Genomic DNA, 72089 nt, shown 5'->3' on the forward strand with positions numbered 1-72089 from the left:
ACAATACTAGTGCCATTAATATTTCAAAGAATCCTGTTATGCACTCTAAGACAAAGCACATATTTATCAAATATCATTATCTTAGAGAAGAAGCTCAAGAGAAGAAAGTGGTGTTGGAATATGTTAGCACAAAGGAGCAAATAGCAGATATCTTCACCAAGCCACTACCAAGGGACACTTTTGAATATCTCAGAAATAAGTTAGGGGTCCTACCCCTATCTTCTACTCACTGACCGATTTCGGTGAAAGCATCAATCTGATGACTCTATTGAATATCTATTGGGAGTTGATGCTGAGTTATACACTTTAGGATGTTTTCTAAAAGTGTATAGGAATTAATACATGAATTATACAGGGAACAGGAATTGAAGACAAATGCTCTGGCCGAGACTCAATTGATACACAATAGTAGGAAATCACTTCTTACAGAAAGAAAGTATGTTTTAGTTCTTTACTTTTTTTTGGCATTGTTGTCAAGGGGGGAGAAGACTACTATAAAGGAGAGAAGAATGAGAGAAGACCTATCAGGGGAGAAGACTAAGAGAAAATTGAGCAGACTACAGATTGGGAAGAAGACTGAAGAAATAAGGAGAAGTCTAATGTATGGGGGAGAGCATTTTAGTATTTTAGAATCACAGCAATCCGAATCTTTTAAAGTCAAATCAATTGGTTTTGCCGTCAATGCCAAAGGGGGAGATTGTTGGCAATATTGCATTATAACAGACAATGAAAGATTGTTGGCATTTCTTAAGGATATTGAGAAGGTTGTTGATGATTATGGATATAACTGATTAAAGATGTTTTACTATCTTGATATTATTATTTTGTCATTGATGTCAAGAAATTGATTTTCTAATTCAGTATGATGTTGCCATATCTTGAGAGGTATGATATGAAGATTATAAAGATGTTGGTAAAAGACACAGGAAAGAATATGATGAATAAGGGGATGAATAAGGTATTCAATGGGCAACTACTACCTAGTCAGACAATGATGAGATCATGATGTTTTAGATTGTTTTAACATCATACATATGTTGTAAATTATAAAGGTTAATACTATACTATGTTATCAAGCAAAGAACCTAGTCGGTAAACCCTAAGGTTATTGCTATCGGTTAATGAAGGCGAAATGTCTACCGAGTGGAGTTTAGTATTCACCAAGTTGTTACCGAGCTGTTACCGAGTTGTAACCGAGCTATAACAGAATGCATTAAATATTTACATGTGGTATTTAATGAAGGAAGCTGATGAGCTGGAGCGGATCAAATGATTGGTGAGCCGTGGAAGAAGTTTGTTAACAAATCTAACGCAATGGAAAGTCAGCATGAAGATCTACAGATCAGATTGAACCGTAATACCCTGGCACAAGTTCCAAGACTATTATGCAAGTTCCAAGGCAGGGTAAAACATTTTCAGATCAAAAGATGCATTCAACCTGGACAAGATTGAAGATCTGAAGGCTGTGATTGATCTTGGGAAATGTGATAAAGGAGATTAAGTGGTTACCTAATTGTTTATAAATAGGAAACTGTTGATAAACAATGCATGCGGACAAGTGTATGCACAGGGATGCTACATAGTGATTACAGAGCACAGAAGCTTGAAGACCTGTTAGAATAACAGAGTATAGAAGCCCAGCAGATAGACAAGATTAGTTCTATGTCTAGATTGTATTGAACAAATAGGAATCTTCTTTAGCATTTTAGATGTGAAGTTGTAGATAGATTTTTATTACTGTTATTTTGTGAAAGTGACAGAAAATATCTTAACCGAGTGGACTTAATAGTCTTATATGTAAAACCCTCTAGCAAGGTGACATTCTGATTGAGTGTTTGAAATCTTTTAACAAGGTCACTTCTAACAAAGTGAAGATCCTAACAAATCTGAGGGAAATCCCTTAACCGGGTCACATCTAGCAATGTGTTTGTAATCTTTAACAGGATTTGCTTTTAACCGAGCATACTCTAGAAGAGTATATTTCTTAGTGGGTCTGAAATCCCACAGTGGTTTTTTCCTATTTGGGTTTCCATGTTAAATCTAGTGTTATGAGGTTTATATTGTTCATATGCTTTTGAGTTTGCATGTTTAACAGTTTTGGTTATATTACTGATATATAGGTTACCGAGGTTGAATCTAATGTTTTTATGGATGATTAAGTTTGTATGATTCACACCCCCCCTCTCATCTTGTTGGCTATTGGATCTGTACTTATATTAAGTATCAGAACTATTAGTGGCCCATATATAACTTAGCTATAATGAATCTATATAGAGCATATGTTTGACAAAAATTATTTTTTTGTTAGAATTACTTAAATTCTAAAACGTGCTTTTACCCCTTAAGTTATTATAAAAATTAATATGTACTATTTGATTGTTATATTTTTATAGTTTAATTATATTTTAAATTTATTTATTTATTTTATTTTATTAATGTTCATAAAGTATAATATGTATAGATTTTTAATGAAAATTGATAATAAAATAATTAGTTCTTTCTAATATTAATAGGTTATAAATTTTTATTATTATTGCAAAATATATTTATATTAAAAAATAGTATTTTTTATTAAAGATCAAACAAGTTTTAAGGGGGCTCAAAATCCCTTACAACAGGTTTTGAAGGGACCCAAAACTCTCTAGACTTAGTGGGAATCTACAACCCACAAGTAAAAAGCTACATAGAGATACAATCAAATACCAACAATAGACAACCAACAACCAAGCAATAGCAAGGCAACTAAGAACTAGAAAATGCACCCACAATGCCTAAGCCATCAGACAAGAGATATCAGAAACATGAGAAGTAAGGATTTTGTAAGGCTCCCATAACATGGAACATGGGTTTTGGCAAGGCAAATATAACCTTTTTACAATGGGCTTAACAATGAAACCCAAAATCGTCCTGCTCCAAGTAAAGAAAGCCTCCAAATAGCAGAACTTCACCTCTCCTAAAAATCTCCTCTCCACCTCAATGGAAGAGGATCCCACCTCAATAGGAGTAGTAGAGAAAGAATCCATTAAATAGATAGGCCATACTTGAACCTTCCCCATATCCAAGAAGCCAATGACAAGATCAACTACCATAGCAAATCTTTCAACCTCTTCCCCACAAAATGTCATCGCTTCCATAGGGAACATCACCACCTTGATAAGACCAGTAGAAGAGGAAGATAAAAACACAAGTAGCCAACCCAAATCCAAGGACACAAGAATAAATTCCACCTCCAAAATAGGTGACTCCCCCTTCATAAGAATCAAATGGAAAAGGAACAAGGACAAAGCAATGGAAACTCAAAACCACAGGTCACCAACATAGCTGAGCACGACCACAAAACTAGAAAGACCCCTATACTAAAAGTAGAGAGAACAAACAAATAAAATATTCTCTTGAAAACTTGTAGAAAAATCATGACCAAAACAAAACAAGGAGGGGGGAAAATCCCACAAATAAAATCCCATGACATCGATAAGACCTAATTCAAATTTGAGAAAACGGGTTTGAATAGGAAAGAATGCAAAAGAATGACACAATGTTAACAGATGATAAAGATCAAATGTTCAACATAGAGGAAGTATTAGTAAAATGTGAAAACCCTAAAAGAAGGTAATGCGGACATGTGAAAGTATGATGCTGCAAGCGTTAATCATTTTTAAACGCCTACAAGGTGATTAGCATGTATTCCTATAGTGAAAGCTTTTCTTTATTTTTTTAATGCAATTTTCGTTATTTTTTATACTATCATGAACTCAAATACAATGCCAAAAATATTTCTTTGATACCACTATGAAATCTAACATCTGACTCTCTATTTCAATGCGACATGCAAGGATAGTACTAGTGATATTTCCGTGATAGAAATATGTTCTTTTGTATCTATAAAGCACCTATGATATTGCGTACTAGGAACAATGATCTATTCCAAGTCCTTATGAGTATTATGTGTTATTTAGTGTAGTTGCAATTGGCTATATCTCTCCTTCTATTACTATTTACTTCTAATTAAGACAATGCATATGCTAATTTGGCTCAAGGAGTTATTTTAATCCATAATTCTTACTATTCTCTTTGAAGATCCTTTTGGTAATATATTATTAATTCAAAAAAAGTATATTTCATCTATATACTTCACCAAGTGCATCATTCACAAGTCTAGTTGCAACCTACACATTTGCATTTAGTGTAACTTCTTGTCCAATAAAAAATAACACCTCTATCTATAGTTATTTATCATTTGGATTTGAATTTAATAAACCCAAATCTTGCTCCACAATGTCATATGCATCCAATATGACCATTGATTTTCATATTCTTTTTGCTATATGTTGCAATAAATTGCTTTCTACAAATAAATATATGGTAATTTGTTAATAGGTTATCATTTATCTCTAACATGAGGAGTTGCCAATCGAGTTTTTTTTGCCTCAATATTCCCTACATTTATAAGAATTTTGTGAAATTTTATTTGGATAGGTTCATCTCAATATTGTCATAATATTGTATCTAATGTGAGCACTATCCAAAAGCCTCTCCCAAATTTTGTCCCATATAGAAATCCAACATACATTGCAATGTCACATACTAGTGGTAATGTCCTAGGTCATCAACAAGAATAATAGAGCACCCACCAAATAGACTTTGATTATGAGTAAATGTTTCACATTGCTTATTGTCAATGCATTCTAGCAACCTTGACCTAATGAAGCTCATTTCATCAACAAGAATGTAATGAATGAAATACATGCTTTCTTAAAAAGTTGATAGATCTTAACCTTTGAGAAATTTATTTTTTTATCAATTAGTATATAAAATGTTCAATGAATAATTGATGCATTTATGTTTTCACAAAAAAATAGTTCTAATTGTTTTTCTATTACTTTACAATACAAGTTTTTACATGAAGAAGAGTTCCTACAACCACAACACGTCCATGTCAATAAAACCCCTCTAGATTTATATTGACATCTTAATGGTCTTCAAACATGATCTCCAAATGGTCACACAGTGGCTAGGTTACATATCTGACAAGACTAGAAGAGCAAACAGTTCAATTGCTAGTTATATTGAAGGTATCTTATACTCACATATGAATGAAAAAACATGCATAAATAAAAAGTAGAAGCATTTAATTTTACATTTTTGTGACACTTAAATGCATGTTACAACAAGAAAAAGAAAAATTATATTTTATTATTTAATTTATTGTCTCCTTCAATGCACTCAATAACTAAGTTTAAATTATTTAATGCTAATTATATATTCTCTTCTACCTTTCAACTCCATTCACTCTAGGCTTAACTCACCTAACAATTTGTTTATCTTCATCTTGCAATCAGATAACTTTATAATTATCTCAATCAAATATTATTAATTATGGGGTATTGAAAGTGCCCCGACATAAAGTCCACTTTTTTTTCAATGATAAGAATAAGAAGGAATATACCATTCAAAAAATAGGAAAAGGATAAGAAGGAATATAAAATAAAAATATAATAATAATAATTTGGTAATATTAAAAATATATAATAATATATTAATAATAATTAAATATTAATTACAATATTATTATAAAATCCTAATTTAATATTAATTATAATATAATAATATAGTAAATTTTTAAGTGGAATAATGAACAAATATGATATCTTTCGACGTACTTTACCTATATTCCTCTAGAGATAGGTATGCTAGTGTTATATAACTAGCACTTGCACCAAAATGAGGTGTAATGGTTATGTTAATAGTAAAATATATTATTTATAATATATTGGAAAGTATAAAATTATATTTTCTTTAAAAATACTTTAATATTAAAAAAATCAACATAATTAGTAAATAATTTTGACTATAACTAATATTGATTAAAATAATAACAATGTTAGATTTTGCAAGGACCTTTATCATCCACTTGCTAGTACAAAATACCACACTCTATGGAAATGATTCTAAAGTCCCTTGCAAAATCTAGAATATACTACTACATGGAAGGATGTAAATGCTAGTTTCACTATTTAAGGAGTCCCTCACAAAAATGGATACTTAATATCTAGAGGCTTCGACTTTCGTAATTATCTATTTAAACCAAAACACATGGACATCCAATCTTATAAGACTTAATACATCAATAAGATTGTACATAAAACCTAGTAATAATAGTTCAAAATGGAGAAGCAAACAAATAAATGACTTATTGAGGGTAGAATTGACATATTGAAGGATTAGCTTCTCTTTCTATGAGAATTTAATTTGAAAAATAATTTGTAGTAAAAAAATTTCAAAGACTATAAATATAACAATGTTAAAAATTTATGTATGCTCTAATTTTATTATAAAAAAAAGTGATAATGGAGATACGTTAAATAAGAAGAAAAATGAAAAATTCTCCTCTCATCCTATTCAAAAGAAGAAAGTTTTAATGGGTAACTGAATAGGCAAGATTGCTTATTGTAGGTTTGGATCACTATGTGCTTTGTGTATCTAGTTATGTTTTGTCACCCCTTGAGAATGTTTTAAAGGGCTTACACTTCTATATTCCTAGGAACATTAATAATGGGTTGGTTTCTTGCATGTAAATGTGGAATTATAGCCAATGAGCTTGAATTGTTTGACATAATACCTCAAAGAGATGCCATGTTAACGAATGAAATGAAATGATTGCAGAATGTGGACAAAATGAATTTTGCAAGGAAGCTCTTAAAAATTTTGAATTAATGAAACATTGTTGAAAACATCCTAACATTGTAGGCTTTGTTTGTGTTCTTGTTAGTGTGATGTCCCCTACTTGGAAGCTATCATGTTATCGACAATTTCCATACATCACTGAATATATTACCAAATATTATTATGCTTATTACTACTATTCCTTCATATTATAAATCATAGCCCTCTATATTATGATATTATGGTCTAACTTGGTTACTAGCTAACCCTAGTAAAGGAAGGGGTAATTGTAGTACTAAGGCGCTGAAAACTAAACTACAAAAAGGCTCCCTCAAGGTTTCTGGATATAGACCATTGCCCCATCTTGGGACTACTCCCTCAAGGTTTTTGATTCACTAATCCTTACCCCATCTTGGGACCACCCGATTGGTGTTGAATAAGACCGCCTTTCCCTTTGCAAAAATCATTCTCATCCTCCATATGAATTGGTGAAATATCAAGGACTAGGCTATGTGTATACTAACTTCTCATGTATTATGAATATATATAAAATTAAGTATGACTGTCATACATATTGCAGTCCATATTAATATTACTATTAAATTTTGTATAAGAACATTATCAGGATTCATATATTAAGCACATCCCCATGCATACCACCAAGAACAAGGATGTTACTTCTTGTAACTTAGTAACCATTCTAATCTGATCGATGGTGATTCATTGGATGATTTGATTCATTTCCTTTATATCTCTCAAAGTGAGGGAGAGGTCACACCTCTTCATCATGTATGTCCTCTAGAAAGAGACACACCCTTTCATCATTATCACCCTTTGAAAGAGTGCAACTCTTTATTATTTCTACCCTTGAAAGAGACACAACCTTTCATAATCAGATCTAAACTTCTTATTTAAATCAGATCTACACTTCTGATTCCCAAATTATCCCTTCAAATGAGTTCTCTTTTCCCTTTCATACCTCATATTTGGGGGAGTCACAACTTATCATTTCATTTCTTTTGACTATTCATTAACTTTAATCAAATTTTGACTACAATTATTTATACTCGTTTATATTTTAATTTAATTTTTGTTTCTCATTCTTTTATATTTAAATAATCATTATAGTCAACTACACCCAAGATTGCTTGTCCTCAAGCAATAATCATGGAGTGTTCAAAATGACTTCCAATATGAAATGGCTTTAGAAACACACATGGAAAAATCATGCCAAAAACATATCGGCCATGAACCAAACATGGAGCATACACATCCAAATATATGAAAAAACAAAGCATGTGCACAAATACATATATTGTTAGATTCCTTCTTCATGACTAGAATGATTCATTGATTCATGTTTACCCTGCAAGATGGCAAGATCAAAGTTTGGTTACCAATTGTGATGTCCCCTACTTGGAAGTTGTCATGTTATCAACAAATTTCATACATCATTGAATACATCACCAAATGTTATTATGCTTATTACTAGTATTTCTTCATATTATAAATCATAACCCTCTAAATTATGGTCTAATCTAGTTAATACCTAACCCTAATGGGGAAGGGATAACTATGGTGCTAGGGAAGTGAGAACTCACTCTACAAATAGGCTCCCTCAAGGTTTCCAAATGCAAGCCCTTACCTCATCTTGGGAGTACTCCCTTCTAATTTTTGGATCACTAATCCTTACCCTATCTTGGGATCACCTAATTGGTGTGGAATTAGATTGCCTCCCCCTTTGCACAAATCATTCCCATCCTCAATAAGCACTAACAAAAGATTAAGGACTAGGCAATTAGTATACCAACTTCCCATGTATTATAAATATATATGAAATTAAGTATGACTACCATGCATATTGCAGTCTATATTAATATTACTACTAAATTCTTCATAAGAACATTATCAGCCTTCATATATTAAGTATACATATCAAGCACATCCACATGCATACCACCAAGAACAAAGATGTTACTGCTTGTAACTTAATAACAATTTTAATCTAATCTGATCGATGGTGATTCACTATATGCTTTGATTTTTTTCCTTTATAGCTCTTAATGTAAGGGAGGAGTCACACCTCTTCATCATGTATACCCTTTGGTAAGAAATACACCCTTTCGTAATTTGTACAACTCTTTATTATTTATACCCTTTAAAAGGGACACAACCTTTCACAATCAGATTTGTACTTCTTATTTAAATTATATCTGCACTTATATCCGCCCTTCAAAGGAGCTATCTTCTCCCTTTTGTACCTCATATTTGGGAGAGTCACAACTTATCATTTCATGCCTTTTGACCATTCATTAACTTTAATCAATTTTAAATTATATTATTTTTTATATTTTTATTTAATTTTTATTTTTATTCTTTTGTATTTTAGTTTATTATTATTTATTATGATATTTCAAAGTAGGGTCATTATAGCTAGTAGATGATGGTTGTACTTCAATGAGATGAGTAACCCTCATAGCCCTTATTGGGTTACATGTATATAGTTGATCGATAGGTGTCTATGGCTAACCTTAATAGAATGGATAGTTGTGTTGGGCCTTTTATTTGTACAGACATCTTAAAGAACATGGAGAACATCACCTAGTTTGACATTGATGGAACCGTAACACTATTTTGGAGTAAACAAGGGGCACTCATTTCTAGTATGAACCTTGATTGATGCTTAGTAAACCAAATAAACCTTTCTCTAGTCCTTGTTCATCTTGGATATGAACAAGAGCTCGTGCCTCTAAGTTGAATGTAGATGACTCAAGAAATGCTAATAGATAGCTCTCAACTCTCACGGTAATATTTGCAAGTTACCATTCTTTGTACCTCCATGTTCTTATCTCCTTTAATATGCAGTTTACCTAAGTTGGTACTTATGTTTTCTTCTCTTGTTAATTCTACCATCTTTAGGAATTTTTTCCACCCTCAAGGAGAGATTGAATAAGTAATGCAAAATGGTCTTTTGTAAAGTTGGAAGGAGTATAATAAGTCCACATACCAAATCTTATCTCTTGTTGATCTTGGACATGAACAAGATCTCATGCCTCTAAGTTGAATGTAGATGACTCAAGAACCACTAACAGATATCTCTCAACTCTCATGGTAATATTTGCAAGTTACCATTCTTTGTACCTCCATGTTCTTATCTCTTTTAATATGTAGTTTACCCATGTTATTACTTCTGTTTTATTCTCTTGTTAATTCTACAATCTTTAAGAATTTTTAACACCCCCAAAGAGAAATTGAATAAGTATTACAAAATAGTTTTTAGTAAAGTTGGAAGGAAATTAATAATGTTAGCCCATGCAGAAAATAACAATCCGGAATCTCTGTTAGGAGCAAATAGAAAAAAGAATGGAAAGAATGGCAATCTGAATATAATTTGTATTCAAATAAAAAAAGTGTACATTCAAAATACAATAAACAAGCAGATATAAAGAGGAGGCAAAAATAGTTGTAAACTGTTATACAAAACTGTCGGAACAAAAAAACCTAATAAATAAACTAATGAAAAATTAATCTAAATAAAACTAAACCCGTGAAGAGAGATTAACATCCCCCCCTTAAACTGAAGGGGTTAAGTCGAGCATGTCTCTAAACTTCTTAAACTTTTCTCTGCCCAAAGCCTTGGTAAGAATATCTGCTGGTTGATCTACAGTGGGGCAATATTTGAGGTATATGGTGCCATCTTTCACATAATGTCGAATCAAATGAAACTTTGTATTGATGTGCTTGGTAGGATCATGAAATACTAGATTTTTAGCCATTCTGATAGCAAATTGATTGTCAATGAAGAGTGGAGTTGATGAAATTTGTGGTGTCTGCAAGTCTTCAAGAATTCTTTGAAACCATAAGATTTCCTAAGTTGCTTCAAAGGCGGCCATATATTCAGCTTCGGAAGAAGAGGCGGCTGGAACAAATTACTTTTTAGATCTCCAAGAGATGATAGTAGATCCAAGATACATTAAATACCCGAATGTAGATTTTCCATCTGTGGAATCACCTGCATAATCGGAATCAGAATAGCCAACCAAAGAAAATTGGTTTGTCTTGGAGTATTTGAGCCCATAGTGTTGAGTACCTTGCAAATAGTGAAGAATGTGCTTGGTAGCTAACCAGTGAGTTTCTCTAGGTTGTTTCATAAACCTTCAAAGAACTCCAACAACAAAAGAAATATCTGGACGGGTCTTTGTAGCATAAATCAAACTACCAACAAGTTTCCTATAGATAGTTGCATCAACCAATGCTGAAAGGTCATCTGAAGAGACTTAAGATTTTGCTCCATAGGAGTACTAAGGGGTTTACAATCAGCCATGCCAAACTTATGTAAAAGTTCACCAATATATTTTTGTTGGGTGGGTGATAAAAATAAAATGAGGTGTTTGAGCTACCTCAATACCCAAATAGTAATGAAGATGGCCCAAATCAGTCATATCAAAACCTTGCTTGAGTTGTTCTTTCATATTTTGAATATTATTCTCATCAAGACCAGTGATAAATAAATCATCCATATAAACAATAAGATAGACAATAATCTTATCAAGTTTTTTAACAAAAAGTGTGGCATCGTCAAATTCAAAATGCTGGAAATTCAACTTTAAGAGATACTCGGTAAGTTTTTCATACCAGGCTCGAGGAGCTTATTTCAAACCATATAATGATTTGACAAGCTTGCATACCTGATGTTCTTTTCCATTGACTGCATACCCATCTAGTTGAGTCATATAAATTGATTCTTTGAGATCACCATTTAAGAATGTTGTTTTAACATCCATTTGGTGAATTTTCCACCCATATTGAGCTGCAAGGGCCAACAAAGCACGAATGGTGGTCCATTTTGCTGTAGGTGCAAAGGTTTCATCATAATCTATGCCCTCCTTTTGAGCATAACCTTTGGCAACAAGTCAAGCTTTGTGTTTGTCAAGTGTACCATCTACTTTATATTTATTCCTGAAAATCCACTTGTAGCCAATAGGTTTACAACCAAGTGGAGGATCAGCCAACTGCCATGTGCCATTTTTCAAAAGAGCATCATACTCATCTTCCATAGCTTTCCTCCATACTATAATATTTTTGGTTTCATTATAGGATGATGGTTCAGAGTCAATTATGAGATTGAGTTCACCAATGATGGGCTTCTTCTTGGTCATTTATTGATGGAGTAACATGAATTAGATCACTTGGAGATATAGATTCTATATGTGGAATCTCACAAGAGTTTTCTATCACAGGAGAAAAATTTCTAACTGTATCAAGCTGTTTGAATTTACATTCATCATTTTCAGAAATGTTAGAGGTTTCAACACATACAACATCACATGTAATAAAGAAAGTTTTGTTGACTTCATCATACAACTGATATGCTTTGGAAGATTCTGAATAACCAAGAAAAATACACTTAATACTGTGATGTTATAACTTACTTCTTTTGTCCTTGGGAATTAAAGCAAAGCAAGTGGAACCAAAAATGCGAAGATGTCGAACAGAAGGAGGATATCCAAACCACACTTCATATAGAATAGATTGGTGTAATGCAGATGATGGAGATCTATTATGAAGATAAACTACAGTTCTTGTTGCTTCAGCCCAAAAATGTAATTTGATTCCTTTAAAATATAACATTGCACGAACCATATTCATGATAGTTCTATTCATTCGTTCAACAACACCATTTTGTTGAGGAGTACCTAGAACAGTAAGATGATTTTGGATCCCATTTTGACGTAGATAGTCCTCAAAAATTAGAGAAGTAAATTCACCACCATCATCTGTTCGAAGAGTACCAATTTGAGATTGAGCTTATTTATCAATCATAACACGAAACCTTTTAAAAATTTCAAAAGCTTCTGATTTTTGCTGAAAGAAATAAGTCCAAGTCATTCAATTGTAATCATCAATAAACAACATGAAATACTTAGATCCTCCCACATAATTTATTGGTAAAGGCCCACATAAATCAAAATAAATAAGTTGCAATTTTCTTTGTGCTCTCCAAGTGGAGCGAGGGAAAGAATTTCTATGTTGCTTGGCAAGAATACATGCTTCACATTTTTCAATTATTTTAGGCAAAACAGGTAAGCCATCAACACCATTCTTTTGCAAGATATGAATGTTATCATAACCAATATGCCCAAGTCTTGCATGCCATAAAAGAACAGGAGATAGACTACCTTCTTCAGTAAGATATGCAAAAAATTTAGAAAAAGAAGTGCCATTTAGTTTTAATAATCTCCCATCATCACATCTAGTGAATAGAACTTGATTATTTGATTGTTTTCTAACAACAACTTGCCCATCTTTTAACAGAATATAGTAGCCTTGTTGTCGAATCAATACTAGTGATAACAAATTACATTGCAATTTAGGAATAAACAATACATCATGAAGCACAAAGTCTGGAAGATTAAGCAACTTAAATTGCAGGTATAGTACCGCCTAGGTGCGAGTTTCATCTTCACCTGGATTCATAGGGTTGAGTATACCTCTTTCATCCTTAGAATTTGGGTTAGGTGGTCGTAAAACCCTCAGTTTACCCTAGTCATACTCAAGTGAGCGTCGCCTATGGTCCGTCAGTTTTCTTTTCATTTGGGTTTGTAGGTTGGGTAATTGGTTGGATTACTTGGTTTGTGTGCTTGGCGTGTGGTTAAACTAAGTATTTAATTCTAAGTAGTTATTTTGATTTAATGTGTTCATTTACGCATTAGTAATTAAGAAACTAAAGTAAATAGGTTTCTTTTATATAATTAATCATTTATTTAAAAATTGCCCTATTCATGTTAGTAGCAAGTTTAATTTAATGGTTAATTTTAAACCATGAATTTATTTAGTTATGCATTTTGAAAGAGAAGATCTAAATTATTCGAAATAAAAATAATTTAATCCCTTTTGCTTTTTGGAATAGAAAGGTTAATCTTAATTATTTAAGAAAATTAGTTTTGATTAGAAAAGTAAGTTTTATTCATATATATTTTATATAGTGTGTAAGATAGATTTTGAGAATTTAATTTAATTAAAAATATTTACCCGCATTAATATTGTGAAATGCAACTATTAGCTTTGTTAATTAAAAATTAAATGAGGGAGAAAAGCATTTTGATTTTTAATTAGAACGGCAAGTTTAGATTATTTTAATAGTTGAAAGGAATGATTTTTCTTTTCTTTTATTTTATTTTATTTATTTATTTTATTCTTTTTATTAAAAAGTTGTTTAAATTCTAAAGTAAGGGATTACGTCAGGGGATTCTTCTCTGGGTTTGGAAATATTTTTGGGGGTCATGAGAAAGAGGTAGGGATTTTGGTGAAGAAAAAAATATTTGGAATCTTGTTGAAGGATTGAATCTCTCCTACAAAGTTCTTCCAGGAAAGCTATACCAGGTTGGGTGGCTTCTTCTGGTTGTTTTTAAAAAAAATATTTTTATTTCTTTCCTCTTTCTGAATGATGTGTGCTAAAAATATGTGTCAAATTCAAAACCTATTCTGGTTATTTCTTGTTCTTGGCTAAAGTCCATTCTTGAAAATTAATTTTAGTTTATGGAAAGAAGTTATTTCCTGGGTGTTTGTGGATTAAATTTTGTGAGGAAATTGGGAAAAGTTATTCTAGCAATTTTGCCAAGATTTTTGTTGTGCCTGAAAATTGCAAGTTTTGGTAGAAAATGGGATTTACCAGAGAAAATATTTGACCATGGTTGTTCTGTCAATTGCAAGTTTGAGTTTGGTTTCAATATTTGACCATGGTTGTTCTGTCAATAATTGTGTATCTCTGTGAAATTATTTAGTTACTATAGAAATATAAATTTAATTAATTAAAAGAAGTTATTAAATTAAGTTGCAAGTTGCATGATATTAGAAATATATTTTATTTAAATTTTAGTGGAAAATAAATTAAATTAATTTCATTTATTGTTTCCTAGAATTTTAAATAAATAAAAGAATAAAAGAATAAATAAATAAATAAAAGAATAAAAGAATAAATAAATGAATAAAAGAATAAATTAGAATTAACGTATTGCTTTAATTTCTCTTTTAGGAAATTAATTAATTTGCATGAGAAAAGAAAATAAAAAAATAATTTTCGCTTATTGCGTGTTAATTTATCCCTTTGTTAGAAATTAGAAAAAAAAAAAAAAAATTGCTTTTATTACTAAAATTAAAAAAATATTATAACATATTAAATTTAAAGTGGGTTTTAAAATGTTTAATTATTTTATTAAATATTAATTAATATATTTGATTATTATATGTTAATTATTAATTATTAATTAATGTATATTTTAAATATATATTAATCATGATAATTTATATATTAATATATATGTATATATATTAATTAATACTTAATTCGTTAATATTGTGTATTATTAAATTATTAATTGTTTATATTTTTGGGGATAAATAAATATATAATAATTAATATTTAATTTTGGTTACTGTTTTATTGAGGAAGCATCTTTTTGGAAATAGATAGAATATTATTTTAATTGGAAAATTGTAGAAATAAAATATATTTATTAATTGATAATTTTTAAATAATATTTTATTCAAGAATATATTATTTGAGTAAATAAAAAAAAAAGAATGAAATGTTTATGATTGGATATTTTGAAAACTTTAATGATATACTATTGGAAATTTTAGAAATTTAATAATGTATCATTTGGAATATTGGTGAGTTAATGATACTTTCATTTAGTAAAAAAAACGGTTTAGTTTATATTTTTCCTCTGTATTGAGAGTAGACAAATGGTACTATTGTTATTGAGGTATTGTATTCTCCTTGTTATGGTGATTTTTCTATTAATGTATTTTGAAAACTTAGATCACTTAGAAAACTTGGTCAACTTTTAATGTTTAAATCAATATGGAAAAAGATTGTATTTTCTGGGTATTGTCTATGCATTAATTTTCTGTGTTTGCTTTTGTTTAAAGTAATGGCAAGACCTTGATATGTTTGTTTGGACCCTGACGTTTGGTTGATTTGGGGTACCTGTTTATGTCTTCGATTTCTATTTTGGTTGTTGTGTTGTGATGGTGTTTTAACTGGTCCTGTCCTTTATGGGGGTGTCCAATGTCGATTTGTGGTTGACCATAGCGGGCCAGGTCTCTAGTTAGAGTACTATCGGGCAATGGACCTTGTATTAGCTTTTGATATGTTCAGTTGGATCCGTTTCTTTGTAGGGATCATTTATGTAATTATTGACTGATGTGGTCGGTTGTTTGTTGGTATCATTCGCCTTGATGGCAGGAATGTAAATGATATGAAACTTATGTACCCTTTACTTATTTAATTATCAGAGGGGTCTTGCAGTTGAGCAGACCCAGAGATGTAGCCCTCTAGGGGTGAACTCCGAGATCATTTTGGTGTTATGTGTTGCTTTAGTTCTTATGTTTCATGTTTTAGTGTTAGCATGTATGGATGGCATTTTGATAGAATGTGTAAGTGGATTAGATGAAATTAATTGCAAATGCATGTTTTCAGTTGTCTCTTAATGCAGTAATATGGTTCATGAAAGAGTGTAGTTGATTTGCAAAATGAATTCTATAATTTTTAAGGAAATTAAGTATGCATGGAAAGATCTTGTTAGTTTATGATGAAATTCAAGTATGTTATTAAATTGGATGCATGACTAAAATTTTAATGAAAATTATGGACAACGAAGGGTATGAATAAACCTTAATGGATGAACTTTATCTTGTGAGCTATATTTTGTCTTGCTGAAAGAAATTATCCTTGTTTAAGAATTTTCTCATTATTAAGACAATCGGCTTAGTGGATTAATTAGCGTAAGTTAAGTTAAATGTGGAATTAAGTAATTGCGTTGGGAAACTCTTTAGGTTTTAGTTGATGTCTTCTGCTATGTAATCTGTACTTTGATATCTTATTGTATCTTTATGTTGTGTCTTATTTTTTTTTTTAAATTATTGCACTCCATTCGTGTGTTTTAGCTTTATCCCTTTGGGGTTTCCTAGTGGGGCATTACATGATTTATCAGCTAAATAAATTGGACCACATGCACTTTCATGAAATTCCTAAAAGTAATCATGCCGGAATGTCATATGTTCTATGGCTCCAGTATCTAAGATCCAAGAATCATACCATGAGGAATTAGATGCAAAGTCAAAAACAGAAAGCACATATTGATCACCATCACTATCACAAGAAAATTGGGCTGCTCCTAGAATTTTATCATCTGAATGTTTATCATCATTATAAACTTTTGTTTTATCTTTTTTCTTAAAAGTATTTCTTTGAAACTTTCTATCTTATCCCATGACAACTTGCATTCATGTGCTTCATGACATCCTTTTCTACCACATCTTTTACAATATAAATGTTGCCTATCATTTTGATTATCATTTTTGCTCGATTGACCTCTACCTTTGCCTCTATCATTATAACCTCCTCTTGAAGAGATCTTATTTAGAGGTTTTTCTTGGTGAGCAAAACAAACATTTTCATTAGTATTATCTATTTTCCTTCCAAAAGCTTTTTCACGTTCAGCCAACTTTTCAACCAATATATCAAAAGTAATGGTTTTCAATTGGTTACTTGCTTGAAGGGACTCTAGATAAGTAGAATGTGTTGGAAGGAGTGCCTTAATAAAAGAAGTGAGATAAATATCAACTTTCCCACCAGCAACATTAACATCTTGTTTTATGGCTCTAATTTCAGAAGCCAAACTCATAACATCACCATTTTTTAATTCAAGATTGAACAATTTTAATTGTAACTGAATAAATTCTAATTTTGAAGGAGAATCAAATAATTTTTTTAAATTTTTAGGGGCTTCCCAAGCAAATTTGCATCCTTGTATATGACGATATACATCTCCATTAATTGAAGCTCTTATCAAATCCAAGGCTTTTGAATTTTTATAATTCCAAATTTCTTTTTCTTTAACATCTGTTGGTTATGTAGGTTGGGTATCTCCATTACATATTTTATACCATAAATCATTAAAAATTAATGCATTTTCCACTTTTCTATGCCATTCCAACCAAGTATCTTTTACAGTTAATATTTCCCCAATCAATGAAACAATAGACTGCATTGTAAATTGAAAATAAATATATATAGAATTTGCACAGTTTGCAAATTTATAGGATTGCTCAAAATCTCTTGCCAAAATTTACCAAATATAACAAGATAAAATTCTTATACAAATAAATAAATTGATTTCACCTGAATCAATTTTTGTTTCCATATTTTGATTCTGTAGAAAGCTGCAATCTTCAAATGCTTCACATAAAAATATACTCTAAACTCCAAAGCTCTGATACCACTGTTAGCCCATGCAGAAAATAACAATCTGGAATCTCTGTTAGCAGCAAATAGAAAAAAGAATGGAAATAATGGCAATCTGAATACAATTTGTATTTAAAAAAAAAATTGTACATTCAAAATAAACTAAACAAGCAGATATAAAGAGGAGGAAAAACAGTTGTAAATTGTTATACAAAACTGCCGGAATAGAAAAACCTAATAAATAAACTAATGAAAAATTAATCTAAATAAAACTAAACCTGTGAAGAGAACTAAACCCCTGAAGAGATATTAACAAATAAGTCCACATACCAGTCGTGTAATTAGTTTTGCATTATCCTGTATAAATAAATATAGGATACAGTATAATGTACAAAAAATAAAACCAGTAGTCATATAATTGCAAGAGTATGCACTGGCCATGGTTTTCTTACACACACAGGATACTTCTAATAGACAAAGAGAGAACAATGATTTGGTACTATTGGCACCTATTCACAAAAGCCATTAAACTTTACATTCAATCCAACTTTTGATTCGATAGCCAATTGGTAACCCTTTGGAATACTAATCCAACTCAAGCTTCCACTGTCGGCTTTACCACTTCCGATGCGCATACAACTTAATTTCCTGATGTATTTACAGTTTTAGTTTTTAATGTAGGAAAATTTAAAGTTCCGGTGTGAAACAATTCCATTGGGCAGTTACCCCCCAAAAATAGCCTATCTGCTAATTACATTTTGTTACTATTAATGAAGACAAATCCCTATGCATGCTTCCACATTTCATATGCATGTCTAAATAGATTGCAAGCCACAACAAACGAACCTCCCTTAAAGAGAAAAAATGGCTTTACTATTGCTTTCCAATCTAGTAATTGTTGAATTAATCATTTAAGATAGAATCCACTCTGCCCATAAATTTTTGTAGAGCTTGCAGCCTTAGAAAAGCCATGAGCATATTTCTCACTACTGTCTTCCCCAACCTTGATAATTGTTGTGACCTTTTCACACATCTCCTCATTGAAAATCATTGAAAATGGGGACCCCCTCTTTCCTGCTTTCCATGTCTTTTTAAGTTTAGAGTTTTGGTAGTAGATAATTTTTTAGCTTTCATTGCTTGAGTCTTGAATTTTGAAGTGTGATCATGTCTAAGTGGTATTAGGATTTTTTAGTAGGATCAAGTGTGTGTGAGATATCAAACGTCTAGGTGATCATAATTTTGTCTAAGTGTAGACTTTTGAGCGTGAATGAGTTTTAAATATGTATAAGTCAAATTTTCACTTTATCCCGATGGAGTCCCTATTTTCTCGCTCAAATTTTGATAAATTTAGCTAAGTCTTGATGCGTAATGATGAAATTTGAAGTGTCAAGATTATTTTGAGTGGAGAAATCCTTAAATTCCTAATGAAAATCTATGTTTTAATGACCTACTAATCAAAAATCCTGATGAGGGGTGCTTTTCCCCAAAATTTCTGATGATCCATGATTTTCCCCCACTCAAAATCCTAATGGAGGGTGATTTTCCACTAGGAGGCTAAATTATCCTGATGACCCATGTTTTTCCCTTAGAATGCAGATGAATTTGATCTACATGAAATTTCCTATCCAGATGAAGATTGATTTTCCCTAGGATAGTTTGTGATCAAATTTGATGGATTTTTATGCATATTATTGTCCTAATAAATGACAAATTTCCCCAAGTATGATTTTTTATTAAATTTTGATCTAGATAGCATAAAAGTACAAAGTTGTGTCACACTTAAATTATAAAGGAAATGGTCAATGTTGATTCAACTTTTTAAATTAAATTAATAGAAAGTGAAGTATATGTTTTAAATTTTGAAATGATGTAAACTAATAAAATTTGTATTATTGTCTATTTTATGTTTGTAGTTTTAACAAAAATTATTTCAATGTAATTTTGTATAAAGTAAGGACTATAATTTAGGTGTTGATAAATTGTTGAAATTGAAATTAAACAAGCAACCACACTTTATTTAGTAAATTTTACCTTATTTTTTTCAAATTTTTGTGTATATTGATAACTTAAAACTTTAGGGCATGGATAAATTTTTTACTATTTTTTATAAATATATATTTTCCAATAAATTTAAAAAGTTGTGTGTGCTGAAATATGACTCTTTCCAATTGTCACCACCTTTTGTCTTAATTATTTATCCAAAATAGAAAATAATTATATCATCTTGACATAGATTTTTTCTCTACTACATCATATTTATTTCAAAAAATTTAAATAAATTTTAGTATTTTTCCTTGGCAAGATAATCAACCATATATTTTAGTGTTGATGACCTACTTTGAATAAATATAAAATATAAAATATAAAAAACTAATTAAATTATTAAAAGATATATATTTTGGAAAAATCACTTATAGATCTATGAAAGGGTTTTTACATTTCAAAAAAATATTATTTATGAGAGTAGGAGTTGTTGAAACATCGAGTTTTTTTTTTTTTTGGCAATTAGACCCAAAGTGGTATAAAATATACATTTAGTAAACATTTCCAATTGGAAAAGTTGTGGCCCATATATAAATTAGCTATAATGAATCTATATATACCATATGTTTGACTAAAATTATTTTTTAGTTGGAATTACTTAAATTCACTTGTGCAGATAAGTTGGCCTGAAACGTGACATAGTTTTGTGCTTTTACCCTATTAATATAATCATCCAGATGGGAATCAATTTTCCCCAATAATGTTTATTGATGATTTTGATGATTTTTTATCAATAATTTTATCCCAAAGGAGGTCGTTTTTCCCCCAAAGAGCTATAAAGATGGTTTTGATGATTTTTCATCTGGATTTTTATTCAGATGGGGTGATTTTCCCCAATTGGCCAAATATGATGAAGTTTGAAATAAATTTGATGCAAGTGGACCCAAATTCAATTGTTTTTGTATTTTACAATCATTATTTAATTATAAAAAAACAATTATTTAATGATTTGCAATTATCATTCAATAATTAAATATTTTCTAGATGCAAATCGATTTTTCAAGGAAGGCTATAAAGGCAATGTTTTATCCCACATTGCTTGTGTGGTGAAACATCAAGGTAAAAAGGTGTTTAAAAGGATCCTATCTAGCAATATTATTATTATATTTTCTGATGTGATTGATTCAAGATAGTTAAGTGCCTGATTGAAGTGTTTTTTTTAGCTAGGCGGATTTGGTTAAGTGTCCATTGGACACCATTTGAGTTGGAGTTACAAGTTAGAGAACAATTTTTGCCCAGATATACCTAGGCATTACCATTGAAGAAGAGGTTGTAGCAATTTTGGTGGTCATTTTGACCACATTAGGTAATTTTTGTGAAGTGGCACAACCTTGGGAGTTTGGCGATTTTGTTTGGGAGGTGGATTCCTCCATAGTTTGGGGTGATTTTCTTGAATTTGTTGGACACCATTGATGTTAAAAGGTTGTGAGTGCACTCATACCTGTACTTTCCACCATTGTTGGAAGCTATTTTAATTCAATTGTTGGCTAGAAACTTAATTTTCAAGCTTAATATTTCATTCCTAGCCAACTCCCACTTAGGCGATTTCATTGAAAGATCATTTTGTGAGTATTTTGGAGGCATTTTCAGAGTTTTCCATTATTGTTTTAGGTTTGAAGCACAATTTTTAGTTTGTCTTCGGACTTGGATTTTCATTTCTAGCCATCTTCATTTGGGCAATCTTGTTAGATGATCATTTCCAAAGCATTTTGTTGTCATTTTTTGAGCGTACCATCATTGTTAAGGTTTGAAACTCCATTTTCAGACCTATCTTCAGACGTATATTTCCTTTGTTTCTACATAGTTGCAACCTTTCAAGTGACTAATTTATGAATGTTTTAGGTTGTCTTCAAACATTGGGCAGTCATTATTAAGTTTGGAAGGGTGTCTTCAGACATCTATGAGTGAAAAATCAAACTTTGTACACCTTTCCAAAGTATTTCTATATTTTGGTATACTCTTTTGACTTTAATTTTGATATTTTTCTAGGTATACAAAGTGTCCTTTAGACTTATTTTTTATCATTTAAGTCAAAAAATGGGGTTTTCCTAAGGGTTTTATGAGGGTTTTAGACCCTATTCATGTCAATTTCATTCTATTTTTGGAATTTGTAATGATTATAGATAGAATTTCTGATTTTCATTCCTAAATTTATCTAGATCATGAAAAAGCCAAACTTATTCAATTTTGAAAAATAGATTATCGGGATAATTTTGAAGTTATTGACTTTGAGTTTCATATAGGTACCATGTCTAAAAACTTGATTGGAAATAAGAAGGAGCCACGGTATAGAAGCTATGAATGTAATGCACAACTTGATATGCATATAATTTAAGACTATGGGAGGGTGAATGAGGCATTCACAATGTACATCACAAAAATGTTGCAAGGCAAAATCCACAAAAGGTTATCCAAGGCGACAATGGAGTTAGTTGAACAATATGGATCGTGGTACATACAATTTCCACTTTCACATACCTAAGGATTTAGGGATTCGGATCTAAACCATACGTACTTCCTAGGTATCCTACAGAGAGAGTGATCCTACTTGAGGTGGTGAGACAACTTATGGAATTTGATTTCATCTAGAAGGAGAATCATAGAATAGGGATGACTTGTCCAGGTGAATTTGATCAAGCACTCTTCTGACCATTAGTTAATTTTTTATTATAAAATTACAAGATATTTAAATATATCATATTTATTTATATTAATACAACACACATACATTTTAATATTAATAACTTAATATGTTTATATAGAGATACCCTTAAATATTTAAATAAATAGTTATATAGTATTATCTATCCCATACTTAGGATAGATTAATTCACCTAAGGGTACTATTTTTAATTAAACCCCCATAATAATAACACAATTCCAAAATACATTAATAAGTCAAAATAAAGAACATGGGATAAATAATTCATCTGATCACCACCAAGATGCACTTGAATGCAGAACCATACACACACTTCCTAACACAAACGTGACTAACTAGGGTATGGGTTCTTGGATGAGGTAAGGGCCCTACAATCATCTCCAATGATTGCCATTAGGATAGAGGCAATCTCAGACCTATGAAGCTATGTGGAGTCAATGCCTAGTACCTTCATCCTACATAAAACCACATGTCTATATCCAACATATAAAATATACCAAACACACCTAGTGAGAAGGAATTGCAACATCGTATGGCCCTCACAAGTGAGAAATTTGATGGCGTCCCTCTCACCCTAAATAAAATCACTAAACATATAGCATATGCTTAACAACTCAATAATCATGTAGAATAAATCATCATATAAGGGTTAGTCCATAATAACCCGCATAATGCATGAATATCAATATTCTAACCAAACATGAACATCAAACATAACATAGGTTCTAACATTACTATATGATAACCCATCATATGAATTTCATATCAATCATATTAAAGTCCCAATATCACACATAATATTCATGGCAATCATAAATGCATAAGGGTAAAAGTACGGATCCGTGTCGTACTTAGAGATAATTTGTACGATCCGGCTGAAACCGTTCTGGCTGGAAGGATTCCAGCTAGAACAGTTCTAGCTAAACTAATGTGGGAAACATGTGGCAGCCACGTGGCATTTAGGGATTCTGGTTGGAAGGGTTCTAGTTGGGACCCCTTGGGTATATAAGCTCCAAAAAAAAAAATTCACCTTATTTTGCACTAACCGGCTTAAAGTTTAGTAGCCAAAGAGAAGAAGGGGACAAAAAAATTAGTGTTAATGTATTAATGTTTTAGTTTTTTTTCATAATTTTGTATAGTTTTTTAGTTTTTTAGTTTTTTAATGCATAATAATATATTAATTTTAAAATTATTTAATGGTTAAAATCTTTTAATGCTTAATTATTCATAAATATTGTACACATATACAATTAGATGTTAAAATGTTATCCTACGACCCCTTAGCACATACTAGGACCTCTTAAGACACTTAAGAGAACTTAGTACATCCTAGGACATTTTAATAAATCATACAACCCCTTAGTACATCCTAGGAGCAATTAAGACATGAATGACCCCTTAATACATCCTATGACATCGTTTGTGTTAGGCCCAATATGGAAAGCTAATGTACTAAGAGGGGAGGGGTGAATCAGTACTTCAAATCCTTTTATCAACAATATCTTTGCTGTTATGCATAAAACAAAAACTGTTGTAACATAACATAAAGATAAAACAAATAAGTAACAATCATACATGATTCACTCCATAACACATATATTTTGGTTACGCAAAAACTCTTGGTTAGAGAGAAAAACTGTGGTGGGGATGGCACCCACAACTTCACTACTGCAATAATAAAGAGTGCTCGATTAGAGCTACATATTTAGCTATTTCTGATAGCTTACCCTGTTAGGAGTAACAAGATCTGTTAGATCTACCTTGCTAAAGGATTTTACAACATTGATCTGAATGTTGTACCTGGTTAGAGGCTTTACAATTTATAGACTTGATTAGAGTCTTTTACCCTGTTAAAGGTTTCTCTTACAACTTCAAAATATTACAATAAGACTTTACAAATATCTGCAACTTTACATCTGAAATGCTATAGCAAATTCTATGTGCTCAAAATAAGATTACCTTGCCTATAGTATACCTCGGTAACTCATAAAGTAACTCGGTAAACCCTTCTGTTTACTCTGTTCTTTGACTATTCTCTAAAAACCTTCTCGATGACCTCTGTGTCTCTGTAACAGTCATAATAGTCTGTGATTTCTCATGTATCACATAAGTCTTGCTTCAAACACATATGCACACACATTTCTCTCATTCACATATATATCTCTAACCCTAAATTCATGTTGTATAGATAGATTTCTTATGTTGATGATCTGATTCATTGCTTCGATCTTACAAACATGATTTCTCGAATGAATAACCATGCAAAATATTTCATTGGTTAGATGACCTCAAAATTATACAAAATCTATATGTGCAATTTCCAATGTGATAACGGTTCTATGTGCCTCGATCTTGTAACACGTTTTCATATGTGTGTCCAAGTTCAATGAATCTGGTAACATGTTTCACTCGATGTATATCAACTCGGTGTATTATCTTTACTGCTCGGTAGACATGAAGTAACACTCGGTAGACAGCTTGGTGTATACTGGGCTTTGTGACTATTTTCCTTTTGTAACCGACTAGACTGTTCATACCGACTAAATATTTCGGTAGTAGTAACCGACTAGAGTATATAGAATGACTTTGGATATAAAACTAATGGCAATTTGATAAGTAGTAACAATCTCCCCTTTTGACATTATTTGAGATGTTTGACAAAACTACTTTCAAAGTCATTACTCAAAAATCTGTATACTTTACAAAATTTGACTAACATACAGTATATACATTAGTCAATGAAATAGTATAATCAAATATACTCCCCTTATCAATATGTTGTACAAAACTCTGATTATGTGTGGTCGGTGATCAATACTCTGTAATCACTGTTCTTTCCTCTATTCACTACTCGGTTCACTGCTCTTGGATACTCTACTTATTCTGCTCATTCTCTGCTCGGTATACTCCCCCTGTATACTACACTCTGGTTGTTTGATACTTTGAATACTATACACTCCCCCTATGTACTTTGATGCTATATATACTCTGATGATATACTCCCCCTTTTTGACAAACATCAAAATTTAGTTACCATTTGGAGGTGGCAACTAATCAAAAATGGATTTGTACTTTGTCTTGGCTTTGGTGAGAGTGATAGAGAGTGCATCCTTTACACTATCCATTAAAGAATTATGTGCATTAACATCATCCAATAATGAAATTAAGCCATCTAAAGTGCTTCCCTCTTGTGTAGTAGAGAGGTAAGTGGCTCGGTTGAGCTGTTCTTGAACGGATGAAAGATGAGGAAGGAATAGTGTTTGAAGTGTCATTATGTCCATTCTGATCTTGTGTTCTTCACTCCTTGGTTCCAATTGTCGAGCCATGAGTTGTTGTAGCTTAGTATAAAAATTCTAAACTGAATTTGGCTCGGGGGTCAACTTATTTGAGAGATCGGTGATCTCTTTCTCAATTGCTTTTGTTTTATTCTTAATGTCCTTAATGAATAAAGAAAATGTGCAGAGTTTCTGAAATAATGAAAGAATGTGCTTGAGTTGAGGGGACAACTCAGCAATAAATTTGACAAGTTTTACCTTGCCAACAGCAATGGATTTTTGTACTTCCTCTATCATTTTAGCAGTTAGCTCCTTGTCTTTTAGTTTGCTCAAGTATTTGGATGCATCTACTCCAGATGTCTCAATCTGATTTAGGAGTTCATCCAATTGAATATGGATGGCTGCATCGGTTGATACTATAGTTGAAGGTAGCATATCTGATAGTAAGGTCTTTACCTTTTGAAGTACTTTATTCTTCTTTTGTATGGCCAATTGCTTCTCCTGTTTAGCCTTTGCTTTGCACAGTTCACCGAATTCAGTGAGTGCTTGCCCTTTCAATTTGGAGATGTCTACATTGGGCAACACTATTGGTTTCAATAAATCTATTTTGAAACTATGCTTTTTCAACTTCTTTTCTTTACCTTTCACCGGGTGAACCACTACAATAGCTTGAGAGGCTTGAGGACCCTCGGTAGGTTGCTTGGTAGAGACAACACTTTGGTCGGTTTCTTTAGCCTCGATAGTGTCCTTTGGTGTCTCGGTGCTTGGTGTCTCAGTTGTAACATTTTCCATGCTAGAAGGTGCTTGAGAGGTTTGTTCTTGTGAAGTACCTTATGTTGCAAACTTTTGACCTTTGGTGCCTTCATCTGTATCCTGAGGAGCTTCGGTTGTAGCAGGTTGATTGATCGGTGGGTAAGGCTGAACTTGTTCCAAAATAGATTCACTGGAGACAAGTTTTGCATAAGCATTGCCTTCTATCATTTCTTGTTCAGGTGCCTCTGCATCCATGATATCTTCATCTATTTGAATGGTGTCAGCAGGGTCTTGCTCGGTGACATCAGGCTCTTGGTCGGTGACATTGACTATGTCCATTGTAGATTGTTCACCAGCATTCTTTCTTCGAAAGATGTCCTGCCATTGCTCTTTTGTTTCCTTATCTTCTTCTATATATAGGCCATTTATCAATTTCGAGGCCTTTTCTTTTACTGTAAATTGTGTTTGGTTGTTTGTCAGATGTTCTTTTATTTCATCAACTAACATATCAAGAAAGAGATGCACCAGACTTCTTTCTCTGATTTGTTTCTCCAAGTCTAGGGCATATTGCCATCTGGTTTCAACATGTGCATATAATTCCTTAGGAATAGAATTACATAATTCTAATGGGACCACTCAGAATTTTAGAAGTGTGCAAATGACAGCTTCTTCAATTTGCCTCTTTTAATCAGCAGATCTGGATTCATATTTGACAAATCTGAATCCATCATATTCCTTTAGATTATTATAAAAAATTTCTACACTATGTACATCTACCTTCTTTCTTTTCACAATCTGAAATTTACTTGCATCTTTAGATTCGGTATCACTCGACTCTTTTGGCAAAATGAGTCTCCGAGTAGATTTCTTGTAAGTTCTAGTTACCTTAGGAACAGCAACAATCTTTTGTTTCTTACTCGGTGATGCAGCAGATGCCCTTGTGTTAGGTCTCTTTGTTGGAGGTGTCGGTAGGGCCATTGAAGTGTCTTGTTTCTTTCTCTTCAACACTTTTCCCTTAGGCAATTCGGTGCTAAGTGTTATGGCTGCTTCTTGGGCTTCTGTCTCCTCTTTGGTGATGGCTAGAATGCCTTTGACAGGTGTGGAGGAAGACTCTTCTCCAAATTTCTCAGTTAATGCCTTAATCATCTTTGATGCCTTCCTTGTAGCTTTGGGTACTACAATGCTCATCTTTACTTTTTTTTTCACCTCATCATAGGTTCCATACCTCAGCTCAGTGGTATGCCTTGGTAGTGTCAGAAATGCATCGATTTGCTATTGTGTGATATCAAAATCAATCTCGTAACCCATAGGTGACAAAGATTGAGTCCTCAGTTCCACAGGATTCACATAATAGTAATCGGTGTTTGCTTCAAAACATATTTCATCTTTGTATTTTTCTACTAGCTGGGGTGGAATCTGGTACCTGTTATGCATTTTCTCTTGGAACTTGCTGAAGTAATCATCCATTATATCATTAAAGTTATCACCTAACTTCTTGATGAAGTCATTGATCCGATGGGTGATTGGTCAGTGTAGTTCCCAAACAACTTTACCGACTGTTGGAAAAAACTTTTCAAAGTAGAAAAACATACATACAAGTAGTGATCCAAATTTTAGAGTATTTGTCAAGTTGTTCTTCTTCGGCTTCCTGACTGTGGGCAGATTTTCAAACAAGTTCTTCAACAATACTTCACACAAGTCAATTTTCATGCCTTTCTTAACAATTTTGTATGCTAAGTCCACTGCTGCACAAGGTACATTGTTTTCCCTTGCCGATTGGAAGAAACAGTAACCAATTACTCTAATGGCAAATTTGAGTTCAGGATCAGTGACATTGCTCAACTTCAGACCTCTGCAGTCAAATTCTACTCTAGTCAAACTGATCAATTCCTTCTGTGATATCATTTTCTGTGCTTGATCATGATCATAGATAGGATAACCGGTGATCTAATGAATGATTTCTTTAGTGATCTTAAACGGTTTCTCTTGTAGCCACATGAAATCATCATGCACTCAACTTAGTACAAGCTTGACCCACTGGGGTTTGAACACACGGGGATAGGTTAGGGCTTCAGTCAATCCCTTGATTTTGATGTGCTCATACTTGCTATCCATTTTACCATCTGTGCACAATTCATCATATGCATCTTTGATCTCAACATGACCGAGTTCTTCAACACGGCATTTGGTGAAGAATCTCACATCCTCGACAAACAAGACTCGATCCGGGATGAGTGAAAAGGCAGTTTTGTCATCCGGTTCAGATGCAATTTTAGGAGTCAAAGAGTATTTTAGTGAGGGCTTCTCTACATTTTTGACAACAATGGGGTCTTGGATCTTAGGTGCCATTTTGATTTCAAAAAAAAATTGACACAGGAACCTTAGGGTTTGGGAACTTAACAAACGGCAGACGCTTCACACTCAATAGATAATAACAACTTAATGAGTTTGGTAAACCAGCTTAGCAATGCGATGAGATTCGATGTAAATACCTTAGATTTTTCTTTGAAGATGGTTTAATTGCCTTGATTTGCTCTGCTCTACTTCTCGAAAACTTGGTGAATGAAAATGACCACGAAAATACCTTTAAGTACTCAAAAATACCTTATCAGGCTCCATGCAAGTTAGGTCAAAAACATTAAATGCACTCGGTTCACCTTTTACTGATTTACTCCCTTTTTTTTCATTTTAACCGAGTAAACAACTTTCCTTCATATACCGAATTAACAGGCTTCCTTAATTCACCGACTTGACAGATTTCCTGTAAAGTGCTCCAAAAGACTTCGATAGAATTTCAAACTTACTACTACATCTTACTATGTAAATTTTGAATTCAGTACATACTAAAATAGGAACTGTTTAAGATTTAACCTTGTGAGAATGCAGTCCCTTCATACCTTTACCGATTAATTTGGAGTGGGAGCACCTAACTCGATAGGTAAGGTGCTTTCTTTATTTGACACAATTTCCTTCTTTCTCCAAATCATCTTTAATTTCTCTTTTATTTCCTCAGTGTCTTCTCTAGGTTGATCTCTGCAATCTCCAGCCAAGTGTCCAACTTTGTGACAATGAAAACATGTCATACCAGGATTTCTCCATGATCTTCGGTTGTTCATTCCAAGCCTTATAAAGCAGTTGGCACTTATATGTCCATATCTTCCACAACATTCACACCATATCCTTGTATTGTAATCCCATGGTACTGCAGAATATTGTCGGTAAGGATTTGTGTGAGTTCGGTAACCTCTAGTATTTGCTTGGTGTGCAGACCACATGTGGTTCTTTTACTTAAACCAACACTTCTCAATACTATGTCCATATCTATTGCATTTTTTACAAAACCCTTTGAATTTTGCCTTCTGATAATTGTTAACAGACTTTGTCCTACATTGATTAGATGTGTGACCATATTTATTGCAATTGTAACAATAACCATTGGTCTTAGTGGCATTCAGTTGCTTACCTTTTCTGATTTGAAACATGTTGGCAGTATGACCTTGATTTCCATAGTAGTTGCAAATAGGCTTCTTTCTTTTGATGTTCTTCTTGATTCCAGCTTGCTTTGATGATTCTCCTCTCTCGATAGTGTAGATTCCCTTCTCGGTAGAGTCTTTTCCTTTGTAACCGAGTCCTCCTTCTTTGTAGGGTTGTCTTGTATTCAGTTGCTCATCCAACATCTTTGATGCTTAATAACTCTTCTTCAGTGTTTCCTTGGATTTCTTCTCTGTTTCAAGTTCATTGCTCAACCTTGATACTTCAAGTTTCAATGCTTGATTCTAATTATCTTTCAGATTTGCTTCATGATGTGCATAACCTAGTTGATCTGACAGATTTTGTTGAATCCCAGTCAACCTTATGATTTCATCATCCTTATCAGATACTAAAGCTTCAAGTTGTTGTTTCTCTCTTTCTATATCTCTTACTTTGTCCTCAATTGTCCTCAATGCATCGAGATTTTCAGTCATCTGTGTGTTGAAATGTTCATGTTCTTTTTTTCATTGCTTTTAGTTGATCAGCTAGTGCTTTGTTCTTTTCTTTCAATTGTCCAATCATTTCTTCATTCTCTTCAGACATACTATTCTCAGATGATGTCTCAATTTGTTCCACTAACTCTTGAGAGTCCTGCAAATCATCAAATAATCTTCTTCACACTTTCAGAGATTTTTGCATTTGCCTTTGCATGTCTACAATCACTTGATTAGTATGATCCAATTCTTCTTGCAGATACACAATCCTCTAAGATTGTTTGTAGCCTTCCATTGATAAGATCTTTCTCCTTGAGCAGTTAAACCCTTTTCCAAGATTCAAGCTCTGATACCAATTGTTAGGCCCAATATGGAAAGCTAATGTACTAAGAGGGGAGGGGTGAATCAGTACTTCAAATCCTTTTATCAACAATATCTTTACTGTTATGCATAAACAAAAAATTGCTATAACATAACATAAAGCTAAAACAAATAAGTAACAATCATACATGATTCACTCCATAACACATATATTTTGGTTACGCAAAAACTCTTGGTTAGAGAGAAAAACTGTGGTGGGGATGGCACCCACAACTTCACTACTGCAATAATAAAGAGTGCTCGATTAGAGCTACATATTTAGCTATTTCTGATAGCTTACCCTGTTAGGAGTAACAAGATCTGTTAGATCTACTTTGCTAAAGGATTTTACAACATTGATCTGAATGCTGCACCTGGTTAGAGGCTTTACAATTTATAGACTTGATTAGAGTCTTTTACCCTGTTAAAGGTTTCTCTTACAACTTCAAAATATTACAATAAGACTTTACAAATATCTGCAACTTTACATCTGAAATGCTATAGCAAATTCTATGTGCTCAAAATAAGATTACCTTGCCTATAGTATACCTCGGTAACTCATAAAGTAACTCGATAAACCCTTCTGTTTACTTTGTTCTTTGACTATTCTCTAAAAACCTTCTCGGTGACCTCTGTGTCTCTGTAACAGTCATAATAGTCTATGATTTCTCATGTATCACATAAGTCTTGCTTCAAACACATATGCACACACATTTCTCTCATTCACATATATATCTCTAACCCTAAATTCATGCTGTATAAATAGATTTCTTATGTTGATGATCTGATTCATTGCTTCGATCTTACAAACATGATTTCTCGAATGAATAACCATGCAAAATATTTCATTAGTTAGATGACCTCAAAATTATACAAAATCTATATGTGCAATTTCCAATGTGATAACGGTTCTATGTGCCTCGATCTTGTAACACGTTTTCATATGTGTGTCCAGGTTCAATGAATCTAGTAACACATTTCACTCGGTGTATATCAACTTAATGTATTATCTTTACTGCTCGGTAGACATGAAATAACACTCGATAGACAGCTTAGTGTATACTGGACTTTGTGACTGTTTTCCTTCTGTAACCGACTAGACTGTTCATACCGACTAAATATTTCGATAGTAGTAACCGACTAGAGTATATAGAATGAATTTGGATATAAAACTAATGGCAATTTGATAAGTAGTAACAGTTTGACCCCTTTTAGCATCCTGGCATGTATAACATAAGAACCCATATGACACCATAAGACCCCTTATGCCCTTTAATGACTCCTTAAGACTTCTTATGACCAATAATAACCCCATAGGATCATCTAGTGTCATAAGGGGTCATATGTTGTCGTTAAGGGTCATATGGGATCCTAAGGGGCTACACATGTGTTATAAGATGTGTAGCCCCTTAGGGCCCCATATGACCCCTAAAAGCACCATATGACCCCTTAGGACACCATATGACCCCATAGGATCATATAGTGTCCTAAGGGGTCATATGGGGTGCTAAGGGGCCACACAACTATTTTAACATGTGTGACCCCTTAGGACCCCATATGACCACTTTTAATGTCCTAGTAGGTGCAACATAACTCTTAGGACACCATATGACCCCATAGGGTCATATAATGTCCTAAGGGGTCATATGAGGTCCTAAGGAGCCACACATGTGCTCTAACACATGTGTGACCCCTTAGGACCCCATATGATGCCTTTTAAAGTACTAGTAGGTACAACATACCTCTTAGGACACCATATGAGGGTCATATAGTGTCGTACGAGGTCATATGGGGTCACACGTGTGTTAGAACACATGTGTGACCCTTTAGGACCCCATATGACCCCTTTTAAAGTCTTAGCAGGTACAACATACTCCTTAGGACACCATACGACCCTATAGTGTCCTAAGGGGTTATATGGGGTCCTAAGGGGACACACATTTGTTCTAACACATGTGTGACCCTTGAGGACCCCATATGACCCCTTAGGACACCATAGGGTCATATGGTGTCCTAAGGGGTCATATGAGGTCCTAAGGGGCCATACATGTATTCTAACACATGTGTGACCCCTTTGTTAGCAACAACCAAGAGGGAAGACTGATAAGGGGGTGAATCAGTCTTCACCAGATTATTAAATTTAACCGCAATACACAGATATGACAAACTACAACAATAAGAAAATTAATATTAGCACAACACAACACCAAAATTTTGATGTCGAAAATCTGGTTAAGGGAAAAACCACAGTGGGAACCTATCCACAATAAGGTGATACTCTACAATAGTATGTGAAATTATTACAATGGGGAATGCACATGCATTCAGGCACACTACCTAGAGCTCACTGCTCAAATAATATTTGCCCAGAAGGCTACAACCCTCAGGGAAGTCTCACTGACTTATAATAAGATTCAGACTACAATCTAGAAGAAATGAACTGAAAGAATAGCATCTCCAAATGCCTAATTACAGTTCTAGTTAAGTACATATGTCTTCCCTGCAACACCAATCTCACCACAAACTCAACACCGAAGGATAAAGCACTTGCTCACACAGAAACTTCTCTCTGATAATGCAAACACAACATCTACACCCAAACTACCTGGCTATATCACCTATATATACAATTCATCAACCTTGATAACAAGGTTGGCTAAACCCTCAACCCTTAATTATAAAATTACATCACATGATATAAAGATCAATCATCGGACCAATATAATGGTTTACATAGCATATAATGGTCCTAAATCAAATTCCCAAATGTACAAATCCACCGAAAATCATGCCAAGGTCAACTAAAACATGCTACACCACCAGAGATACTGCATAGCACAAAAATCAATATTGGTTGATGAAAATCAACAAAAACTCATACAATGATCAATGTGAATCTCCAAAACAAATAGGACATTACTAGGCAACACCAGAAAGCATGCATTAGAATCATCAGGAACAGCTGCACCAACACCACTTACTAAATCTCCATCGACGTCTGAAAGTTCAAGAACACAACCAATCAACAATGGTCACGAAGAAAGATAACTTGCAAAGAAAAAAATTACGATCCATCTAAAGTGAAGATATAAAACATCATCATAAGAAATATCCACAAATCTCAGCACTAGATCTTATCACACTAGAATATACTGAAAGATATACTGGATTCTGCAAAATAGTGATCAACAAACCAACACTACAAACCAGATCAGAAAATCTTCTTAATCAGCAATCACCAAAACAATATATAAGAACATGTTGACATCAATGACAACAACATATACTAGCAGCAACAATGCATGACAAAATCCAACAATCTCCCCCTTTGGCATTGATGGCAACACATGAATGTGAAAAATAATCAATGAAAGAAAAAAAAGATATCTCGAACAAACTCCCCTTGAGATCAAAACTTATAAATAAATTTTGCACATGATCTTTGTCCCCCTTTGATAGCAATGCCAAAGTCTAGAAAAAAGAAAACCAAACTCTCCAAAACAGAAACATGAATCTCTCTCCCCAAAACACAAACTACTCCAATAGAGGAGCAACACAAACTCACCAATCTGGATAAACGGATAAAATTGTGAAATCCACTGGATTGATATAAATTAATGCATCTATTTCTCATTAGGAGGGGTAAATACCCCTAACTTGTCTCTCAAATAGACAAATGTATATGTAGGCAAAGGTTTAGTTAAAATATCAGCAATTTGTTCCTTTGTAGGTACATACCCCAACCTCGCTTTCTCTTCACTGACTTGCTCTCTCAAGTAATGATATTTGATTGACACATATTTATTCTTTCAATGTTGCACCGGATTCTTTGAAATTTTAATAGAATTGGATATATCATACTAAATAATAGTAGCCTCATCATAAATAACTTTGATATCTTTCAACATTTAATTCATCCAAACTACTTGAGTGCAATTACTAGCAGCAACAATGTGATTAGCTTCAACAATAGATAAGGATATTGAATCTTGTTTCTTGTTAGCCCATGAAAGCAACTTATTACCTAAAAATAATGTTCCACTGGTAGTTCTCTTCTGATCATCAACATCACCAACTCAATCAGCATCAGTATAGGCACAAAGCATTAAATCATCATTCCTAGGATACCATAATCCATAGTCAACAATTCTCTTCAAGTATCTGAATATCCTCTTAACAGGAGTGACATGAGTCTCTTTCAGATCAGCTTGATATCTAGCAGCCATGCACACAACATGCATAATGTCTTGTCTAGTCTGTGTAAGATATAGCAGTCCACCAACCATAGATCCATATAAACTTTGATTAGCTTTTGGAGATTCATCGTTCTTAGACAATTTGCAACCAGTCACCATACGAGTTCCAATCGGTTTGGAGTCATCTAATCCAAACTTCTTCAACAAATCCTTCCCATAATTAGTTTGAGATATGAATATACCTTTTCTAGTTTGTGCAATCTACAAAAATAAGAAAAATTTCATTTCACCAATCATAGACATCTCAAATTATTTTTGCATATGATTTGAAAACTTCGTGCTCAAGTTATCATCACCACCAAAGATAATTTCATCAACAAAGACTTCAAAAATGATTATGTTATCATTTTGTATCTTAAAGTACAGATTGTTGTTTGCAACACCTTTACTAAATCTCAATTTCAACAAGTATTTATCTAGTCTAGTATACCATGTCTCCATCATCTGACTGTGAAAATCCATCAAGTTGTTCAATGTAAACTTCTTCCTCAAGATCACCATTCAAAAAGGCAGATTTAACATCCATCTTATATACCTTGAAATCATTATAAGTAGCATAAGAAAACAACAGTCTAATAGCTTCAAGTCTAGAAACTGGGGCAAAAGTCTCCTCATAATCAATTCCTTCTTGCTGTGAATGCCCTTTGCATACCAGTCTAGCTTTATTTCTGACAACTTCATTGACTTCGTTCAATTTTTTTCTGAATACCAATTTAGTACCATAACACTCTTATCCTTAGGTCTAGGCACAAGTTCCAAGTGTTATTCTTTTCAATCTAATCTAGTTCTTCTTCCATAGATTTCATCCAACTTTCATCTTTACAAGCTTCAACAACATGTTTAGGTTCAACTTTAGAAATCAAACATACTTCTTCAGTAGCTAACCTTCTTCTACTTATCAAACCTTTATTTTTATCACCAATAATATAATTTTCAAAATGATTCAATCTTACATACCTCAGAGTCTTCTGATTGTTCTGTTTTTCAGGTTCTTGCACTCCTTCCCTAGCAACATCCAGATTAACTATCTCTATCAGATCATTCTACTTAGGCTCTTCAGGTTGAATAGGTGTTAAAACAATATGTTGACCATCATCATAACCACATGCTCTGATCTCTTTCCCAAGGTTCTCATCCACCTTCACATTTTCACTCTCTACAATATTTCTCAGTCTCTTATTGTATCACCAGTAGGCCTTACTCTTTGTAGAATATTCCAAGAAGATACCTTCATCACTTCTAGCATCAAAATTTTCTATGTCTTCTTGTCTCTTGATATAATATTTGCTACAAAATATTCTGAAATATCTCAGACTAGGAACCTGACCAAACTACAACTCATAAGGGGTCTTACCGGTATCAACTTTGATGTGAACTCTGTTGAATGTGTAAATAGAAATGCTAATGAGTTCTATCCAATAGATCTTTGAAACATTCCCTTCAATTAGCATAGTCCTTGCAGCATCCAAAATAGTTATGTTATTTCTCCCAATGACTCCATTTTGTTGAGGGGTTCTAGGAGTAGATAATTGCCTTCTAATCCCATGCTTCTCATAGAATGAACTGAACTCACCGGAATAGAATTCTCCACCTCTATCAGATCTCAAGCACTTCACCTTCAATCCAGACTAAGTCTCAACCTTAGCTATGAATATCTTGAATTTGTCAAATTCTTATGATTTCTCCTTCAAAAAGCTAACCCACATCATCCTATAATAATCATCAATTAGAAACATAAAATATATATCACCCTACACACTTCTAACATTTATAGGTCCACATAGGTTAGTATGTTGGCAATTGACACTCAACTGGTTGGTTTCACTATGTTGTCATTGATGGCAACATGGTATTGTGTTACGGCTTCATGTTTTGGTTTAGTTATGTATCAGTAGGCACTTCACAGACACTACACCGGCACCTACACTGGCACTGGCAGGACAGAAGGATTTCTTTGGTTACCAGCAATGCAAGCCGACATGGTTTAGTAAAAGGTTATCGGTATTGGAGGCCGACATCTCTTGGATCTAGAATCAGCAATTGGTTTTGATATTTATGCATTTATGTTATCTGGACGACATGTAATTTGATATTGTATATATCTTTGTAACCTGACATAAGGCATGATAATTTGTATGGGGTATATAGGTTAGTTTGATAGATCATTTTGAAAGATATATCGATCATAATGTGAATATGGAATTGAAGGAGATGCGAAATATATCAGAGAGATTATGTATGCGAGGAAATTCATGTAAGGGTTATTCCGGTAAAGGGTTTAGGGTTACAGACCGGAATAGACAGAGCTTAAACCAGAACTATATTCTGGCATAGAAGATGATATCTTAGCAGTTCAACACTTCTCTGGATTATAGTCTAGATTTTCATGTAGTTAGTGAGGCTCCTTTTGTGATTGAGCAGTGTACTCTAGGCTGTAAGCCTTCCTGCAAGTGTAGGCACCTCATATTTTGTAATATCTCTTCATATGGCCAGTGGATTGATATTGTGGGTCACAAATCCCACTGTGGTTTTTCCTCTTTGAGGTTTTCCAAGTATAATTATGTGTGTTATGGTTCTCATTTATGTGATTGGCTTATTGGTTTCTTTAATTCTTTCAATTTTGCATGTATCGGTATATCGGTTGGTGTATGCATGTTTTAATAAGGATAAATTAATCATTCTATTATAACACTAGTTCACCCCCCCACCCCCTCTCAACGTTATTGGATTCCAACAATTGGTATCAGAGCCTTGTGCCTCGGAGGAAGTTTAACAGCTTGAGGAAGATCTTGAATCTGGAATCCATGGATATGAATTTGGAGAAGCAACTTGAGATGGAATTTGAAGATTATGATGTTGAAAGATTGAAGAACTTAAAGCTACAAGATAAATTGAATTATGCTGAATTCATTCTTGTCCTACAAGAGAGGTTGTCATTTGTTCAGGCTAGGAGAAAGGAATTTTTTCAAAATTAGGTGAAGAGAAAGATTTACTTAAGGAACAATGTCAGAAATTAATTCAGGAGAACATGGTTATGAAAAATGAAATGCAAGTTATAACTATAAGAATGTCTAAGGAGATTGAGGACAAAAACAAATAAGGAAGAAAATCTTGTTGTATCCTTGAAGAACAAATTTGAAGAATGTGGTAGGTTGGTTCATGAGAATGATATGTTGAGAACTGATTTAGTACAATCCCAGAGTTATGAACAAGAGCTTGAGAGACAAATCATAATTCTGAGAGATGACTTAACTACTGCAAGTGAGTATAAAGAAAAATTCAATATTAGCTCAGCACAGCTAGATGAGTTATTGAAGAGACAAAGGCAGATTGGAGATTTCAATGGACTTGGATTTGAGCAAGGATAGAGTTTTGGTACTCCTAATGAAGATCAAAACCATAAGACACCGGTAAGGCAATTTAATTCTTATAAATTCAATGGTAGATGTTTTTTTTGCAATAGATTTGGTCACATGGCTAGACAATGTAGAAACAGAGAAAATCAGAACCCTGATTCTGCTCTTGGTAAATGTTCTAAATTTAATAAGTATGGTCATAAAATAGAATATTGTAGTATGAATGTTAAATTCTATGCATGTGGAAATTTTGGACATATGGCTAATCAGTGCAAGTCAAGCAATTTCACCAGTTTTAGAAAAAGAATTCAGAGGAACAATGTTACATGTTATGCATGTAATGAGGTTGTACATATTGCTAAATTCTGTAGAAACAAAAATCTATTAGTTGGTAATGGAGGATCAAATGAGAAAGGGAAAGAGAAGGTTAGTGAAATCCAGAAAGATCATACTTAGAGATGGGTTAGGAAGACTGAAGAACAATCATCAGATTGAAATTTCCTGGTTACTTATCTGGTAGAAGAGGTTGCTCCTGCACCGGCAGGTAGCTTATCCGGTAATTGAGGTAGATGCCTTAGGGGTAGGCAAAATTCATGAATATGTTGCATATGCCCCAAGAAGAGGTTTTGGAATATGTTCTAGGTATTGGACATGATTATCTAACATGGATATGGTTATGTGTGAGATCAGGTATCTTTTACCGGCAGTCATTTATGTCAATGGAATATTAGGGTTTTTCTCGGAGGTTAAAAGGTCGAATTCACTTCATTATTGATCACCTTGCATTCAGAGTTATTTCAAAGAAATTAAGAGTGACTAAGAGTAATCAAAGGCATTTTAGAGAAATCAATTTTTTTCTTGAGCAATTTCATAGGCGTATGGAATAATTTGTTGAGAGTTTTCACCGAGAGCGATCAAAAGGTATTTATCTTTAAACGTTGAAACAAGATCATCATCTATTCCTATTTTTGTTGAAAAACTGACTATATTAGAGGTCAAGGACTGCTCCAAGATAATTTTCAAGCAGTATCCACATGTGGCTACCCTGGAAGATTCGGCTGGAGAATTTTCCCGTGTTCTAGGGGGAGTTGTCTATATTGAAGATGTTAGGGCATATATTCACTATCACATTAAGGACTTGGGAAATTTAGAAACTAAGGGCATGTAAATGAGCGATCTGATGGGAGAATCTAGAAAGATCAAACCGACATTCAAGCATATTTAAGACCTAGGGTTTACCAGCATTCTGGATATTTCAGAATTTGAAGATGAGATAATCAAATATGTTTTGAGCAGAATAAATGGGGAATTTATATGGTTAGACAAACCTTACAAGATCACCAAGGAAGTCATTCAGGCAATCAATAGTTTACCATCAGTTGGGCAACATCCAGACAAGAAGGTTTTGAATGATTTCATCAATAAGATCACCGGCATGACATCTGACAGGAGATTTATGAGAGTGAACACTATTACCAACACAGACATCAAATTCGGTAGCATGATCATTTGGTATAAGGTAACTCAGTCAAACCGACTGAATTTTGTTTCTAGTTCATGCATTTTAGCTGCATACAAAATGATGAGAGATAATGTGAAATTGGATCTATGCGGTTGGCTGCTAGATGAGTTGTTAATAAACCTAGGAAAGATTAAGGGAGAAAAGAAGGGTACCTTCCGGTATGGCAACTTGATAGTTTGCTTAATGTTATTTTTCATGAATGATACACCCGATTTTGGTAAAAGGCAATGGGAATTTGACATCCCGGTAGGGAGACAATTGAAACACTCAATTGTTGCTTTAGGTAGTCAGAGAGATGATAAATTTTGGGGATATTTCAAAGCATTTTAGAAATCTATGAGGTCTAGGGTAAGGGTACCTGAGCATATTGTAAAAAAATATCAACCGACATATGCTTCATAGTGAAGAAGGATGAAACACTTATGCAAGAAGTTAAGCCCCAAAAGATTTGCATTGAGGAAATGGGCTATGAGGTGGATGCACGGATTCCTTATGCCTATGCAAAAATACTTATTGATGCACCTATTGATGAGGCAAAGAAACCCTGTGGTACTGCACAACAAAAAACACATGAGTTGAAATAGAGTTCAACCAGAAGAAGAGAGAGAAGCAAGAAGGGAAAGCAAGAAAATTTGTGGAGAAGGTCTCAAAGGACATCAAAGAATTAATTGATGTTGTCCCGTAGAAAGGTAGAAAGAGGAAGAATATAGAAGTACACATTGAGCCTGCTATTGCAGAATCGAAATCTGAGGATGACACACCATTGGCATTCAAGAGGGTTGTAAGGAAGAAAACAAAGTAAACAAAGGTTGAAGCTAAAAAGAAACCAGTTAGAAAGGTTGGCATAGAAGTAAGCACCAAAGGCTACACCTTCAGTTGCATCAAGTACTGCAAAAAGGAAAAAAAAGAAAGACACTGATACTATTATTCAATCCGGTAATGTGAATATCATTCCGCCTAAAACTTGTGCAGAAATGGTAGATGAAATAACTAAGGATGGCATGCTAAAGAATATACAGTTTTACTATGATCACTTAGAGGATTATAAACAAAGAGAGGTAGAGGAAGCAGTCTTATTATATTTGGATATTTATAAGAAAGCCTTAATAGAAATCCAAATCAAATACCGGCTGAATTGTATAATATACTAGATGCTAGAAGAATGTCAGCTATGCAAGAAGATAAACACATTAAAATTAAAGAGCTATTATTTGTTTGTGTTACTATTTCTCTAGATGAAATGGAAAAGACACTTGAGGTGGCGGATAGAAAAAAATTTAATAGCAAACTTAGAATAACTAGTCTGATGCTAGGAAGGGTAAATGAAATAATAAAGGAGACTCAAAAAGCATGAGTTAAATTCCTTGGAGAGAACAGAGGATTATTTACTTCACCAGAAACCAAGACAGACACTTTAGATACCCCAGTTGAAGGAAAAGGAAAGGAGGTTATGGGTACTTCACCCTCAGTTTTGAAAAACATTAAGGCAGTGGAAATCAAGCCCCCGATTGATACAAATGTATAGACAAATATCAAGATACTGGTTAACATAGAGATTGAACAAGTTAATGTTGTACAGGATACTAATATTGAGGATAACAGTCCTTTGGATACAAATGTACCAATTGAGGTTATAGTTCCTATAGAGGAACCGACAGTTACACAGACTGCACCAAGTGGCGAAGCCACCAGTGCAAATGAGGAAGCTATAAAAGGATAAATCTTCAGAAGAGAAGAAAGGGGAATCCAGTAGGAAACTGATATTTTTTCTATCATTATTATCAATTGACACCTCACAGGTCGAAAAGAAAAACATAACAGAGATGAGTCCTACTGAACTCATGATGATGGCAACACAAAAACTAATGAAGGAGGATTCTACAAATAAAGGGATTATTGATCAATCAATCACTGTTCTATACAAACTAGTCCCAGAGTGCAAGATTGAAAATGAAGCAAGCCCATCCGACAAGCTTAAAATAATTATTGAGCATATTTTAAAGTATTTTCAATCCTTACAGCAAATTTCAAACCGACAAGCATTGGAGAGGTTTACTTAGGCTAAGAGAGATACATTTGATCAGGTAATTGAATCTGAGAAGAAGAAGATTGATGAGAAGCTGAAACTAATAGAAAGTTCTTTGAAGAAATGTACAAATATATATAGGGTATGTTGTAACATTGATATACTTACAGCTAATGTGGATAAAAGGCTAAAATAACTTAGGGAGAAAATTGAAAATATAGCTAATTCTTTTGATAGATTGATTTCATTGACTACATCCATTGATGGTCAAATTTTGATTTTGGAAAACCAATTTTTTGTTCTTGAAAAGGAAAGATACAAAATAATAAGAAGAGCCAGAACTCTGAGAGGCTTGGTGAATCCCCAGTTGGATTCACTCAGTGTACATAAGAAAGAATGCATGGATATGGTAGGGAAGCCCACACCAGCAAAGGTAAATGAAAAAGAGTCATTTGCATATATATTAAGTGGGCTTGTATCTATTTCCAGCACATTAAAAATAGGTTGGGATACCTATCTTGAGCTACTAGAGAAGGCTTATCCAGAAAGTTTTAAATTTGTTAAGCTCTGGTAAGATATGTTGGGACATTCATTGTACAGTTTTTTGAATCTTTGACATTCTTTTTGAAATTTTTGATGTCATTGATGTCAAAGGGAGAGTGATATAGATGTGAAAAATAATAGAAGGATTTATATACATCAGGGGGAGAGATATGGAGTATTTTGCATTAATGGATATTTAGCTCAAGGGGAGAAGGCAAGATGAAACTAGCAAATGAAACATTGACCATTTTTCACATGAGTGTTGCCATCAATAACAAAGGGGGAGATTGTTGGCAATTGACACTGAATTGGTTGGTTTCACTATGTTGTCATTGATGACAACATGGTATTGTGTTCCGGCTTCCTGTTTTGCTTCAGTTGTGTATTGGCAAGCACTACACCAGCACCTAAATCGGCACCAATAGGACAGAAGGATTTCTTTGGTGACTAGCAATGCAAGCTTTAGTAAAAGGTTATTGGTATTGGAGGCCGACATCTCTTGGATCTGGCATCGGCAATTGGTTTGATATTTATGCATTTATGTTATCTGGCCGACATGTAATTTGATATTGTATATATCTTCGTAAGCCGACATAACGCATGATAATTTGTATAGGGTATATAGGTCAGTTTGATAGATCATTTTGGAAGATATATCGATCACAATGTGAATATGGAATTGAAGGAGATGCGGAATATATCAGAGAGATTATGTATGCGAGGAAATTCATGTAAGGGTTATTCCGGAAAAGAGTTTAGGGTTACAGACAGGAATAGACAGAGCTTAAATCGGAACTATATTCTGGCATAGAAGATGATATCTTAGCAATTCAACACTTCTCTGGATTATAGTCTAGATTTTTATGTAGTTAGTGAGGCTCCTTTTGTGATTGAGCAGTGTTCTCTCAACTGTAAACCTTCCTGCAAGTGCAGGCCCCTCATATTTTGTAATATCTCTTCATATGGCCAGTGGATTGATATGGTGGATCACAAATCCCATCGTGGTTTTTCCTCTTTGACATTTTTCAAGTATAATTTTGTTTGTTATGGTTCTCATTTATGTGATTGATTTATTGGTTTCTTTACTTCTTTCAATTTTGTATGTACTGGTACACTGGTTGGTGTATGCATGTTTTAATAAGGCTAAACTTAATCATTCAAGTATAACACTGATTCACCCCCCGGCCCTCTCAGTTTTATTGGATTCCAACATAGTATACACAAGATCTAGAAATCCATCAGATGTATATTGTTTTCTTTTGAAAGAAACTCTTGTTTGCTTACCCAACTAATATTCCTTACATACCAGATTAGTAGGCTTAAATACTTAGGCAAATCCCTAACAACATGTGTATAAGAGATATTAATCATTGAATCAAAATTTACAGGACACATTCTCCTATGCCATAACCAACACTCATCAATCCGAGTAATCAAACAACTTTTCTCACCAGCATTCAAATGAAAATTGTTACCTTGAGTCTTAGTTCCATATGTAATCTCTATACTAGAAGTATATAAGATCTTCCATTTACCATCCTTGAATTGTAGACCATAACCCTTATCAACCATTTGTCCAACACTTAAAAAATTATGCTTCAAACCTTCAACATACACGACATCATCAGTGTTAATCTTACCATCAAAATAAATAGAACCTCTCCCACAGATTACAAAGGCTTTGTCATCTCCAAATCTAACTATTCCACCATCATATCTTTCCATACTCACAAATTTTATTTTATCACTGGTCATATGATGTGAACAACTGCTATCAATTACCCATTCATCTTTCTCTTCAACTTTAGTAGCTAAAGTCTTATCCTCAATAGTAAAGCTAGTGGAATCAATTGGTACAGGTCCATCTTCCTTAATGGAAAGGAATACAACTTCATCTCCTTCATATTATTCATCTGTAATACCTCCATCAGTAGCATAATAACAATTCTTCTTATTTCTAAGCTTTCGATTAGGCTTGTAAGACTTGTCATACTTCTCATGCTTGTCATATCTATCATTCCTATTATGCTTATCAAACTTATCATGTCATACTTGGCCATTCTCTTCGGACATCTAGAAGCAAGATTTCCTATCTTATTGTAAGAGAAAAATTTCAAAGGCAACTTTCCATCATACTTACTGACACCTTTAGGCAATCTCTTGGCAATCAGTGCTTCAAGTTCATCTAGCTCTCTTTCTTTCTCTTCCATCTCTCTTCTCTCTCTTTCATATCTAGATATTTTGCACTCATCAGGATCATATTTTTGCTTACCAGATATAGATGTAGATGCTTTGAATGTTCTCTCAAGCTTTCCATGTGATTCTCCAAATTCACTCAACTCAAATGCAGCAAGCTTTCCAACCAACATATCTCTTGTCACTGTAGTCACACTCTGGATCTCATCAATAGAAGCAACCTTATGTTTATAAGTAGTAGGGAAATATCTCAACACCTTAGCAACAATTCCATCTTCCTCAATATTTCCATTGGCACATCTGATACCTAGAAGAAGATCATTCACCTTAGCCATAAAAGAGTGTATGTTCTCATCATCTCCCATCTCAATGTCTCATATTTTTCTTTCAAACTCTTCATCTTAGCAACCTTCACTTGTTTATCACCTTCACACAACACCTCAAGCTTCACCCATATCTCATGTGTGGTCTGAAGTCCCATCACACTTGTCATCTCAGAATCAGTGAAGGCAGTAAGCAATGCTTCATTTTCTCTAATATTGTGTTTTGCTTCCTTGATCTCATCAAGAGTAGACGGTCCATTCTAAGGAACAATATAAGTATTCTTTGTAATCTTCCAATAATCTTCACCAAGAAATTTCAAGTGCACTTCCATTCGGTCCTTCCATTTAACATATAGTTACTTCCATCAAATCTTGGATTGTCTTTCTTAAACATTACACCTCGAGTTGTGATCCCGGATCTCCTCAAGTAGTTAAGCTTCTACTAAAGGATATAGCTCTGATACCAATCGTTAGCAGTAGCTAAGAGGGAAGACTAAGAGGGGGGAATGAATCAGTCTTCACCAAAATATTAAACTTAACCATAAAACACATATCTAAAAAACTACAGTAATAAGATGGATAAGAAAATTAACCACACAACACCAAGATTTTGACGTGGAAAACCTAGTTAAGGGAAAACCCACGGTGGGAACCTACCCACGATAAGATGATACTCTGCAGTAGTATGTGAAAGTATTATAATGGGAAATGCACATGCATTCAAGCACACTGCCTAGAGCTCACTACTCAAATAACATTTTCTCGAAAGGCTACAACCCTCAGGGAAGTCTCACTGACTTACATTAACATTTGGACTACAATTCAGAAGAGATGAACTAAAATAATAGCATCTCCAAATGCTTGATTATAGTTATGATTAAGCATAGATGTCTTCCCTGCAACACCAATCTCACCACAAACTTAGCACTGAAGGATAAATCACTTGCTCACACACAAACCTCTCTCTAATAATGCAAACACAACTTTGATACCAAAACTACATGACTATATCACCTATATATACAATTCATCAACCTTGATAACAAGGTCGGCTAAACCCTCAACCTTCAATTACAAAATTACATCACATGATATAAAGATAAATCACCGGACCAATATGATGGTTTACATAGCATAACATCGTCCTAAATCAAATTCTCAAACATGCAACTCCACTAAAAAACAATGACAACAACATATCCTAGCAGCAGTGATGCATGATAATTTCCAACACCCTTAGGAACCCATATGACCCCTTTTAAAGTCCTAGTAGGTATAATATACCTCTTAGGACACGATATGACCCCATAGGATCATATAGTGTCCTAAGGGGTCATATGGGGTCATAAGGGGCTACACATGTGTGACCCTTTAGGAAACCATATGACCTGTTTTAAAGTCCTAGTAGGTACAACATACCTCTTAGGATACCATATGACCCCATAGGGTCATATAGTGTCCTAAGGGGTCATATGGGGTCCTAAGGGGCCACACATGTGTTCTAACACATGTATGATCCCTTATGACCCCATATGAGCCCTTTTAAAATACTAGTAGGTATAACATACATCTTAGGACACCATATGACCCCATAGGGTCATATAGTATCGTACGAGGTCATATGGGGTTACACATGTGTTAGAACATATGTCTGGCCCCTTAGGACCCCTAATGACCCCTTTTAAAGTCCTAGTAGGTACAACATACCCCTTAGGACACCATATGAGTGTCCTAAGAGGTCATATGGGGTCCTAAGGGGCCACACATGTGTGATGCTTTAGGGCCCCATATGACCCCTTAGGACACCATAGCATCATATGGTGTCATATGTGTGACCCCTTAGGACCCCATATGACCCCTTATGACTCCTAATGACCCCTACTAACCCTAATTGACCCCATAGGATCATAGTGTTATAATTGATCATACTGTGTTGGTAGGGATCATATGGGGTCGTTAGGTGTCACACATGTGTTCTAATACATGTTTAAGGAAAGCCACTTATTTTTCCATACCTGGATCTTATTTTTACAATTACTGATAGGCTCTCCCATTGATCCGTTCTGCACTCCACAACAAGCATAGGGGCTCCAAGATATTTAGAAGGAAGTTTGGAGATGGTTAAACCAAGAATTTCTTATATTTTCTTTTTCTCTAACGCCTTCTAGTTAAAGAAGAAACTGGTGGATGTTTCCTCATTAATCAACTATCCTGATTGATTCATATAATTCTCCAAAACATTTATGATCAGACGGGCCTCCAATAGTGAAGCTTTCCCAAACAGGGTTGTGTTGTCCATGAATTGGGACTGTGAAATAGTAGTTCCTTTCATCACCTAAATCCCTTTCCATATTTTTGGCTTTTACTTTGTTAATCCTCCTCCCCATAGCTTCTGCCATAGTCACAAAAAGGAAAGGCGATAGTGGATCACCCTACCTAATCCCATTCATTGCTTCAAATAACCCACGCAAAGACCCGTTCACAACAACAAAAAATCTAGAGGAAGATATGCACCATTTTATCATTTGAATCCAACCTTCTTTGAAACCAAATTTTCTGAAAACATACAAGAGTAAGTTCCAGCTCACTCTGTCGTAGGCCTTACTAATATCTAATTTAATGATCATGCCTCTCTATCTCTTATTCCATATGGAATGAGCTACTTCATTAGTAATAATTATACTATCAATGATCTCCCTTCCTAGAACAAAGCCACTTTGGTCCTGAGATATGATTTTGTCCAAACATCTCTTGAATCTGTTTGTCATTGCCTTTGTCATGATTCTATATATAATATTATGTAATTAAATAGCTTGAAATCTCCAAACTTCCTGCATGAAACCTTCTTAGGAATTAAAGAAAGCACCGAGTTATTGACATCCTTAACAAATTTCTTCTTCTTGTTGAAATCCTCTACCACTTTTTTGACATCCTCCCCAATAAAATCCCAACATTTCTAATAAAATTTTGTTGGGAAACCATCTAGACCAAGGGAATTATCTTGGTGAATTTGAAATGTAGCCTCTTTCAACTCTACTATTGATAATTCACCCAACAAGTACTCATTGTCATCTAGGATAATTAAAGACTGAATATCCTCCAAAAGCCCCAAACTACTAGGGTCATCCTTCTTACCATTATTGGTTAGAAAAGATTGGAAATGTGAAACTTCTTCCTTCCAGATAACCTCTTCCTTTGAAATTATATTGCCTTCATTATCCTCAATTTCAAAGATCCAATTCCTATCCCTTCTACATTTGACTGATGCATGAAATAACTTTGTATTCAAATCAACATTTACCATCCAATTCTCTCTAGCCTTTTCTTTCCAATAAATCTCCTACCTTTTAATAACCTCCATTTGCATATTTAAAAGGTTTTTCTTTTAAAAAATCTTCTTCAACCATCCCCGTTTGAATTACCTTATTATTCAAAATCTCTAATTCCTCTTCTATTAATAATTTTTCTACAAAAATGTTCTTGAAAACCTCCTCATTCCAAGTTTTTTAATTTAATTTTTTTTAAATCGATCCTTCTCATAGAATAAAAAGACAGTGTACCTTTGAAATTTTTACTTTCTATCTATCTGTTCCTCAATTTGTCCACCAGGCTATTATCCCTCCACCACATCTGAGAGAATTTGAAGTGTCCATTCGTTGGTTTATTTGATCCCTTAAATTCCAAGGTTATTGGATAGTGGTCAGACACTAATAGAGGAATAATGTAAGACTCACATATTACAGAGTCCTTCACCCAGTCTCTCTCCACCAAGAATCTGTCTAAGTGCTTTGTTATGTTCATGAAACCGGATATCTATTTGTCCATGCAAACTCTCCTTTCTTTGGAATACAATTCACTACTTCCATCTCCGACACCAGAATCACATGTTACAGGTCCTTCACCAAGTTTGTCACCACCAAGAATCTATCTAAGCACTATGTTATGTTCATGAAACCAACACATCTATTTGTCAATACAAACTCTCCTTTCTTTGGAATACAGTCCACTACTTCCATCTCCGACACCATCTCCTAAAAGTCACACATGGCTCTAAAATTACAACCAATACGTCCACCCTTCTTTTTCAAAGGGTCTAGCACTATGTTAAAATCTCCCCCCATTATAACGTTCCCTCCAACAGTCTCTTTCCTATCTAAAATCTCTCACCAAGTGGTCCTCGTGTCCTCATTCTTTGTTGGACCATAACTATTGAAAGTAAACAATTCCATGTTATTGACTTTATATTTTATTTTAAAGAGAATCCAATTACCCGATGAATCAACTAATTCCATATGGACCAAATAATAATTCCATAGCATTACTATTCCTCTAGATGATCCTATTGCATCTACAAAAATTCCTTTCCGCTTAAAAAAATATTTCAAAAAACCTTCACACGCCTCCTTCTGAAGCTTTGTTTCTTGCAAAAGAAATATGTCTACAATAATCACCTCCATACCATGCTTGATTATGTTCCTTTTTTCAGGGGAAGATATTCCCCTAACATTCCATGAGGTGATCTTCATTTTTGTCCAAGGGAGGTTCCTACTCCCTTGGATCTAGACAAAAAAAATTAAGACATAAATCCTTTCCTTGTCGCCTCCTCCCTCTTTTGTTTATTTGTTTTCCTCCCTCTCCTATTCTTTTGAAAATAAGAAGTCATCGATTCACTCCAAAATATTGGATCCATGATTCCCATCAGATCCATGTTTTGGTCTTCCTTTAAGTCCCATTCCTTTGTTGGATATTGAGAATCTTACTGAGTAATTTGTTGTCATTGATGTCAACATATTTCTCTGTGTGTTTTAGTGTTGCAGTCAAATTGAGTGAGTTTGTTTGGCCAATGTTTTGTATATGACTTGATGTGGATTAAAGGGTTTTGAGATACTTATCTCTAGTTGAATCAGCCAAAGTATGAGAGGTCCACATGAAGATTTGATTGAGTTATGAGATCCGGTATTGCGATTGGTTATTCAGTTGTTTGGTGTTGATAGTGTTTGGTAAATTGATATGTATTGCTTTGGTATTGCAATATATTTATTTTTAGATGTGTGGTATGTGTTCTAGATGTTAATTTGTGTCCCCGGTTTAACTGGTTCATTATTTGGAGGTTCATAAGTGAATCTTTCAATTTGATAGTCAGCTTTGTGAGTGTTCTTGAGCTCTGATAGAGAGATGATGGTGATTCTAGTAATTCGAGTTGGTGTGGTTGTTGTGGTGTGATTCACATTGCTTATGGATGTTTCTAGATCATGTGCTATGTGTATTGGTGATCTGCATTGATCGTTGAGCATGTTATGGATGATTTCCTTGATCCAGTGATGTTCTTCATGTTCTTCGTCGACTTGATGATTGTAGTGTGTTGTGGATGATCAAGGAATAATTCTTGGAGGTGTTTCATGTTTGTGTTTTTTGTTTAGGTCCATTATATATATTAGCCGACTTGCATTCAATATTTTTGCATGTATGATTGTATCTTTGTAGATTGTGCCATGTGTTGAACTGACCTTGGAAGATAGGTTGATGTCATGTATAAATATATGTAATAATCATTGTGTGAGGTATTCTATGTGCGAATAATATATTAATCATTCAGTAGTAGAGAAGAACTGAGAAGAAGTGTGAAGAAGTATGGAAAAGCAGAGTATGTAATAGTGTGCTTAATCAAAACTATACTTAGGCATTAGAAGATGTTATTTTATCAATTCATGATCCCCTTGATGTAATCTGAATTGTTTTATAAGATAGTGAGTCTTCTAGTAAGGCAGTGAGCCTTCCCAAGGGTTGTAGCCCTTCTTGTTTTGAGCAGTGAGCTCTAGGTAGTGTGCCTGAATACATGTGCATTCCCCATTTTAATATTTCACTTACTACTAATAGGGTATTATCTCATTGTGGTTAGGTTCCCGCCATAGTTTTTCCCTTAACCGTGTTTTCCACATCAAAAATCTTGGTGTTATATGTTTTATTGATTTATGCTTTCATTGTTAAGTGTCAGATTTGAATTTTTGGTTAAGTTGAGTTAAAGTTTTTGATCAAACTGATTCACCCCCCCCTCTCAGTTTACTACATTGTTGCCAACATCTTCCACCCTTTCCGCTTCTTCCTCTAATCCCTCCTTTGGAACAATCTCAAATACTTCCTTCAAACCCTCATCTCCCACATTCCCTTTCCCAGTATTATCTCCACTCTCCAATCTCGTATGCCTATTGTCTTTGGGAGACGTATCCTCATTTGCCTTCCCCTTCGATCTTCCTTCCTCCTGACACTTTGCGTCTCTTCCTACATTAACTACTTTTGTAACCATAACTTCCTTCTCCCTTTGAAGTTTTGGAGCCCATTTGTTTGCAGGCCTCCTCTCCTTCACTCTACACTATAAATCCTAGTGATTCATCTTTTTACAATTTAAGCAAAAAAATATCTCCTCTTCCACTTCTACCGCCTATCTCCATTTTCTATTTTCACCCTCAAAACTACCACTTTCAGAATTTCTCTAATAGCTTCCACCCTAATTATGGAAAAGAAATATGATTTTCTTGGTATTGCCTTTTCATCCATTTCTATAATGGTACTCAATGATCTATTGATTTTTATCAAGCACTCTTCTGACCAATATTCTACAAGTAAGTTGTATAATCATATCCATTTTTTTGACCAATATATTTCAAGCCACAACAAATGAACCTCCCTTAACGAGAGAAAATAGCTTTACTATTGCTTCAAATATAGTAAATGTTGAATGGATCATTTAAGATAGAATTGGTGCAAGAGCACGTCCTTACTCATCAGGCCTCCATGAGGTCAAATATGGAAGACAAGTGTTTTTATGGATTCTCAATGTAAATAAAATAAATAATGATCATTTTTTATGTAATAAGGTCATCTAGACCAATATTTGTTATGTTTAGTCATAGGTTACTCATATTGGCAAAATTGCTCAAGATTGCTCAAAAGTTGTAAAAAGTTGTCAAAGAGTGCTCAAGGTGTCTAAATGATCCATTTTGGTGTAAAATATCATGTGAATATGTTCTTATGTCTATTTGGACCTATTTTGATGTTTTGGGGGTCATAGGTTTGTCTAAGTTCAAAATTGTCAATGTTGCCAAAATGTTGTCAAGGCAATTTTTGCATTGTAAGAGTAATTAGGGGTTGGGTAGTTGAAACCAATTCAAAAGTATTTATAAATGTTGAGAAGGATTGAAAATAATATATAAATGTCTATCCTCATTCTATGAAGGGTTTTAATTCCATGTGTTAAGAAGGATAAAAATAAAACGTGGAGTTTCTGCATCTTTTCTGAGTTCTCTTCCATGTAGCAGACTGTTTTTTAGTATTTCTCATTATCTAAACTTGTTCATTCGATTGGAAATCCTATTGGATATTGATTAGGGATGAATTTAATTTAAATTCTCTTTTGTGGCATTTGATTAGATTAAATTTTGAGAAAGATATAAGAATTTTACTAAAATCTGTCAAAACCCTTATTAGGGTAACCCGAGAGGGGACAAAATGAGTTCTGGGCCATTCCATGTCCATTAATGAAAAATTAGGTGGTGGATGTCCTTTTGTATCTTTATATTATTTATATTATTTTGCAGGGGCTCCATGCCAACATTGGCATATGCAAACCATGAGAAAAAGACTAAAAATTCAGTCTCAGGTTGTTGAAACTGAGAATGAAGGGGGATATAGGGATATATGAATGCCAAGTTTGGTTGAGTATGTAGAAGTATAACACACATTTACCAAGTGGTTAGAAGCCTATCCACCCTCCAAAATGCAGATATAAGTGACTGTCCCCAAAAGAAGCATATGACTGTCATATCTTGACAGTGAAGTTAGACATTGTCTTCCAATATAAGTATAAATTAAATTTTGATGTGAGATTGGTGTGTGTATGAGGTATTTGGAATTATTATAAGGTTCTTGTAACTGGTTAAAATGTTTGGAGGCCCCATGAAGTGAGGAGAACCCATATGATCTGACTATCCCCACACTTTGTGTGACTGTCCTAAAAATAGTCAATCTGCAATTAACTTTGTTAAGACCTCTTGGGTGGTTGAGAAGGTAGTGAGAGAGCCTTGTCTAGGCATGTTGGAAATATTTTAAGGTGTGTCAAGGAGGACATTACTTTGGTGGGAAACCATTACATGTTGGGGTTTGAGTACTAATGGAGTTTGGGAGTCCTAATTGGGAAAGACCTAGTATTGTGGGCTATAAAAGAGATCTATGTTGTTTGGTCTTGAAGCATTTGTTCTAAGGTTTAAACATATTGGTAAGACCTATTTGGGCATGTTTCTAAGATTGGATGGAGATTGAGAAGTAGGAGTGTAACTTTGGGTTATTGGGGGCATATTGAGAAACTAGTGGCCTTGTAAGTACTTAGTAGGCTTGAGGGGTGTTATCACCTTTTTTATTAGGTGAGCTGGGAGAAAGATCTCCCTAAGAAGTTGAGTTTGTGTGGATGCTCTGCATCAAGAATCCACTCTACCTATAAATTTCTGCAAATCTTGTAGCATTAGAAAGACCATGAAAATATTTCTCACTACTCTAGTGTCTTCCCCAACATTTCTAATTGCTGTGACCTTTTCACACATCCCCCCATTGCAAAGTGGGACCCCCTCTTTCTTATTTTCCGCATCTTGTTAGTTTAGGTTTTTGGCAATAGACGATAATTTTTGAGCTTCCAGTGCCCGAGTCTTGAATTTTGAAGTGTGATCATGCCTAAGTGCTATTAGGGTTTTTTATTTTTGAGTAGGATCAAGTGTGTGTGAGATATCAAATATCTAGAGGTGATCCTAATTTTGTCTAAGTGTAGACTTTTTGAGTGTGAATGATTTTTAAATATGCATAAGTTAGTGATATTTTTGTTCCTAGGTGTTAAAAGGTCCTTTAGGGGTTATTTTCTTGCTCCTAGGAGGTTATTCAAGTCAAATTTGCACTTTATCCCAATGGACTCCCTATTTTCTTGCTCAAATTTTGATAAATTTAGTTGTCTTGATGCGTAATGATAAAATTTTAAGTTTTGAGATGCTTTTGAGTGGGGAAATCATTAAATTCCTAATGAAAATCCATGTTTTAATGATCTAAAGGTCAAAAATACTGATGAGGGATGTTTTTCCCCTAAATTTCTGATGACCCAAGATTTTCCCCCACTCAAAATCCTGATGGAGGGCAATTTTCGACTAGGAGGCTAAAATTTTGACTAAGTGTTGGAAATTATCCCAGTGACCCATGTTTTTCCCTTGGAATGTAGATGAATTTGGTCCAGATGAAGATTGATTTTCCCCAGGGTAGTTTATGATCAAATTTGATGGATTTTTATGCAGATGATTGTCCTGATGAATTGCAAAGTTCCCCAAGTATGATTTTTGATGACATTTTGATTTGGATAATCATCCAAATGGGAATTGATTTTCCCCAATGATATTTATTGACGAGTTTGATGATTTTTTATCAAGAATTTTAACCCAATGGAGGTTGTTTTCCCCCAAAGAGCTATAAAATGTTTTTAAAGATTTTTCATCTGGATTGTTATTTAGATATGGGGCGATTTTCCCCAATTGGCCAAATGATAAAGTTTGAAAGAAATTTGATGCAAGTGGACCCAAATTTAATTGTTTTTAAATTTGATAATTATTGTTTAATTATCAAAAATAATTATTTAATGATTTGCAATTATCATTCAATAATTAAATATTTTCGTGATGCAAATCAATTTTCTCAGGCAGGTTATAAAGACAATGTTTTACCCTACATTGCTTATGTGGTGAAACATCAAGGTAAACAGGTGTTTAAAAGGAGCTTACCCAGAAATATTATTATTATATTTTCTGGCGTGATTGATTGAAGGCAGCCAAGTGGTTGATTGAAGAGTTTTTTCTAGCTAGGAGATTTTGGTTAAGTGTCCATTGAACACCATTTGAGTTGGAGTTACAAGTTAGAGCGATTTTTTCCTAGCTATACCAAGGCATTGCCATTGAAGAAGATTTTTTTAGCAATTTTGGTGGTCATTTTGACCACATTAGGTGATTTTTGTAAAGTGGCACCACCTTGGGAGTTTGTCGATTTTGTTTGGGAGGTGGATTCCTCCATTTTTGGGGTGATTTAATTGAATTGGTTGGACACCATTGATGTTAAAAGGTTGTGAGTGCACTCAGACCTACACTTTCCACCATTGTTGGAAGCTATTTTAATTCCATTGTTGACTGGAAACTTAATTTAGATAAGCCTTAATCTTTCATTCCCAGCCAACTCCCACTTAGGTGATTTCACTGAAAGATCATTTAGGGAACATTTTGGAGGCATTTTCAAATTTTTCCATTATTGTTGCAGGTTTGAAGCACAATTTTTACTTTGTCTTCAGACTTGGAGTTTCATTTTTAGCCATCTTCACTTGGGCGACCTTGTTAGAGGGTCATTTTTAGAGCATTTTTTGGTTATTTTTTGAGTGTGCCATCCTTGTTGAGGTCTGAAACTCCGTTTTGAGACCTATCTTCAGACTTATTTGTCTTTTGTTTGTGCCCGGATTTGACCACTTTGAGATTGGGAATGTAAATTTGTTTGAATGTGAGTGTTTCTACATAGCTGCAACCTTTCTTTAGACATTAGGCAGCCATTATTGAGTTTGGAAGGGTGTCTTTAGACATCTAAGAGTGAAAAAATAGAGTTTTTACACCTTTCCAAAGTATTTCCAGATTTTGGTATACTCTTTTCACTTCATTTTTGATAATTTTCTAAGTATATGAAGTGTCTTTAGATTTAATTTTTATCATTTAAGTCCGAAAATAGGATTTTCCTAAGGGTTTTATAAGATTTTTAGACCCTATTCTTGTCAATTTCATTCAATTTTTAAAATTTGTAATGAATATAGATAGAATTTTTTATTTTCATTCCTAAATTTGTCTAGATCATAATGTTGGCATTTGATGTTGTTTTGATGATGCTCTGGTGAAGATTGGTGATGTTTGATGTGGGATATTTCTTAGGAGTTGTCATTGATGAAAACTGAGCCTACTGGTCTTATCTAGTACGAAGTTTGGGACATCCAGTATTAAGTTTTGGTGCAAGTCTATCAGTAATACTCTGTGTACAGTCTTGGTGAGCATTTCATATTTCTGGTGGTGTGATTTTGGTTCTAGTGATTTGAGTTAAGTTGATTGGGTATTAGAATTTGATTATCATGCAATATTATCCTCTAGTGATGATTCCTTGGCATGTTAGAAGGTCCGATATCTGGTTGAGTAGTAAATTAGGGTTATCTTCATTTTTGGTGGTATGACATGTGGACCAGATTCCTTGAGTTGATTTTGGTGGTTATTGGTAAGTTCAAGGTGATTGGACCAACTTATGGGAAGTGTGTGATCATGTGTCTTGGATCCATAATATGGTTTTGTGAATATTTGAGCCGACTTGAAGCTACATGTTTCATATTTTGATATTTTGTGAACCCAACTTGTAGGAGATCAAATTTGCTAGTTTGGATATATAAGATCGATTGGGTTAATTCATTTGAGTGTGTATATGATGTGTTTGATTATTTTGGACTGATTGAGCATAGTTTCACATGGGCACCTTGAGTTTTGTTCATTCAGTAAGCAGAGCAAGGCAGAACAAAGCAGTTTAGTAGATCAATGCAACGGATCACTTTGTGCCTAACCAGAACTAATACTTGGCATAGTTAGATTTTTTTTTCTAGTTCAGTACTCATTGTAATCATTTTATATTATCCTATAAGGTCATGAGCCTTCCTCCAGGTTGTAGCCCTTTTTGTATATAAGCAGTGAGCACTAGGTAGTGTTCCTAAATGCAAGTGCATTTCTCTTTTTGCAATATTGTTTTTCTACTGGCCATAGTGGAATAATATTGTGGGTTAAAGTCCCACCATGGTTTTTCTCTTTCAAGGTTTCCATGCAAAAATATTGGTGTTATGGTTATGTGCCTGATTTTCTTGTGTTTCTGCATTGCAGTTTCTTATTTTTGCATCTGGTTGATTAAGAATCAGATTAATAAATTTATAAATACAAGAATATTGGTTCACCCCCCTCTCAATGTTCATTTATTCCAACAAATGGTATTAGACCCTAGTTCCTTTGAGGAAGCCTAACAGCTTTTCGAAGATCTGGAAGATTGAATCAATGGACTCTGATTTCTAGAGACAGCTTGCAGTGGCACTTGAAGATCTTGATGCAGCAATGAAATAAAAAAAGCTTGAAAAGAAATCTGAGTGCAGCTGAAGACTTCATTGAAACTCTGAAAGATCAAGTAAACATTTCTTGGGAAAAGAGAAAGGAGTTGATGGACAAGCTGAGGGAAAAAGAAGAATAAATTATTGACAATCAAATTATACAAGACAAGACCAATGAATGTGAGAATATGGCCAGGGGGAATGCAGCTTTGAAGAATGAAATGCAATCTATTGTAAATTTGAAGTTGACTAATGAGATTGAAGACCGAAAGAAGAATGAAGGAATCTTGACTCAATCCTTGAAGGACAAATCTGATGAGTGTTGCAGATTCACATATGAGAATGATCATTGAATCTTGACTTGGTGTAAACAAAAAATAATGGACAAGAACTTGAGAGACAGATCATAATTCTGAGAGATGAGCTGATAAATGCTAATGAGTACAAAGAAAAGTTTAAAGCTAGTTCAGTGCAATTGGATGAGATGTTGTATTGTCAAAGACATAGAAAAGACACAAGAGGACTTGGATATGAGAAAGGAGAATCCTCCGATTCTAGACAGATCAATGCAAAATCAAATCATCAGCAGAGCAAGAAATCTCTGGTAAGACAACCTAATGCCTATAAATTCAATGGTAGATGCTTTACTTGCAATAAATTTGGTCATATGGAAAATCAATGCAGAAGTAGGATGAATAATGGGATGATGAGTAATATGAACAATGGTCCTACCTTTGCCGATCAATGTTTCATATGCAACAATTTTTATCACAAGTCAAACATGTGCAGAGTAGTAATGAATTTTTTTTATAACAAGCGATGTTATGCTTATGGGATGTTTGGACATGCATATAACCAATGCAGGATGAGACCAAATCAAATGAACTTTAGGCCTATGCAAAGTAATATTGTTTGTCATGCATTTAATAAACAAGGTCACATTGCAAAGCATTGTAGAAGCAAGAATGCACCAGTAAGTAAAAACAAATCTAATGAGAAAAGAAAAGAAAAATTTGCAAAAGATTCAAATAGAGAATGTAGTTGATATCCAAAAGATTGTGTAGCAGTTTGGTAATTCGGTGAAAGAATTCCTAAGAAGATAGTTGAAAAGTATGAGAAAACAATTTGTTTTGTGGTAGATAAAGATCAATACCATATGAAAGCGGTTGAGTTGAGGACAGACTGGATCATGCCCATGGGGTATGAAGTTGATTGTATAAACTTGAACCATATGCTCAACATCTATTGAGAAAGTCAGTAGACACCAAGGAATAAAGATTTGGAACATTTAAGGAAAAGAACTTAAGCTTGCATAAAAATTTCACTGATACCAGTAGGAAGAGGAAAGTGAGAAAGGAGGTAGAGGAACTTGCAGACCAGATGGTTATTAATCGAGAAGTTGTGCAAAAAGAGAGGGAAAAGATCATTCTTAAGGAGGAAGATATGGTGAAGCCACAAGCTAAATCGGCTCCTCTAAAGAAAAGTCAAGCCAAGCTTAGCAAATCAGCACCTGCCTTCAGTGTACAAAAACCGATTCCTCCATCTAAGCCCAAACTGGCAGTATCTATCAGTTGAGAAAAGAAAAGAAAGAAGGAAAAGTCTACAAGGCAATATACTGCAAGAGATGAAGAGACAAAATCAAATGAAGAAGTGAGACAAGTGAAGAAGACTACCACTTATGCTAGGGTAGTCTGGAAGCCTACATCTAGTGATGCTCCTCCTGCTAAGAAAGCTAAATCTCTAGTAGAGACATACAAAAAGGTTAGAGTAGGCAAGAAGAAGAAGTCTGAGATAGGTGAAGCACTTAAATCCAGTAAGATAGAAAGCCCATATGATATTGTGCCTCCATTAACCTTGTAGCAGTTGATTGATGAAATTTTAAAAGATGGTAATTTAAAAAATGTTTTGGTATATTATGAAAATTTTGAGGATAAGGATCAATGGGATATAGAAGAAGCAATTGTAGAGTATATGGATAAATTCAGTAAATTTTTGATAGATTTATCATCTATGATCCCAAAGATCTTGTATGACATCTTGGATGCCCGGCAACACACTACTAGCGCAGAAGATGAAAGGTTGAAAGAATTTACATTAGTAAAGATATGTCCGAAAATAATTAGAGAAGAAATACCTAAGATTTTGGGACTTGCAAAGGAAAACTTTCAAAGAAAGCATAGAATGAATAAAATAATGATTGGAAGAGTAGATGAGGTAGTGAAAGAAACTGAAGGCATTTTGAGAAAATAAAATAAAACAAAATGGCTATCAAGTTATTCTAGAAAATTCAAAAGACAATTCAAGAAAAGATACCTCTACTCCAGAGATCCATGTATAGACAAAAGTTCCACAAGATCAGCCAATTGTACAAATTGATCTGATTGAATAGGTAACTCTGACTGATACCTTTGACAATCAAGCAGTAGATAACTCCAGTGATGTTGCTCAGGATCCTCTTGAGATAGAAATAATTGCAAAGATGATAACAGAGGAGTTAGATGAAGTGGAGAAGAATAAAGAAAATGAAAAAAATTGGTGAGAAAGGTAATGAGGATAAAAATGTTGAACCAGTGAAGGAGAAGGATGAAGGGGAAATAGATAAAGCTCTGGAAACCATGACCAAGGCAACTATTCTTGATAAGGGAAAACAAATTGTAGTTGATGATGATCTTTATCATGGTCTGATAGACCTAAGTACTCTATCCCCTCTTCAAGCATTAAAGTTGGCCACTCTTACATAGATCAAGGCAAGTAAGGACTTACTCAAGTCCGAATCCTAGGAGAAAGAGGTGATATCTTTGCCACAACAATTTTGGAAAACATTTTGCCTAACCTTAAGCAAATTTCAAATAATTCACCATTCTGTAAGCTTAACGATATGTTGAATATGGTACAATATAATTTTGTGTCATTAGAGAAAGAAGCTGACATAAAGGTCTTGAATAAATTCAATGAGATGAAGCTTCAAACCTATCTGAAGACAATTGAAGCTAATAGAGAATTTTTAATGACAGTACTGAAGAGTGCAGAGGATGCATTAAGTGAAGGCGGTAAAATATTTAAATTGTGTCTATTTTTGCCTAAGTTTACTGCAGACATTGATAAGTAAATAAGAGATTTTGAAGGGAAGCTTGCTAGTATAGGTCATTCATTTGCACCTCATTCAATATTTCCTAGTTCCCTTGAAGCCCAAATAATGAATTTTATGGACAAAATAAAGGGATTGAATAAAGAAAAGGAGAAAATTTTGAGTTGAGTGGGAGAAATAAGAAGTTGGATTACTCCCTAGATGGACACCTTGCTCGAAGCTCAATAGGATGCAGTTACTGCACTAGGTAAATCAGTGTCATCTATTCTCAAAGGAGTTGAAGTGCATGCATATAAGTTCAGTGCTCTGAAAAATGTTTTAGATTGTTTTCTGAGAGGATGGAATGGGTACCTACAATCCTTGAAGGTTACCTATGTAGACATTTTCAAATTCATGTAAATTTATTTTGTACATAAGTTTTGGCAAATTCTTACCCTTTTCCATTGATGTCAAAGGGGGAGACAGTTGGAGAGGGTAGTGAAAAATTATGCTTATTCTTAAGGGGAGTCAGTTGAAGCCAGTTGAGTGTATAGATTTCAGATTGTTGGATTGCTTATAGTTTTTGGAGCCTTAGAACACTTATCATTTTTCACAGTGTTGCCATCAATGCCAAAGGGGGATATTGTTGGCATTTGATGTTGTTCTGGTGATGCTCCAATGAAGATTGGTGATGTTTGATGTAGGATATTTCTTAGGAGTTGTCATTGATGGTAACTCATCCTATTGATCTTATCTAGTACAAAGTTTGGGACATTTGGTAGGAATTTTTGGTTCAATTATGTTAGTAATACTCTCTATACAGTCTTGGTGAGCATTTCTTATTTTTGGTGGTGTGATTTTGGTTCCAATGATTTGAGTTACATTGATTGGGTATTAGAAGCAGATTATCATGCAATATTATCCTCTGGTGATGATTCCTTGGCATGTTAGAATGTCTGGTATCAGGTTGAGTAGTAAAATAGGGTTTTCATTTTTGGTGGTGTAATGTGTGGAATGGATTCCTTGAGTTGATTCCAGTGGCTATTGGCAAGTTTGAGGTGATTGGACTGATTTATGAGAAGCGTGTGATCATGTGTCTTGGATCTGAAATATGGTTTTGTGAAGCCAACTTGTAAGAGATCAAATTTGCTAGTGTGGATATATAATATCGATTGGGATAATAAATTTTACTATGTATATGATGTGTGTGATGATTTTGGAGCAATTGAGTGCAGTTTCACGTGTGCACCTTGATTTTTGTTGATCTGGTAAGTAGAGCAGGGCAGGATAGAGCAGTTTAGTAGATCAGTGCAGCGGATCACTTTGTGCCTAACCGCAACAGATACTTGGCATAGTTAGATGTTTTTTTCCATTTCATTACTCATTGTAATCATTTCATATTATCCTGTAAGGAAGTGATCCTTCCTTCGGGTTGTAGCTCTTTTTGTATCTAAGCAATGAGCTCTAGGTAGCGTGTCTGAATGCAAGCATTCATCTTTTTGTAATATTGTTTTCCTATTGGCTATAGTGGAATAATATTGTGGGTTCAAATCCCACTGTGGTTTTTCCCTTTCTGGGTTTCCATGTAAAAATATTAGTGTTATGGTTACGTGCTTGATTGTCTTGTGTTTCTACATTGCAGTTTCTTATTTGTCCATAAGGTTGATTAAGAATCAGATTATTAAATTTATAAATACAAGAACACTGATTCCCCCCCCCCTCTTAGTGTTCATTGATTCCAACATGTAAAAATCTGAACATATTCAATTTTAAAAATAGATTATTAGGATAATTTTCAAGTTATTGACTTCAAATTTGATACAGGTACCATGTCTAAAAATGGGATTGGAGCTCGAAAGAAGACACAATATAGAAGTTGTGAATACTATCCAAAACTTGATATGCATAAAATTGAAGACTACATGAGGGTGAATGATGCTTTCACCATGTACATTATAATAATGTTGCAAGGAAAAATCTACAAAAGGTTGTCCAAGGCAACAATGGAGTTAGTCGAATAATATGGATTGTGGTACGTACAATTTGCCACCTTCACATACCTAAGGATTCAAGGATTTGGATCTGAACCATTCAAACTTCCTAAGTATCCTATAGATAGAATGATCCTACTTGAGGTGGTGAGACAACTTCTAGAATGAGATTTCATCTAGAAGGAGAAGCATAGAACAGGGATGACTTTTCCTATTGCAATAAGGAAAATTTTAGAGGTATGTCACAAAATTGTTGCAACTAGTACAATGATTAATGAGATTGCATTATATTGCCTTGGAACCTATAAGAAAAGAAACAAATTTTATCCCCATAAAATTGTTGAAATAATAAGAGGAGAAAGATTCATACACAAGGTTAACATTGAGGATTAATGGACAAATCCAATGGATGAACAAGCAATGAAGAAGAGAAAATGGTCAAGGATGTCAGTGGATTTCGTAAGGAAATGTGAACTCTTTCTCATTTTGGATCAGATATTGGATGATATTGATCATACTCATCCATGGTATAAGAATGAAATGAAGAATTGTATCCTTTGGCCTAATTTGTCATAGCCAGAAGAAACAAATTTGAATGTGCTTATGAGAGATGTTATGGATTTCTCCAGAGAGTGGATAAAAAAACAAATGAACAAATTAATAGATATGGGTGTTGTCTTCACATGTGAGAAGATGAAATAAGAGGATTCCTCTCTTTAAGAGGATAAAATAACAATCAGTGTTGTGAGGATTCATGCAGATGAGGGAATTCACGCTCCTAAGTGAAGGAAGAGTATGGCTAGAGAATCCAAGGAAAAGGGAAACAATGTTTATGATTTGACCAAGGACAAGGAGGATGATGATGATTTTATCTCGGCATTCAAGGGACCTGATCAAGAAATGTGTCTTGATGAAGGTATGGAAATCTCCACCATTCTTAATTGGTTATTGTGGAGCATCGAGGAGAGTAAGAATATGGTAGAGGCCTAGGCTATTGATGATATTGATGACTACTTAGCCAGGAGTAATAAGGAGAAAGAACTTTAAAAGGCTAAGATACTTTCAAATATAGCTAGAGATGAAACAAGAATGCAAATTGCACCAGTGGCTATCTTGATTGGTGATGTGACTAAAGATGCCACTACTCCTATGGATTTCCAGATCACTTTGGTTTCCCTTGGACGAACCAAAAAGAGACAAGAGTTCCAATAACTTGATGATACAATCCAGGAAATCAACGTGAGGCTGGATAAGGAGGTTGAGAGGAACGATATGTACAAGGAAGAGAACATCAAACTTAAGAGCATATTGTAGGAGTGAGGTGTGAGAATCCCACCTTTGTATTGCCTATTGTAGGCAATCAAGAACTTCATCTTGATCATGAGGCAACAAGGAATATGCATGTACAGTTTGGTAAATGGATTGAAAATGTGACGAAGTAAGCGGATGATTTCCTTACTCAATTTATCCATGTATTTGACGGGACAATATCTCTCATATATAGAATGCAAGATCTGGAGGGAGTTTGGGATGAATTCGAGCCTATATAGAAGAAGATCATTTCCCACCTCAGAGTGTTCAAGAAAATTTTGGTGTCCACATTGATCTATGAGAGAGTTGTGGATGATGGAGATAGATATGATTTCCATGGTTGGTATATTTCATTGGTCATGTGGAAATCAACTTCTGAGCATGCATGGAAAGATTGTGTAGAGATGGTGGGATCAATTCAGTAGATACAATCGAGGATCCTTTCATCCATTGAAGAATTGTTAGGGGTAGATGTTAGTGCTTCCAGTGGTATACACTCAGAATAAGTGAGAGATAAGATGAAGTTCATGTACTTCAGCCAATTGGATTCTTTGAAAAAGAATCAAATCGATGATTTGGTTTCCCTATTGAGCCATGTCCATAATTCATAAAAGCTTATGCGAGATTAGGAGAATACTTTAGATGCTTGCTCTAATGCATTTGTTGTGATCGATGCACAACAAGATGCTTTTCCCAACATTAACATGAAGGAGTTAGGTTCAGTATTGGCTAGATTCTTGGAATATGATACTAGAGATGAATGCAGACCAAAATCCTCTAAAAGATTCCCTACTTGATGACTAGGCATCATTCCATTGGGTCTGACGGTGGCTCTCTTTTTTGTGTAAACCCTAAATAGGGCAACTTTAGGGTTGTGTTGGCATGATCTTGGCCCTCGATTCTAAATGAATCTTGACCATTCATTTATTTTGAGTCTCTATATAAACCCCATTGCCTCTTATTTGTAAAAGGGATTTTTGAGAATTATCGTCTACATGTTGTAGATTTAAATAATAATAATTGGAGTCTTGGTAATTTTGTTTAAGTGTTTTATGTATTTGTGGTTCTCATTTCCTCCAAGTTAGATTAGAATTTTAGATTAGAATTTTATTTCAAGTATTTAAGATTGAATTAAGGAATTTATTGAATGCATTTGTGTGGAATCCATCTAATCCATACCACTAACTTCTTGCTAATTGTAAGCTAGCCTTTTGTGGTCAACTGGAATTTTATGTAAACTTAACTTCAATTATTATACGTCCATTGTTATGCATTTCTTTGATGGTATCAATGTTTTATGGTAATGATTTGAACATCCATGAAATATACCTTAAATGATTGCACTAACTTTGTGTCAAATTATTTATTTGATGATGAGATCTTGCCTAGTAGGATTCTATTGAATCATTCACCCTTTTATTGAATTATAGGATTTAAAATAGAATTCCTAAACCCTATTCCTTTTGTTCTTCTTTTTTAAATCCATGTTAGATTAGATCAAGAGCTTAATTGCAAAATCTTAAGTCATCGACATGACCTATTCCAATTCCAAATCCATTATTCAAACAATTATGTAAGTCCCCAAGTGTAAACAACAATATCACATCAAGCCATTGAGTTACAGACATGTCAAGAACTGACCATAGAAACTTTGGAGTCATCTTAGTTCATAAGATATCTAGCATCTGAGGTGATTTTGTTCAAGAGGGTAAAATAATTTTGTATTTTATTTTGTGTGTGTATGTGCATAAAACATACATCAACACTAATTAAGGGGTGGGTGCAAGATGTTGGGTCCCAATTCTACGGAATTTTGTGAGCAAAAAAATTTGCTGCTAGAAATGAGTGCCCATATCTTAAGAAACGGACACCCTTTTAACTTTGGGGCCTTGACCCATAAAAATAAAACAGATGCACGTTTTGAAAAAATGGGTGCCCGTTTAGGATTAGACCATCATAGAGAAATGGGTGCACGATTTTTAGAAACAGTAAGGTACACATTTCTAAAAACGTGTACCTATTTCTAAAAATAGGTACACATTTCTAAAAACGGGCACATGTTTCTTAAAATGCTATAAATTTCAAAACAGGTGCCCCTTTTTTTAATTTTAAATAACGGGCGCCCGTTTCATAAAAGATGGATTGGGAAAAAAACCTATGCCTCAGTTTTGGCTTCAGGTTAGGCTTGGTGGGACCAAACTTATGCTTGGACCTCCAAAAAAATGGCCAAGGCACTGGAATACCAAATTTCTGCCTTACTGTAATTTTGTGAAGGTCTTCCTAATCGTATTTTTATTGAAACGAAAAACCCATTAGAGTTCTCATTGTCTTGATTTAAAAAATGTAAATTTCATAGTGATATGATTATTTTTACTATTTTTGCATTATTTATTAATCAAAAGTGGTACCTAAATGTAAAATAGTGAGGTTCAGTAAAACTTTAATAACTTTTTGGTTTTTTAGGTTTTTTGGAAAATAAATTACATGAAATCAATCTACATACAATTATTTTGAAGATTAAAAAAAAATTTTAAAATATGAAATTTTCATCAAATTATGATGGTCATACACCAGATGTTTTAAAAATGTACTTTATAGTCAATTAAAACTTAATAAAATAAATATATTCAATAAAAAAATAAGAAAAAATATTATCATCAATATTTGGTGTCTTAGGTATCTTTTCCCAGAAGGATTTGCAAAAATTCATATATTAACATCAAAATATGGTGGTCGTACACTTGTGGTATGGACCTGAAACAAGCATTTTGAAAAAGTGGTTTTTAAACATGCCTACTAAAAAGCAATTTATACCATGTGGGTATTGAAATAAATTACATATTTGAAAATTAGACTCGGAGCACTACATTTTCTAATATTGAAGTTTTTCCAGATTCAATCTCTAAGTGCCTCAAATTTTGACATCAATCGACAGAAAATTTGAAAAATAGGGAAAACACTTCCACTTTTTGCCCAAAATTGGAACTCAACTTCTTGCAGCCACCCTAAGGAATTCCCCAATAACTTGATAGCTAGAGCAAGAAAATATCTTTGGACATCTGCATTGAAGAGAAATCAGCCAAACAAAGATGTCTTTAAGATGCTTCTATATATCTCATTTCTATTCTCTAGAAAGATCTTATAATCGTTGGCCCACATGGAGGCTCCAAATTCCAACATTTTTCCAATTAGAGGCCACCAAAAGCTTCTAGGAGGGAGAGTGGTCGATGCCTTTGAAAGAGAAGCACATGGTCACCTTCATCGTGGATTTCCATTCTAATATCTACCGACCTCCTTCCTTGGGACCTACACAAACATATTGCTCTTGTAAACACAACCAAGATTTGAAGTTGAAAACAAAGCATCCAAAAACAAAAGATAAAAGAGAAATAATCTTATGGCCTAAATGTAGTTAATACTTGGGCTTTCAACGATGGCATTGGATATAATGCATTGCAAACTGCCCTTGGTGTTTATGATGAACAAGTGTGTAGATAACATTAACAATCAATTTGTAGTTTTATGATTATATCATCCCATTTTACCTGACATGTATGTGTAGAAGGTTAATAAACAAGAAACAAATAGTTCAATAGAGGAAACAATGATCTTTGTAATTTTTATTCATTGTTTATGTTAAAATAGTTATTGTATATTTATCATTACTATTTACATGCAAATTATTTTGAAGTTTTAACCCATTTACTTAAACCTTATTTCTTTGCTAATTGTTTAACAATAAGAGTTCTTCCATTTTTCTTATTAAATTCTTCAATAGGTTCATTTAACTTTCAAAAGTGATTGTGAATGTTGGGGTAAATTTTTAAGTTGGTAGCCTAAATATTTTATTTTTTGCTTCTTTGTACTGATTACATTGTAAATCCACTATGATAAGCAGGCCAGAGTAAAATTAATAGGGAAGTGCACCAGACCTAAATCACTTAAACTTGAAAATCTTGCTTGGAATATGCTCTTCGGGGCAACTTTTGTATATGACAAAATGATTTTTAGAAGAAATATCTATGGAAATATTGTGGTGTTCTTTTCATAGAGTTTAACGAGTTTTTAAGAGAAAAATTTGTGGTTTTTTTAAATTTTTTTTGGTCGGTAAAGGGAAAGCCATAATTATATTGATTATGCAGAATTTATAGAGCTAAGATAGCTAATAGATTTTAAACAGAATGCAAAATGGAAGCATTTGTATGCTTTCTTATAAGTGAAGAAGGAATGCAACCAGGCAGTCCATGGAAGACATAAGGTGTCCTTCCAAATTTAGCATATAAGTATAAAGATTTCTTTAAAAAACTTAAAGTCTAATGGCACAAGCTTTGATGCCCTATTAACAAAAATTATACTGATTAAAGAAAAATACTTAATCAAGAGACTAAACAGTAAGCTTTAACAGAACTAAAGGGGAACCTATCTTGCAATTTCCTTGTGGGCTTCAGATTGCAGGTGCTCATTCCTCACTCTTCCATGGCCTCTTCTCGGAGGGCGACCCCTGCCACGGCCTAGTCTGGACCCACGATGACCCCTGCTAGAGCCACCCCTGCATGCCTATTCCATTTGAGGGTTATCGTCTTCTACTTTCAGAGGCAATATACCGTTGAGTCTTACAAATTGAATTAGGTCATCCTCTATGCCTGGTTCTTCTGAATTTTCTCCCAGGAACCGCCATTTAAGGTAGCCAAGGCCAACTCTAGCGAAAACCCGATGCCTATCCAAATCCTTTCCTTTCAGGTTGAGTAGGAAAGGATAATATTTAATTAGTTCTCCATGGGCATTGAATAGGATTCTGTCGCCTAGCCGAGGAGCCCCAGAGTCATAAATTGCCTTATTTAGGATTTTTTGGAGCTCTTGGGTGACCTCCTCTAGAAAAATCTTCTTCGTGAGGGTCCAAACTGCCTTCTTGGCAAGTTTTAGGTCCAGCAAGGAGGCAACAAACCTTGAGGAGATGCTAGTGTTGTCCCATGGAACTCATCTTTGTTAGGTGTCCACTACCCAAGATCATCTTGACTGCCAATATGAGAGGGAAATCCGAGTAGAGGAGAAGGCGCTTGAGACTCAGGTCTATTATTTTTCAGAATGAAACTTGGCATGACAACACCGAGAGGGAAATTGGAGTGTCTGCTCCAAAACAGGAGATGGGCCTGGGATAAACACTCATTATGAAACCAAAAGGAGGCTCTGTCGACATGGTTGGCAATGCAGGCTATCAAACAAGAAGGAGATAACTAGGGCTCTGAGAATAATTGGCAAGAGGATGGAATCAAATTGCAGAAAACCAATGCGAAGAAATAGGCTGGCACACTCTTTAATGCCTAATAATGAGGGACATATTTGCATTAAATTTTCTAGCTAAGGTGGCAAGGGATGTTTGTCCTCAACATGCCAAATCTCTCGTTCAAGCCACACAAACCATAAATTGATTTGATAGTTTGGCAGCTAGATCTCATAAATAGATCAGGGAAGGCTTAGGTCATAACTGTAGCTTGGATGACGTGACTGAATACGGGCCCACTCTTCCCGAATAGGTAAGATTTTAAATTTGAAATTTAAGTAACTGTTACACTTAGCCATCAAGGTTAAATTTAATGTTTGCCCTATTCACGAAGCTTTAATTAGCATTCGCATACTCCTGAAGAGACTCTTGCATCTGAATTCAAGTCCTCTAAGGCTCTTGCCTAACAAGCATGATGGTCTGCTTGAATAACAGGTAGATTTCCCTGATCCCAACTGTAGAGGTAGGTTCCTTGAGTAGCTATTTTCGAGACAGCATCCGCCTCTGGTTTTGCTTCTTTGTAGATGTGCTTTTCTTCATAGTTTTCTATCCTATCCAGGCTTGCAATTATATTGTCTATGATTCCCTACAATCTCCAATTTGGAGTAATTTTCCTCTTGATCGCATTTATTGCTATCTCTGAATCACCCTCCACAAAAATGTTATTCAAACCATGTTTTATGCAATCTATCAGTCCAAATTGCAATGCTTTGAATTTTGCTATGTTGTTTGTGTCTGGGGGGATCGGCTTTACCATTTTCCCAAGCGTTGCTCTTGTGTGATCTCTGATTACATATCCTATGCCTGAAGGACCCGGATTGCCTCTAGAAGCGCCATCAAAATTTAGTTTTAACCAGCTAGGATTTGGAGGAGACCAGATAGTGGCCTTTCTCATATTGTCTTTTTTCCCAAAGGAGGGAGGAATCCTGATTCCATGCTAGTTTTTCCTAATGCTTTCATCCCATGATGAGAAAGCTTTAGGTGGTCCCAAAGAAAAGGCTATCTTACAGTTGACTGAATCCACTATAACCGATTCAATTGAGTTCACGATTGTTTCTAATCTTCTAGATTTGTTATCAAATAGCCTATGATTCCTCTCCTTCCACATTTCCTAGACTAGACATGATGGGGATACTTCCATAATTAAGCTCAGGTTGGACTCCTTAGTTGGGATAGGCCATCTTTGGAATAGGGATTTAATGTCATTTAGTAGGGTTGTGATTAACCCAAGTTTAGCACAGAGCCATCGCCAGCATTTGGACGCAAAGGGATAAGTGAGTAGTAGATGGTCCACTGACTCTGATTGAGCTTTGCACATGATGCACCTAGAGGGTCCTGCATACCCCATTTTTGTGAACTTTTCTACAATTAAGATCTTCCTATGATAGGCTAGCCATGCAAAGATCCTTGCCTTAGGAATGACTTTAGAGCTCCAAAACAACTTCTTAGGAATATCCAGTTGATCCTGAACAGCATTGCTGACTAGTACTCTGTAACCATCTTTAGGATTGTAGTGCCCTGTTTTGGAAGGTGCCCATATTAAAGAATCATTCCCTCTTCTCAGATTGACATTTCTTGCTTTTAAGAGCTCTGTGAGTTGATCTAAATCATTCCTAGAGGTTGGAACTCCTTCCAATGATTTCCATCTCCAACTTTGAGAACTAGGTGAGCCATCATTAATCAAATAATCTCTCACTCCGACACCCCAGTGATGCTTAAGCTAGTTCTCTGTTATAAGAATGTTAAGTGAATTCGCAATAGGTGGGTAGGCACCCAAGAATCCTCCCAAAAAAGGCTTGAAAATCCATCTCGGATGTCCCACATGAACTATTCTGAGATCATATTTCTGCAGGAGATTAAAAAATTCCATGTTCTTGATCCCTTAGGGAAAGACTTTTCTCTTAGAAAATTGATAGGTTCTTGATCTGGTAAATATTTGGTAGCTAGCATTCTAGCCCATGTGGTATTGGGATTCTTAATGAACTTCCATAATAGTTTGGCCCCTAAAGCTTTATTTTGCAATTTGAGGTCCTTAATGCCTAAACCCCCTAGGGCCTTAGGCTTGATTACTTTATTCCATGCAATTAGAGCTATTCTATGTTTCTCCTCTATATTTTGCCAAAAAAAGTTCCTCATTTTTTTAATTATAAAGGAATTTGCACCTGCTGAGAGAGAAAGAATGGATAATAGATAAATGGGCAGGGCCGATATTACTGCTTGAATCATCACTAGTCTTCCTACCCAAGACAGCCATTTCCCTTTCCAGGAGTTTGAGGTCTAATCCACTTTTAGCTTAAGAGGATCCCACAATTTAGCATTCCTCATGCCATGATCAATTGGGATACCCAAATGGATACAAGAGACGGATCCTTCACTACAATCCAGAATTGAAAGTATTTTGGACTGCAAGAGTTTAGAGGTAGAAAAGAAATAGACCTTTGACTTGTCCTTATTCCTTATTTGGCCTGAAGCTTTCCCAAATGTTTCTAGAATTTATTTTAGATAGGAAGCTTCTTTGATTTTAGCTGCCCCCAATAGGAGATTATCATCTGCAAACTGCTGGTGTGTGACTGCAAATTTTCTGGTTACCTTGATTCCCTCTAAAAGATTGTTCATATGGCTTCTTTTTAATGTCCTTCCCAAAACCTCCCCCATTATAATGTAGAGAAAAGGATAGATAGGGTTTCCTTGTCTGATTCCCCTTATCGAGGAAAAAAAGCCTTCTAGTTTCCCATTTACCAAGATTGAGAATTTCGGAGTGGAGATACATTCAAAGACCCAGTGAATCCATTGTTTTGCAAAACTAAAGGCTTGCATAACCTTACAAAGGAAGCGCCAGTCTACACTATCATAAGCCTTTGATATATCTACTTTAATCATCATACCTAGTCTTTTTGTGCTTTGGAGAGTATGGATTGCTTCTTGTGCTATTATAGCCCCATCAAGAATTGAATGACCTGCTACAAACCCTGTTTGTTCTTCTGATATAATTGATTCCATGAGGGGATTCATTATATTCATCATGACTTTTGAAAGGATTTTATAAACTGTATTGGAAAGT

This window comes from Cryptomeria japonica, chromosome 7 (genome assembly GCF_030272615.1).
Source record: "Cryptomeria japonica chromosome 7, Sugi_1.0, whole genome shotgun sequence".
Taxonomy (NCBI): Eukaryota; Viridiplantae; Streptophyta; class Pinopsida; order Cupressales; family Cupressaceae; genus Cryptomeria; species Cryptomeria japonica.